The sequence below is a fragment of the Simochromis diagramma genome, unplaced genomic scaffold (genome assembly GCF_900408965.1).
Source record: "Simochromis diagramma unplaced genomic scaffold, fSimDia1.1 OVJJ01000553.1, whole genome shotgun sequence".
NCBI lineage: Eukaryota > Metazoa > Chordata > Actinopteri > Cichliformes > Cichlidae > Simochromis > Simochromis diagramma.
In genome coordinates, this window is record NW_024387095.1 from 505,137 (window position 1) to 577,225 (window position 72,089).

General features: G+C 40.4%; 1 protein-coding gene across 1 annotated transcript; it reads right to left on the bottom strand.

The window, feature by feature from the left end:
- Window positions 1-313: 313 nt before the first annotated feature.
- On the bottom strand, window positions 314-50,695 carry atp11b (ATPase phospholipid transporting 11B (putative)). The gene is made up of 30 exons (XM_040046469.1): window positions 50,322-50,695; window positions 40,914-41,030; window positions 39,035-39,124; window positions 37,134-37,214; window positions 36,696-36,803; window positions 34,993-35,121; window positions 34,130-34,233; window positions 32,655-32,702; window positions 32,393-32,457; window positions 32,179-32,260; window positions 31,948-32,098; window positions 30,718-30,915; window positions 30,262-30,420; window positions 29,942-30,129; window positions 28,368-28,436; window positions 28,088-28,161; window positions 27,739-27,842; window positions 26,689-26,870; window positions 23,620-23,823; window positions 23,324-23,477; window positions 23,090-23,192; window positions 22,848-22,993; window positions 21,912-21,971; window positions 21,300-21,427; window positions 20,842-20,980; window positions 20,418-20,441; window positions 19,329-19,394; window positions 18,557-18,660; window positions 16,437-16,602; window positions 314-9,196 (listed from the first exon to the last, which is right to left on the bottom strand). Exons 1-30 carry the CDS (start codon window positions 50,346-50,348, stop codon window positions 8,927-8,929), a joined length of 3,540 nt encoding a protein of 1,179 aa, XP_039902403.1. The 5' UTR covers window positions 50,349-50,695; the 3' UTR covers window positions 314-8,926.
- Between the last annotated feature and the right edge of the window lie 21,394 nt (window positions 50,696-72,089).

The following is a 72,089-nucleotide window of genomic DNA, read 5'->3' on the forward strand; positions in this document are numbered from 1 at the left end:
AACTGAAAGGTTGCACTAAACTCTGGTTTTCTGCCTAAAAATTCTCACACTGAGGGAATTTCTTTTTACGACTGCAGCACTTCACATTATTGATGAAAGCAATAAAAATGGACAGTATCCCAGCATGTTCATGGATCTTCATGTGGGTGGAGTCTGTGTTCATTCCTCTCAGCTATGTGCTGCACGTCTTAATTGTGCCGTCTCTCCCTCATTAACTCCATGGAGCGTTATCAGTGGTAAGCTGCTCCACTTGCCTTTGGTGAGGGTCCAACTTCCCACGACTGTTTTTAAATGAGTGGAGGCCACAGACCAGTTTCTTTAAAAATGTTTTTATTTCGTAAATAGAACAGCATCTTCAGCTATAAGACAGGTTTACAGACAGTAGAGGACAGACAAACAGCATCAGATAACAGAAGAAATTATGTAGTAATGCTCAGGTGCAGCACGACTTACTGATGAAGAGGGAACAAACATGAAGTCAAACTGAGCGCTGACATGCATCCCCGCATCTTTCTGATGGGCTCCGAGTGACAGGCTGCACGACACTGGCAGCTGACATTTCAATCTGAACTCCCTCTATTTACGATCAGGGGTTTTGTAACTTCATGCAAGTCTGCAAACTTTTATTTTGAAAGAGCACCTTGGCACTGAAGTCATCAGCCTCCAGCTCTGATCTTACTTTTCAACTTAAACAAGTGGTTTGATCTTTAGTACCAATTTCCACTCATGCTCATGCCTCAGTGGATGGACATGACCAGTATTCCTGACGGCATTTGTTCTCATTTGGACGTGAAGATCACGGGGGCTTGAGGCGTGATGAAATATTAAGTCACCACTCTGAGTTATGTGACTGAGTAATCATCTGCTTCTACAAAACCCCTCCAGGCCTTGTATCTGAACTCAGATACAAGGCCTCCAGATGACGTCAGTGCTGCAGCGCTTTATAGGATCTGGTCCGTGTTTTCACACAAGCTCTTTTCACGGCTGTTTGGAACCCGGGGCACAGAAAACAGCCGTGAAAAGATCACTTTGGTGCCACTTAGTAGTGGATTACATTAATTAAAAACATTTCCAGCCGTCACAGCTGTGGTGGAGTGTGGAGAATAAATTTCGAGCTGTTATTACTTTTGTTTCAGTCTAACAGAGACTGTTATGTAATCAACTCTGCTACTTTGAAAAGGGAGGCTGTTTTGGAGCCACGTAACCACCACCTCCAACATGTGACACCATTATTTTGGACACTACTGGTGTCCACATTGAGCACAAGGGGGCATCAGAACCGCACTGACACTGCAGGTGTTTTGGGCTTTGTGTCACTTGCCTTTGGTCAGGAAGGACTCGCGTTTCCTCCTCCTGCCATCTGCTCCAAAATATCATGCAGAGACTCTGCAGTGTGCAGTGCTGATGCCCCCAAACACCGAGCTCAGTGGTCGCTCTGTTATCTGGGTCGATGTGGTGTCGGGAGGTGGGGTCAGTGATGACATCACCTGACCTTTTAGCAGACTCATATCGTGACAATGATGATTATTGCTTCACACGAGTGTACGGGTTCAACCTGAACAAAAACGAATGTCGTAACGTCACCCACCCGGTTACCTCAGCTCGCTGTGATGTGGGCTGTTTCCCCAGCATTAGAGGACTTTATTACGTCTATTTTAAAACATCAGTCATGTGCTAGTGTGTGTAGCAAACAAGTTTCAAGTTGTGATGTGCACTGGCTCTTACAAGATCTCACACAGAGGGAATGTTTTGACATGAGATCAACTGAATGCGTGTTACAGGAGGAGGGTCGTGGAGCTGGAAAGACGTGGAGGGTCAGGGAAAAGATGCCGCTGTGCGAGGCGCCAAGTGTTTTTAAAGCCATCTTCTAGTTTAAAAAAAAGGAAACTAAAAGAAATCAGCGTATTTTAGTCCTTTTTTTAAAAAGGTATTAAAGGGATGATGGTGAATCAAACATCCACATTGAGTTCAAAAAGCAGCCAGACAAGGAGTCCCAGTAAAACACTGCAGAGGCATGGATATCCAGGCTTAAAGTGGTTCCTACAGCTCCCATAATGCAACTTGCTCTGCTGGTTACATCCTGGTCTTTCCAGCTCCACGCTCAGAAATCATGACTAAGACTTTCTGTTAAATCAAGATCAAGTTTAACACAACACGCACACACGGTGGAATAACACAACTGTGTTCACAGAAACTTTGTAATCTATTGAATACTTCTATAAAACTGCATTAAGTTATAGTTTCCTTTATCCACTGTGAGCCCAGCGGTGCATCAAGGTAGATATTTTATTAGCAGATATGAGGTCAACTCGTCAACTGTGCAACAGTGTGGTAGTGATCTTAGTGAAACATCCTTTTTGGCCCTGTTAAGTACTTAATATCACACCAACATCCCGCTTGCACATACGCTGATAAGTGGTAGCGCTGGGTGGTCGCTGAGATCATTCAAATACGTACAAACAGCTATGATGGACCGTACCTCCTTCAACCAACAGAGAAAAAACAAAACACACACACACACCTCCAACAGCAGGTGGAGACAAACACACATGGGCGGGGGGGGGGTAAATAACAATGTAACAGCAAAAAATGTGATTCAAATGGTTTCAGATGTGAACGGTGACAATGACTTTTCCCAATGAAAAAAAAAAAAAAAAAGAAAGAAAGAAGGAAACCCAACAAAATAATTTTGATATGTGATTTGTGCAAATGCTCTGCTTTTCCTTTCCCCTCTGAACTTTAACACATTCTGCTGTCTTGGGTCGACGTGCATCAGCCACGGTTTGGAAAAGCATCTCACCGTTACAGCCTCACCGGAAAAAGCATAAATAAAATAATGGTGTCAAATCGGACGTATTTTTAGGCAGCTGACATGGATGACTCTGCCAGACCTCGTGGGCTTTAATGCTGAGATGCTTCTGGTCGCCGGGCTGGGTGACAAAAGGCATTCGAGGAGAACAAATTTAACAACAAGCTCCCACAAGCGTCCATCTGCAGTACCTCCAATAATCTGACCTCTTCAAAAACGTATGGCTTTTTAAAACATTGGGCCTCTTTCACAGTGGTGCACTGGGAGGGGTGGGGGGGGGACAAAGAGGCCAGAACAGACGACAAAAGCAGCATGAACAACAACAAGTCTCCTTTAACAATATAAGCTTCTGTACAATCAGGCACAAAAAAATAAACACTTTTCCTTTTAAACTCCAGTCGGAATCCTTTTTGGTCTTTGGTACCGCGGTAGAGATGAGGCTTCATGTTCTGGATGCTGCAGGGCTGTGGTGGGAGGTCTGAATGAAGAGTTTTTGTAGCAGTTTATGGAAGCAACAGGATGTTTTGCTACGTATATGATCCTGGCTTGCTGTCGACTTGACAAATCCTCTGGATGCTCACTTTAACACTCGCAGCAAAAAGTGTACTCAGTCAGAAATCGCTGTTTTGACAATGAAAGGGCTCCAGAGGAGTTCACGTGACTAAAAACTGATTTTATGGAGGATGTTTTCCAGTTTGATGGACTTGCAGATCCGCTGCTAGCAGTAGCAGCAGGAATCCAGGCATTTTACAGCTCAGACACAGACCGGATCTTCAAGTGTACACGTAGCAGCACAAATAGCTCGCACCACATGTTCCATTTCCTTCAGAGTTTTCGCTCCCATCTGACGTTCCTCTCAGCATAGACTCAAACGAGTTCTTTGGATCCTTATCCCATCTGTAGCAGTGCTGCATCCTGCTGGGAATTAACCGAGTTTAAAATGAAATTGTTTCGAAAATGGTGGCTGAGGTTGCGGGGGGTGTGATTATGACTCATAATGGAGCGGTGGCTCTCCCCCCGGCCCCCTGTGCTACAGTCAGCGGCCCCGGGAGTCAGCAGTGGGCGGCCTCGATGGGCGACAGCGTCAGGATGCTGCGATCGTTGGAGTACAAGTTCTCCGTGTCGCTCCAAGACCTGAAAACAGGCAGCAGGGTGAGTGACGGTTAGGAGGCTGGCCTAAGTGGGTTTCTGTGTGTGGGTGTAAGAGTGGGGCTGAGCTATCACTAGCTTACACTGCTGTCCACAGGTTGGTGATTACAATCTACACAACCAGGCTGGAAGAAGCAGAGAAGAGTGAGTGAGTGATGAGTGAGGTTAGTAATGGTGTGATGGTGTTAGTGAGTATCACAAGTCTCTCCTCAGTAACTCGCACTAATCTTTATCAGCAACGGCCCACAATTGAAAAGTCCTGCACTCAGTGACTGAACCAAAGAAGGCACAACTGTTTACCAAAGCTGTACGGTGGCCCCGAGAGGTCAAACACATTGCAAGAAAACAAACCCCACACACCCTAACAAAGCAAAACAGAAGTGTTGTTGGGAGACAAACATGTATCTACAGCATCTATTTTGTCCCTCACAGGAATCCTCTGCTTCTTTTAAGCGTGTCTCGGTGCGTCGCATGTTTTGGTTTCTGTCCCTTCCACAGCTGTTCCCCAAAACACTTCTGTGTTTTTTGAGATTGATTTTTCCTACTTCCATTGTATTTTTTTCCACTTCGTTTGCATTTTGTGTGCTTTGCAGTGTTTTTCTAGTTGCTGGTGTTTCTGACCTGTTGGCATCCCTAATAATGGGACGTTTTCATTAATCTTTTTGTGGCTGTAGCTTTTTACACTATGAAGAGGCGGGGCTCATGAAAAACAAGGTGATGTCACCCATTACTTGTGCCATTTAGAGCAATATTTACTTTAGGATGTTTGTGGTGGGAGCAAACGGCCAATCAGGTACACGTCAGTGTTTGCACCCTTATTGGAGTATTTGCTAATCATCATATCGTGGCTCTCCCATCGAGATTCCAGTGCTGGGAATTGGGGTGATCACTCACAAAGAATAACACCCATGTGGACACGTATCATCAGTCAGTTTTAAAGATGGCACGATCCTGGCTGGAACTGAATTAGATACCAGAATAAAATGCCAAGCCTGACACTCAACATTATAACTAGGGTTCTTCATACAGGTTCATACAGTAGATGTGCTTCTTCTAACAATTGCCTCCAGAAATGTGTTTAAGACAGGTTTAGCTGTTTTCTCCACCTGTGTTTTCCCTTTGAGGAGCTGGGGAGAGACTTGAGCTACTCAACTCATGAGTAGAATCATAAAGAGAAATAAAATTAAGATGAACAAGCATCAGAAACATTCTTTCATTATTTATCAGCTTCAAAATAATCATCAGCATCTGATATCCTGCCTATTAAATATACAACAGCAGGGTGGATTTGCTATTCTTTAGTACTGAACACAAACACATACAGTGCATAACGTTATATGACATGACTGAGTTACAGCCAATTCCCCAGCTTGGTGAGCTGAGACTCCTTTGGAAATATCTAACAAACAAATCTTCCATACAGTCTCATCCATTTGGTTTATGTGGGACCAGAAAAACATGAACACAGCAAACACTGTTTGAAACGCCTTTAAAAGTCACAACACACCAGCCTCCAATGTGCTGACTCACATCAAAGCTGAACCAGAGTTCATGATCAGAGCTTCCGCCTCAAAGCTCGAGCGAGTAACAGAGAGACCACAGCTCAGCATCCACTGACGTCAAACAGCACCTCCAAGCCTGGCTACCACATCTGAACCTCACATGACGGAACGAGTGACGTCTGAAACGTGTGGACAGCTTTTACAAAAATCAACTGTTTTATGTTGTCCAACTTCAGAGTTGCTGCATCTCCCACCCCCCCCAAAAGATGTCAGTAGGTCTACTCAAAGTATATCTCTCAACCTTTAGTCTAACACCAACATGAAGACAACTGTTTTTATACCTGCTAAACAGAAGAAAAGAAACTACAGGGGCACCCAGGGACTTTAAATAGACTCATGACTCAAATGGTTTGACTGGGGGCGCTCTCACATGCTGTCACATGCTCAGCTGTCTACTCACAGGCGGGGGGTGGGGGGTTATAGTGAAGCATCTCAGTACTAAAAACCATCGTTGCTCCCTGGGTTACGATGAACTATGTTAACACCTAAAACTGTTTTTTGGGGCGTTATAAGACGGTGGCAGCGTGAACCCAAGAAGAGGAAAAGAACAAGCAGATTTCTGACAAGACAGCTCACAGGGGACGGTAACAGTACATGAATAATTAATCTGGAAGGTCGAACAACATTATGCAGATTTCAGACACGGAAGGACAAAGACGCACACAGTGAGGACAGAAAAACTGTGTGTGTGTGTGTGTGTGTGTGTGTGTGTGTGTGTGTGTGTGTGTGTGTGTGTGTGTGTGTGTGTGTGTGTGTAGGCACAGATAGATACATACATGATTATATTGTTTACAAAATACCAAAGGCAACAGCAGCCCCCATGCAAGAAGATACACTGGGCATTCATGTTTTTGTTCCTGTAATTTAAACCTGTAGGGACAATAACTCCACCCAACTGGAACACCATGGGATTTAAAACGAGCACGCCTTCAATCATGGCCTCTTCTCAGAAGCATAATAAGGCTTCAGGATTCGATAGAAAAAGATTGGAGGATGTAGCAGGGAGAAAAAAAAAAAAACCCACCTCAAAACTGAGACTGAGACTACACATCCCAGCAGCCCCTCTGGTGTCCTAAGCAGTCTTTTTCTGTTTAGGAAGTCTTTTTGTTATAAAACCTGCATTTTTTCCCCTAAAACTTCCAGAAAAAAATCTAAATCCACAAATCCAAAAACAAAAAATTTCTGTTTTGTCACTAAAATATTTAACCTTGGCCAGCAACAGGCCAAGTACAGCAGCCAACTGTAACTGGGCTTCCAATAAATATGAGATAAATGCGTCATGTATTATATAAGTGATACATATGCTTGCTATATGTCCCTTCCAGTCATTAAGCATAGAATATAGGAATGGATGGATATATTCCATTTCCTCTATGGCAGTATCCTAGCATTAAGGCCAAATATTAGCTGGCTCTCACTACCTGTTTAGGCGTTCTTTGCAGTTTCCTGCTTTTTGCCATCACACCCAAAAGGTGAAGAAGAGCGAGAAGAGGAACGTCTAGGGGAGGGAGGAAAATAAACTTGCAGAATCAGCTACGAGTTTGTTACTCCACTTTGTTGTTTTGTATTTACAGTATGAAGCACAGCTAGGCAAAGCATTTTCTAGATGTTCATTATTTATTCTTTGGCGAGAACAAACTGGCAGCCATGTCCTTACTTGGAAGAATACGACTGATTGGTTTGTGCCAAGGTCAGAAAACAAAAATCAATCATTCCCACAGGAAGAAATTCATCTAAATTGAATCATGCATTTAGTGGCAGTTTCTCCCTGAAGCAAAGGGGCTTCAGCAAAATGACCCTGACATCAGATCTGCTAAAACATTTCATGGTAGATAAACCCCCCCCCCCCCACAGCTGAGGGAATAATGAAGGGTATAAATATTAAAGCATGGGACCCAATTTATCCTCTCACCAGCTGAAGCAAAGTCTAACGTGATCATCTGATGCCAAACCAGAGGTTATTGATTGAAAGATGTAACTGCAGCCAGGAACAATGTCTCTACTATGAGAATGTTCAAAAAGATTAAAAACAACTTCTTCACATAAGACGTTGTCATTTATTAGTCCCCATGCGGGCTACGGGGAGACCCCTGAATCCCTTATTTGCCCTGCATGCTGTCATGACCTTTACACACACACACAAACAGTTACAAACAAACAAATACACATGCTCACACCATCTAACTCAGTGCAATCAATACTGAGGGTCCCAAGCTGTTTAAACAAATAATGACTGCTCAGCAGAGAGGGCTGATCAGTCGATAAATCGATGACCCCAAAGAGTCACCGGGGTTCGGGTGAAAAGACACAACAGAAGTGAAACTGCAGATTGGGCAGTCCGATAAACTGAAGTTGTTAAAGCTGCACCCCCTCCCCCCCAAAACAAACAAACAAACAAACAAACAAAGAGATAATCAAACTGTTTCCATTTCATCATCCTTTTGTCACAAAGTGGACTTGCAGCTTTGAAGAAATCTGCATAATCAAATGCTCATTTTCTGCTGTAAACTGGAATATTTCATTTTCTCTCTGCAGCAAAGACCTCGCATTGCAGTTACTGTTCAATCTCATTGCTTCGGCTTCCCACTTAAATGTTTTTGACAGCTTATCAGTCTCAGAAATATCTAAATCCACATTATTATTTGGACAAGTTAACCATTGTCTGGTCTCATCTCATGTGGAGTAGCTTTCCAATGAAAAATAGGGCCTGTTAGTGAATACAAGGCTAACAAACCGACTTCAATGCAGTGCTTGGGTTATCTGTTAAAGCGCATTGCAAAATTCCTTGAAACCTTAGTTATTCCTTGGTTATTAATCAGACTCACTGCCATGTGATTTTTGGAGAATATTTTGGAAAGGGTGACAGACAAGACAAACAGATCATAGCATGTTGTTAGGACACAGACACATGGGTTAACATACAGACAGACAAACCTTTAAGTGTGGGTTACACAAGACAGACCCGCTGGACACCGGTATATTGTGTATTAATAAATAACACTGTAACCCAGATTCTCCCTGTTAGTCTGCCAAACATTCACACCTGCATACTTTGTAAGACAGCACAGCCATCAGAATCGCCCTGTGGTTTTGGTTCTATGGAGTACTGATGCATTTCTGTGGATATGACATTAAGCACACCCTTCTGTCTGGTTAATCAGAATGTTCAGACTCCAGACTCCCAACACAGACTTTGATGGAAATGAGAAACTCATAGTAGTGCAGTCCATGATGGCTTGATCCACATATGTTCAGCCTCTAACTCCTTCTTTTGGCTGCTGTCCCAAAGTCCTGCTAAGATTCAGCCTAAAACCAGCCTCTAGGAACACCTGGAGCCCAGTTTCCCCACCACTAAGTTCAAATTACTATAAATCTGAACAAGACTTACAGTTGACCTGCAGTCACATTATGGGCTACAACGGTCGGGACTGAAGCCCAGATTTCTGACACCAAGAGGTGCCGAGGGTTCGTCATTCAAAATCACGTTTTCTCGATGTCGTAGTCTTCCCCACCTGTTGTTGCTGCTGGATGTGTGGCAATTGTTGGCGCTGGCCTTGCAGCGTCCAGTCATTTGCTCCAGGAGGCGGGCCAGGCGGGTACAGCCGCTCTGCCCCTGTTGGTAGCAGCACAGGGATTCCATGCAGCTGAGGTTCTGCACCTGGGAGGCTGGTAGAGACTGGAGGGAAGGCAAAAAGTGGAAGAAGCGCAGAAACAGAGGGGGAGAAAGTGAATAAAACAAAAATGAAAAGGTGGCACAGAATGAAATCACAGAAAATTAAGGAGAGAAAAAAAAAAACAAGATTTGAGTGGAGAAAGAGAAGAAAACAAAGAAAGATCAAAACCAAAACAATTCAGGGTGACTGGTATGAAAAGAGTGACTGGAGGATGATGTTTTGCATGCTGTCACAGCAACAGTGATGTACAAGGGAGAACATTCAAAACATGCTACATCAGGGATTGAAATGTGGTAAATAAATACTTAAAAACAAAACAAAATCCTATGAGAAAAAACATATGTTTGAAGTTAAACTTAAAAATGATCTGCTGTATAATTTTTGGGCAACATTAAACCAGATCAAGTGTCTTCGGCCTTGTGCCAAAACCAAATATCAAATGCTAAATACATAAAGTTCCTGCAGTGGTTCTATTCTAGGTTCCTGATAGTAGCTGGGCATTACACAAGATGGGCTGTGTAGCATCTGCAGCAAATGAAGACCACCCAAAGCTATTCTTTTCCTCCTTGTGCACCTCAGCAGAGGATTTTTGTTCACAGAGCAGAAGCTGTGGCATTAGACTACGACTACAAAACAAACCTTCAAGGAAAGATGACTTTTTGTTCCAGAGCCTCGAAAACTCAACGCAGGTCTTTCTGCTAGGCTGTCGCATCTGTGATGGATCACTTAGCATCAACATAAACATTTAACATAAACTAACCATAAGCCCATTTTTCTCTACTTCCTTATGCTCAGGCTGGCTCTCTATTAAGTTGACTTTTTTTGCAAGACTACATGTTTTGGGATTATTTAAAAAACAAACAAACAAACAAACAAACAAAACTTTTTTTAAAACTACATTGCTCAGTGAGCCAGTGGTGCACTCGTAGATAAAGCTAAATTAAATGAGAAACCTGTCTGCTGACCTAAGGAAGCACCTGACAGTAGGTGATGCAGTAGAGACAACGAGGAAAAAGTGACAGTGGTGTAGAGTTACACTTATTCAGCTGGCATTGTGTTCCCTACTACTACCTCTCAAGTGTAGGTCCCATTTATTACTGTGTATTACATGAACATAATTCGTAAATCTACTATGCTAATAGTATTGAGGAAAAAAGGTTTTGATTGTTTTGAAGGTCCAGTAACACACAGGTACAGTTCGATACTGTGTCATAGTACAGAATCAGAAAGTTGAGATATCGCCAAAGTTGGCTTTTGTACAAAACGGTTTCTAAACTCGATCATTTCACGATGTCCCCTCTAATGTGGTAATGCCGACAGTCATTTGTGTCTGGGTAAGTGACCCGTGGATTCCAGTGTGCTTTCACTTATGGAAGTTGTGCTTTTCTGCAGCTGAAACTGGAGACATGCTAGGCATGAATCCAAACTTCTGCTTCCTCGCTGGAGACAGCAAAACAAAGACAGGTCACGGTGAATATGAATTACTCTGACACTGTCAGGTGCTCCAAGGTTATACTATAAATGTCTGGTTTTTAGACTCAGGTTCTATTGTACAGCGTTTTCTCTATTGAAAAAAAGAAAAGAAAAGCTGGGGCTGTTGAAAACAGGAAAAGAAGCACAACCACAGCTGTAGCTATGAACATTACACACCCTATTCTACTGATTATCTGTTGGAAAAATATCCTTTCTAAGTAGACAGCACCATATGAGTCTGTCTTTAGATTAACTAACAATAATGATTTTGCTTACTCAAACAAATGTACCCCTGCATCAACCTGTGGAGAACCAATGAGTCATCACAGAGCCTGTAAATACAAAGAGCCAAATTCAGCACTGCAGTGTTTTCAACCAACTCTTGGGTTTTATTATTTATTTTTTAACCTCTAAAAAAGAGGCAGTCACATAATTCAGAGATTAAAAGAAGACCAGACTGTAAGATTAATAATTCTCATGTAAACCTTTTGAAAAATGAATGCTAGAGCTGAAGGCTTTGCCATTAAAATAGCCAAGGCCTCAGTGACAGCTGTATGGTTGACGTCATCCTCTGGCTGACTTACCACAATATTAATTACAGCTTTCAACTACGTTCTTGCTTTCTGCACTGTTACTGAGCACAGCATTTTGCTGCTTTAAAGAGAAACAAGAAAGTGCACGTCGATCTGCGTGATAGAATAATCTTGTTTTCTAGCACTCACAAAAATAACTCACAGAAACAAAAACTATTAAATTATGGAACTAATGGGAAAAAAAGATATTTAAAGTCATAATTGAAAAGGAAGTAAAGGTGATGTAAAACCCTTACAAGCAAGCAAAGATATATCACTGCGTATGAGATGAAAACATGGCAAAGACAAAGTCAGCATGCCAACAGCATTCTCTCTGTGTCTAAACTCTGAACCCATACCTGATCAGATACCAGTGAGGGGTGAATTGAGACCGGGTTGGGAAAAGGATGAGTAAAAAAAAAAAATCATGGTTGGGTAAGGGGAGGACAGGGTCAGTCGCATCTGGGCAGGGAAGGACTGTGTTATTCACTGACAGGTAAGGGAAGGATGAAGTTAATTGTGACTGGCTGGGAAAGCATGGGGTCACTCATATACAACGTGGGACAGACACAAAGACAAACAGGAATCTTATTTTAGTAACGAGTTAAAAGGCTGTGTGGGAGCAGCTGTGACAAACAGTTATGGGTTAATGATCAAGGGCTGCAGGTTGTGCAACTGAGTGCTGCTATGAAAGGGTGCACAGGGTTGGTTGGTCTTCGGGTGAAGACGATGCCCAGGCGGTGATTGTACAAGGAGGGGGGCAGATGGAAGTGAAGTACATGTACGGTACTACCTAAGGGAGCATGAGTCTGGGCCGGGGGCAGCAGGGGGAGGATAAGCAGCTAGCAGGTGCCAATTGTCCTCCCCTGGGCTCCGCTGGGCTTTAACAGGGTCATATTCTGGGCCGACTGAACCCTCACCCTCTTCCATCTGAAGGACACAAGATGCTTACAGTGAGCCCCACTAGCTAGTCATACAGTCAACCTTGCGGACGGTTGGCTGAACATTAAAAAAGCAAACCAGGTGCACTGCAAAACACATCCTTCTTAGCAGTTTCATCTCATGTTCAATCTTTAGGTGTTTATTGAAACAAAACGATTTGGATGATTGGATCAAATAATTGCTACCTTTTATTAATTGTGCAATTTTTCTAAATGTATCAAATATTTGTTCTTATTTTGATTTACATGCAGATCAGCTTTTGTCTCGTACAGCTGGAAAACAATTTGAGGTACAGTGGATATGTTTTCCAGTGCTGCTTATTTACTAACTGGAGGATTCATTAGTCAGCAAGCAAGCGATCATTCGGTCAAGAGCCAGTCCAGGCTGCACTATAGGGGGCCAGTTAATTGGGGGAATTTCTGACCTTCACTCTACAGTGTACTCGAATACATTTCTTCATACAGAGAGGCCAAATCAATGCCGCTCCTTCTTAAAGCCCTTCACAAGTGACCTTCTCGACAAAGCAGAAGAGCTGACAAGTCCAGCTGCTTCCTGCTTTTTGCTCAAAGTCCCCTGCTGCACATTTAAATCACAATTTAATTAGGACTGCGAGATAATCAGAAATCACTAGTTGAGAATAAGTGAAATAAGTCTTTTAGAAAATGTAAAGGGCTTTGATGAGGGCACTAGTGGAGGGCTTCATTTCCTACAAAAGTTAAAGACAACTAAGCACAGTGGCTAGACGGCCAGTGCGCTCAAAAACGGCCGTGAAACTAGGCAACAAATGAGCAGAAAGAAGCTTCATTCATATGACAAGCATCTTGAGGGAAACAGAGATAGAAGCACATCTATTAGAATCCAAAGCAATTAACCTGCTGCTGAATCTATCAGAGCTGCAGAGTAGGCAAACAACAGTAAACCCTAGAGAGCCCTCTGGGTTCTTTTACGATTACCTCTATCTAATCTAATTAAGAAAAAAAAAAGGAAACTGAATAGTTCCAGAATTATCTCAGCAGAGCTGAACATACTGCATTATGCAGCACATTAACATGAATATACCATTAAGATTTTGAACGCAGAAATTCAACAAATCACTCAGACTGAGTGAATCTGTTTTGCATAATGTGCTCTGTACCCTCACCTGTGCTCTCCAAATCAATAGCTGGTTTCTGCTCATTTAGTTTCTGAGATGAGACCAGCTTTATCTACATACAAGCAGCCCGAAACACATTCAGACGGTAGTTTATTAGGTACGCCTAGCTAAAACTTGTAACGAGAGAGGCAATAAACCCTACTGTCATAGAAGGCACATTTAGTTGCTGTTACAACAGTTTCAGATAACTGATTCAACTTTACTGTAACTTACAGGCTGTTTGTCAGTGAGGACAAAAAGCAACTCGCAACCCAATCTAGCTGCCCCACTAACTACATCCTGCAGATTCAGTTTACTTTGATAGTGTATAAACCAGCGACTAAGTGTGCTATAAACTAGCATGAACAGTAAATCCAGCCCACTGTTTTTATAAGTGACATTTCCTCCCACCCACCTTGGAACCATACAAATTAGCAAGCTATAAAAACATGCAGAAGCAAAAAAAATTCAATGATCCTTGCTCATAACAAAAGTAATAATAGCAAAACTAAATACGACCTCTGTATCAACCAAAGATTTGCTCACCTTGGACAGTTAAAAAGAATAAAAAACTCCCCATTTGCTCATGTTCACTCATTAAGAGAAGAACCACCCTAAATTTGGCTCTTTGGCCTTTGTGTTATCAAAGAGAGCTTATGCTATTGTTAGCATTTTCCTTACAGGTTTTTATCGTGACATCAACTACGAAAGAGCAAGATCTTCAATTCAATCAATGAAAAATACGTGAGACAACACAGGGTTTCATTCATAGCAACATGCTGCTGTACAAAACAGTCCAAACCAGTTCAAGAGTCTGTCATGCAGCTGTGGGAGTGGCAGTCTTGCCCTGAGGATCTGCCTAAAACCATGCAGGCGGATAACGCTGAGCTAAGGAGGGCGTTTCCGTGTCCTAGATTGAGTTGTTTTAGTTGAGCATACATCAAGATAGGTGACCATGCCATATAGATAAAAGTAGTGGATTGATTGGATGATGCACCATGCATCTGATTCATGTGTCACTTTAACATGTGAGGGGCATTCCAGATTGTGCTCATGTGACAAGACCACTTGCTGATGGTCAAGAGGTAGGTTTGACCAGCTGCAGCAATAAAGAATGACGATCAGAGCCGCCTCCCCAACACATTTCCCCTTACGTTATGAGCGCTGAGGGAAAGAGTCAAGAGTCTATGAGCCCTCACAGGTGATTCGGCATTCATTCATTCTCTCCCCCATTCATTTATCCATTTGTACATGCAGCGGGTGGTGGGGTAATGACAGTGGCATGCTTTGACAGGCAGGAGTGGAAAGCGGTCTCAGAACACATTCTCTACATCAGTCTCTCACTGAAAATGCAACACATGCAGCGGCTGAAGTGCTTGAACCCGATTCTTCGACATGATCTCCAACCACACATTTATATCTTCTCTACATCCCAGTCACAGAGAATGCTGATTGGCTTGTGCAGGGCATGCAGTTACAGGCATGAAACAAAGGCTCCTACTCTAAAACTGACAGTACACAACGCTGCAGTTGTGGTACTGCCAGTGTTAGAAAAATGACCAAATAAAGTTGAGACCTGGGAAAAAGAACATTTGAGTTTTGCATGAATGATCTTACACAGGAGTGCTTATTCCATAAAGCAATACTTCTACTTTCTACGGACTTTTTGCAGTGTGCTGTGTACAGGATTTTAACTACTACACTGTGTATTTTTGGCCAAACAGAATTAATGTGAAGAGAGGTGCACAGCATGCTTTGATGTCACTGTCAGGCCACACCACATTATCAAAGAACAGCTCCCTAAAAAGGGTAAGAATTGATACGTTTTCAATTACAAAAGCAGGGCAGCAACTCTGTGTTAATAGCTGACAAATCATAGAAATATAGATTTATAAGTACAGATGGATCACAATACAAGTACACACACAGTACAAGAATATTGCATTTGAATAAGGCACTCCTTATAATATTCTGAATTTTGTTTTGGGTGTATTTTAAGTCCACGGCTGAATCACTCAATTCCTCTACCTAATTTTGCCCAGCTGGCTCTTGGCTCTGGACAAAGGCTGCAGAGCGATGAAGTCATCACCTATCGCCACACGGTTGGAATACATCTACACCAGGAGAGTGCACACAGAGGATAGGATGAAGACACACAGAAAGGTTAAAAATCAAAGTCTCTCTCTCTCTCACAGACACACACACTACCACAAACCCACTCGCAGAATCGCACACACAGACAAAACAGGACAAAGGTTAGAGCAGAAAATACAAACTCCATGTAGGACTGGACAAATTTCAAAGGAGAAGGGTCTAAACTAAAACATAAGCAATCTCCAGCTGGACAAATCAATACAGCAACAGTGTGGGTCCTCTGAAAGGTGACCATGCACAGTGTGGAGCTGGTCTGCGTGTCTGTGATCAAAGGCGACTCATGCAATGTGTGTATAAACACCAAGTCCTTCTTGTGCTGCCAAGTTGATTACTTGTGACCACATAGGCTCATTTAAACAACACGATGGGCAGAACCTTTTCTCCTCCCTGCCTCTGTCACATTTTAACTTTCAGTGGCATTTTAGTTTATTTCTTCCCTCCAGGCTCTTTTCAAATAGCAGGGAATATAATTTCCCTTTGTGTGAAACAAGTAGGAATATGTATTAAATCTAATGCTTGACACACAAGTTTAACTACTGGAAAGCATTCAGCCCATTTGCCAATTTTTTCATTCTGAGCCTGCAGGAAACCCCAAACCCACAGAAACTTGTTTTAGACTTGTTTACATAGATCTGGTAATAAACTAACAATATCTGACTTATTCTCAAAGTCTGTTAACTACTTAAGAATACTGTCATCTGTCATTGGCTTTCACCCTTTTTAAAACAATTTCAATGTAAGTGAAAACAGAGAAGTGGGTGAAGTATTCTCAGTAACTACAGTAGAGTCCAAACAACAAGTAGAACAAAAGAGCACTTAGGCAGCTGCTGTGAACCAGAGAAAGTACAGAGTTAGGCCAGCACTGGCTCACAGGCAACAACCTATAAATGTCTTACCATCACACATTCATACTTTCCACTTTTTTTTTCTTTTTTATAATACTGCTCCTGCACCTCCTCCCCTCATTACCTGACTCTTCTGAGTGCTGGTGGGCTGCAGGTGTCTGTACAAGACCTTCTTCAACACATCAGGAAAGAGGCAAGTTATGACGATGATGATAATGGCGAACCAGGCTGAACCGCTGGACAGTAGCTGCACAAAGACGAAGTACATGTCCTGGGTGTGCAGGAATGGCCTGAGGGGGCAAGGGGAGAGGAAACAATGTCTATTTTATGCTTAGAAAACATCTACAAGCCAGTTTGTCCAAAAGCAACAGTAACATTTGGTTAGCCTTACAAAAAAAAAAAAAAAAAAAAAAAAAAAAAAAAAAAAAAAAAGAATCATACAAAACAAAACAGCAACAGAGATGGGCAGCCAGCCTCAACTCTGCCCTGTTCACCATAAATTCAGGTTTTACTGGCAGTTGGAAGTCATGCTCTTAGAGTAATTTCATTATTTCCTGACACCAGAGTTTAATGACTGGTGCAGATGTCAGACTACAAATATCCATTATGGTCCAATATTATCAGCATGGCTCCTGCAAGTCTGTGAGTTCACTGGCCTGTGTAACGTGGTCGAGACTGATCTGTTCAACTGTTCAACTTTAATGCACATAAAAAACAGCTGCTTGTTTAGGTGAAAATACATTGATTTTTTTTCTTTTTTGCACTAATAAAATTGTGGAGTTGTAAAGTATTTTGTCTAGTGTCAATTATATCGTTATCGCAAATTTTCAAATCTATATCGTGATAAATATTTTTGGTCATATCGCCCTGCTCTAGTGTGAGGTATAGTTTGACATCAGGGCTGGGCAATAAAACACTAAAATAGTTATTATGAAGTAATTTTTCCCTCAATAGAAATATGAGACAATGCTCAATATAAAGCCGATAGAACTCACTACATCCATGTTTTCACAGACAATACGAGAGGCCAATGACAGTGAGAATAGCACCCTGTCAAACCAATCATGGGGATGGACATGGTTGGAACACTGACATCAGTGTAGGAGGAGCCGCTGGCAGCAGCACATGTGCTAATGTTTGTGCTACTGCAGCGTTAGGGTTGTAACGGAAACTCGAGGGACAGCGTTACTGAACATGACAGCCATAAAAGGACAAGCTTATTATTCAAAAGAAGAGTCTGAGGACTTTGCTAAAGCCTGATAAAGAAGCAGAGCAACATACATTGCAAAATGAGTTGAAAGCACGTTTCCACATAAATGCCACATAAGCACCTGAAGCAAGGACATCCTTACACCATGCACAGCTAACTGTTTACCTGCACAATGCAATACCTTACTGTAATCTGTATGATGCAAGTAAGCACAGTTGAAAATGTTGATTGAAGCTGCTGGTTCAACTAGCTGTAAACATTTCTCTCAGACAGCACTGTCCCAGCTACACAGGAGTGTAGAGAGATCTGCAAAGCTATCATACTTCACCACCTGATCGGATTTGTGGTCAAATACAATGCATTTCAATGAGCCAGTCCTGTGCTTCTTGTGCTTTCTCAAACCGTTTCTATTTATATTTTAGAAAAACTTGACAGTTAGGCCTGCGACAGACTGACGACCTACATGTGGTGAACCCCATCTCTCGCACTATGGGAGCTAGAATAGCTCCCAGTCCCGCCCCCGCAACCCTGAATTGGATAAGTGAAAGGATGGACGGATGGATGGATTGTTGTCTTGAAGCATTAGCACACCACAATTGTGTGAATATATCACTTTAGTTTATGTTCTCTTTTTTATATTTGAAAGATTCCTGAATTTTTACTGATGATATATAGAGAAAGCTTTGTTTATTTATGGTGTTGTTCCCCCCAAAAACTGTTTGAATCTATATAAATCATCTTATTGGTCAGAATTAATATTTTAGATGACTGTAGACACACAGAATTACAGATCTGTATATTGTTCTATTTTTCTGTGTATTGTACATTTGTCATGCTCAGCTTCTAACAGAAAATAATATTTAAATGTTTAATATATATGAGAAAAAAAACCTGAAAAAAAAGTGGTAAGAGCTTTTTTTTTGTTCATGTTGCCCAGACCTATTTGAGATAAACATACAGCACACAGGAAGTAACTGAGTTTAAAAGCATCACTTTCCAGAAGCAAAAAGAACTTGCCAAGAAGGTGTTCTTACCAGATGATGCCTCCATAGAAGAGAGAGAAGATGAAATAGAAGGCAATTGAGCCCCATGTCACAAAATGGTTCATCCACGTCCAAAAATGAGTTTCTAATGCAAGCTGACGTTACACACATAAAGGCGGGGGAGGAAAAGAAAGATGGGTGTAAAACATGGATCCAGGGACAGGCAGTGCATCAATAAACTACAGCAATCTTCCTCCGTGCTATAAAGAGAGACCTTGAGGTGACACTGATAAATTATCTTCTCGAATTAATGGCCACTGACATCATCCTCATCACAACATATTTCATTAACGGGACTTTGACAATACAAATGTCTCCTTTTGAAACTGCATGTGTTTCTCAGCTTTCTGCTATGCAAACAGCAGCCATCATCCTTAGAAGGCATTACATGAGAAAAGACTCAAACACTCAAAAATAAATTGCTGATGTACTTCAGTGTCAGCTTGTCAACTTATTATAAATTCCTACATGTAAGCAAAACTCCAGCTAAGCTGAAGATGTGTCCACTGGATACTTCTTTCCCAGCCCTTGTTTACACTCACTGAATAACTTGGCTTCCTGCTGCTTTGTTCTCAGCAGGTGGCAAACATACAAATCTGACTGGGAGAGTGCCTGCTATTATATGAACCCACCACTCATTACTCTGAAAGCTTCAAATGTAACCATGAGTGTCGTAAACATTACAAAACGTTCCAAACACAACTGCTTCTTCAGAAAGAGTACAGTGGTTTGTTGATAGGGTATTATATTTGATATCATTTACCTTTAACGTGACAGTGATGACCATGACAGTAAAGACCAGTGTTCCAAATGTCCAGTTCCCAAACATCTACAAAAACAGACATACAAGTACTTCAGTTAATAATAATAAACACCATTACAATGTAGTTTGGCACTTCCTGAAAATGATCTCATGAGGAGAGGAAAACAGAAGCTTTGCATAAATGTACAGACTGTGTGTTCGCATCTGTATAAGGGACGTCGTTACCCTACTGCTCTTGTTCCCTTGGATCACTGACAAGCTTTATTGTACACATGTGGCGCAAAGAGAGACAAGTTCACTATGACTGTGGCCTTGGTTAACAAGTTGTTTTGGCATCACGGTGCCCAAAATAAGACCTCGGCCTCCAACTGTGTGAGTACCATCAGTAGCTCCACTGTTCTACTTATAGGTTGAGAGCTGTGGGAGACATTGTTTTGTTGCCAGCCAATTCAGGACCCTGCTGGAGTCTGAACATTGAGGGCTAATAGTGACACACAGGGGAGTAAACACCATTTCTGGACCTGTGATAGGAATACAGTTCAAGTTTGTGCTCGTTACTTTCAGAATTATGATTTAAACTAAAATCTTTTACAACCTCGCCCCCCTAACTGATATCTACTCTTTACCCCTTGAAAGCCTACTAGGTAAAACCCTTCAAACTCTTTTCTGAGCAGTGATTTCTGTCATATTTCAGGCCTACTTATAGAAAAATCTGACTAGATGTTAGTGACGATGGTTTCTGCCTATGCAGCTACGCTTTGAAAAAGGCAGAAATTCTATTCTATTCTGATGGTCATCAAACTCAAAATATAATATATTGTAAAATACTGTATATACTCAAAAATCGCCATTAAGGGTACAGGAGAGGTAGGAAATGATTAAACCAAGCCATGTAACTCTACTATGAGTTGATTCAGCATATTTCAAGACACCACTAATGTAAATGCTATAGACTAGCCATTTAAATTCATGCTCTTGAATAGCATCATTACTAATAATTTAATATTTCACTTAAAAGAAAATCTTTCTGGGAGTTCTCTCATTAGCTCCCTAAGAAGACATGCATTCATCTGTAGAGCAGACTCTTACCAGCTGCCTGTTAGCTCGCAAGATCTGAAGACATGCACAGCATGAAGGCAAAAGGGAAAAGGCGTAATCAACAAAGGACAGAAGAAAAAGACAACCAAGAGAGTGCAGTAAAAGTGAGTGCTTTCGGAAATACCAAACTTCAGAAAGAAAGAAAGATGATGAGATATGCAGCAGGACAGAAAAGGGAAGATTTGTTATGCTCTTAAACAAAAAGAACGACAAAGAGACAGATAAGAAAAGTGCAAGATGAAGGGAAGACGTGAGTGCAAAAATACCAGCGGGTAAACAGTCCCATTAATGTCCGCAACACAACAAGATGCAATCACAAACGGTTACTTTATAGTATCAGTTTGCTACTTTTCCCTTTTTTGCTCTGAACTAACATTTGACTGATATCAGCATCATAGAGCATGAAAACACATACCTGTCCATTGCCCATAAGTGTGGTGTCCTCTCCCATTAGTATGTAGGATCCAAAGAAGAAGACAAAGGCGTGACAGAAACCCAACACAGTCCAGTACAAGAAGGTCCGGAAAGAGAGCAGAGAGTTCTTGCTAATATCCCTGCAGAAAATAAATAAATAAAAAGTGTTTTTTTTTATATATATATATAATCCTTAAGAGCATTCATAGGATCCAAGCAAAGTTGCATGTTTCACTGTGATGAATAAATAAATACATTGCAATTTAGTGGTTCTGAAAAATAAAATGATTTATGTAACAAGCAGCATCTAGATGCTAACAGCCAATTTAAAAACATTACATAAAATTCCAATTAACACACACAAAAAAGAAACAGTGGGCCAACTGTGCACGTAGATGATGACATAACAGAAAACAATATACAAAGTAGTGTTCACCTAGAGATGACATATAAGCTCACCTGTACAGGCCAGGTTTGTTCTGCAATACATGCGGATGGACCAGCTGTTCAAACAGACTGTACACAAGGATTGGCAGCGAGGTGAAGCAGATGTTGTACAGTGTCAGATAAACACTGTCGTACAGAGTCTAGGTTGGACAGAGACAGCATTTCACTCATCAATGACCCATTAACAAGAACTGATATCCACAACTCGTTCAACAGACCTTAAAGATATCAGGGAGAGAGGCGGAGCAGAGTTGGAGCAAAGCGGAAAAACAAATGAGTAGGAACACACACACACTGTACTAGAAGATGAGGCAAGAGGATTATAATATGGCCTCCCAGTAAAAACTATAGTCTTACATGGTTAATAATATTTTGGGACTAGCTTCCAAAACCATGCTACATAAATAATTGAAAAGACAGAAATTCAATAGACTTCTGATTCTTAATTTTAAAGCCTATAAATAATAAGATCCATTTTCGTTTTTATTTAACACAGATTCACTACAAGAGACATCAAAAAAGAAAAAATCTATAAAAATGCACTCAATCCGATACCTAATAAGGACCAGGACCAAAACACCACTGACATTAAAAAGACAAAGATACAGAGAGTGTGAGACTTACTTGTTGTGAAAACAAACAGAAGAACTGGTATAAAAACTGCGGCGTGATAAAACACACATTCTAGAAAAGACAGAGTGAAGGAAAGAAACATTAAAAATATTGCAGTGACAGGAGACACAACTGAACGCGCTCTTAGTTATGCTACGGTCACACTAGGGGAAACAGTGGTTGGAGGCCATGGCACAAGCTAAATTATTGTGACTGTGTGCAGTGAACCTGTAGTCTCGTTGCCTTTGAGATGGTGTCTTTGAAGATGGGAACCAAGTCAGTGAGTAATTGTATCACGACAATGATAAAATGACAATAAAAGAGTCAGTCTGCTATCTGAATGGGGTTAAGTTGGCAATTACGTGCAATTACACAGCAAATAACTGGGATAAATCAGCAAAAATTGCAAATCTGTTGCTATCTATAGACACAGAATTCACATTTAGAGAACAACCAAATCCTGAACAGAAATGTAGAAGTTCTCCACAGATAAGTGATTTGTTATTTGAAAATGTAAAAACAGGCCCTGTGCAAACTTGTTTTAGATAGGAAAATAACCAGAATACACCCATTTGGCAACCAATTAGGCAGAGTCTTCTTTTGCAAAGAGATGCATCACAGACGAGCTGCACTCAGACTGAGACTGAATTTGTGAGCATTTATAAATTACACAGCAATATTTTGCAAACCTTCACCAATCTGAGAATGATTGCAGAGCACCACTGTTTGGAGCTGGGTTGACTCCCACCAGACAACCTGTGCAATTCCTTTTTGACTTAAAGGAGTTACTGCAAATACATGCAATTTTTTGCTAAATTAAAAAAAACAAAAACAAAACAAATAAAAACACACCGATTTCTCTTAGTCACAGGGAATGTGTCTTGTATTTTCATTCTAGCGGGACTGAACGATTACAGCGGAAGTAGAAAGTCTCTTTCTAGATCTTACCTTGTAGAAAAAGTACTGTACAAGAGTAGCTATTCGAATGTAGTAGAAGTGCCCGTGGACCAGCAGGAGTTTGGCCAGGAACTTGAACCTGGCAATTGCATAGTCGCTGTTTCTCACGGCCTGACGACCCTCCTTCCCCATGATACCTGGAGACACAGACATACTGGAGATCACACTGCAGAACACTAATACCATGTCGTGTGAGACAATACAGTCTGTATGTACGTGAGCTAAGTGTTTACCTATGCCCACATGGGCTTCCTGTATCATACTGACATCATTGGCTCCATCCCCAATAGCTAAGGTGATGGGTTTTTCTGGAGATGTCTTTAAAAGACGCACAACCTAGACATAACAAAGTAACAATGGCATCACAGGTGAGCTTCAGAAAATTTGCAGAGACAAAAAACAAACAAACAAACAAAGGAACCCCATCCACCCACAAACAATTAAAAATGCTTACAAGACAACAATACCTTAGCTTTCTGCAGTGGGGCCATGCGACAGCACAGCACAGCTGAACAGTTTTTACACACTTCCATAAAGAGCTTCTCGTGTTCCCTCAATGCTAAAGACAGACTAGCTCCATCTACAACCAATCCATGCTGTATGACATGGTCCTCCCTTAACCTGCGAACAGACAGAGAAAAAGTTAAAAAAAAGAACACAATATGAGGTCAGGGGGATATATATATATATATATACACACACAAAATTAAACAACATGTATGCTGTCAGATAACATCATTACTTTCAGCAGAATCACACCTACCTCCTGGACAGTATGCGGAGCTGCTCAGCACACTCGTTATCAGAGTGCTGCTGCAGGAGCTCCAGGATGTTCATGGTTCTGTGGAAGTGGCCACAGGACAGGCTTACACTGACTGCCGTCTCATGTTTGTCCCCTGTCAGCACCCATACTTTGATTCCTGCGAGTCGCAAAGCCTCAATGGTCTCCTGGACCTTGTCCTGAAGTCTAGGGATACAAGAAAGAGAGAAAATAAACACTTTGGTCTCCAAGGTAACGCAGACAAAGTGTGGGTAACTTGATGGAACTGATCAAACTAAGCTTCATAATTTAACACATCTACTGAAGGGTTAGCAAGAACTGGTGAGCAGAGGGTGACTGACTACTTTGTGTTTTTCGCTGCAGTTATTTTTCAAAAGATTCAAAGACAGTTGATCTGATCTAATATTTTTATGCCAATCGGCATTACATTTTTCATGTTACACAGATGTTGGAGGGAACCCTTCGTCTCATCTTCCATACCAGAGGAGATTCTTTGACCGTGAACATCCGTGCCCCGGGAGGATCTCATTTCAGATACAGAAGCAGAGCAGTGGGAAAAAGAGAGAGCGAGCAAAAACATAAACAAAGTGGGAGACGCAAGAGGCTTATGTGAGGAGCAGATGGCGAGCGGCTGCAAACACACATCAACATTCATTTCCAGAGAGGCTCGGTGAGGTGACGTCCTCTTCTCCCTGCTGACTATTTATTGTCTGTTAAAAATCTTCCCACTGTGTTTATCTGTCCGTTTTGCCTGTGTGTTTCGTCAGTTTTGAAAATTTTTTTTTTTCTTGGGGGGGGGGGGGGGGGGGGTGTTACATGGCTGGAAGCCCAAGACAAAAAAAGCCTGAAACAGCAACAACAAAACACAAGCAGATTTGATCCACTGTGGATGATGTCCATTTCTCAAACTTACTTTTTTTTTTTTTGCAATGTGTGAATTACAGAAATAAGGTTCCGAGTTTTGTTGTCAGTAGTTGGGCGTACAGTGGTCCCTCGCTATAACGCGGTTCATCTTTCGTGGCGTCAGAGTTTCGCAGATTTTTTTGTGTGCAATTTTCCATGGTTTTTTTTGTTTTTTTAAAACAGCGCATTGTGTTCTGCGTCCTGATTGGCTGTACACCATTGTCGATCAATCTCGTGCCGTGTCTCTGTACAGTACAGAATGCGTTCAGCTTGTCAAATTTACATAAATCTTTGATCGCTAGCAGTGTGACTCTGAAGTGCTGTACTGTATGTTTGTAAGCTTTCTCCCCAACAAACACAACAATGTCGACGAAAAGCTTTGCACCGTCAAAGGCAACTGCGGGTGCCTTTGTTTTCATTCTATAATACTGGTCATTTTCTTTTACAAAGGTTTGAGCTTTAAGAGTGTTTAGACAAGAGAGAAAAGTGTGAAAATGTCCATGCCAGTCTTTGAAAAGTGTATAAAGTGTGTAGTGAAGGGTTTTACAGCCTTAAAACATCTAAAATAATTGTAAAAAATAAAGTTGGCTAGTTCGCAGATTTTACGTATCGCGTGTTATTTTTGGAATGTAACTCCTGAGATAAACGAGGGACCACTGTACTGCACAAACTGTTGAGATTTCAAATCCATTGAGAACTCAAGAAGGCTCACAAATAGTGATAAACATGACAAATGAATCTCTGACCAAAACTCTACAGGGTCTAGTGATTCTTGCAAAAATGTCTAAAGTGCCGGTAAAGCTACCAATAGGACTTAACCATTACACCTTGAGACCAAATTAGGTGAATACCTGTCTGTGTAAGGTCTCATCCTAGTCATGGTAGTCTTAAGAGCTTGAATAAAAGATTTTTTAAAAAGAAGGCAACTGTACTTCTTTCAATTTGAGAAGACACTTCATCTCTCAAAGGAGCTTCAGTTCTAAAACCAAAAGGTGGCGTGTGCAATGTATTTAATCCCCGGAGGGGGTTGTCCCATTTTGAGGTTGCGAGTTATCACATGAGCCAAGGTGTGAAAAAAATGGCATGGGTCAACTCACACCTCAGCTCATTACGGGGCAAGGTCTCACAGTTTTTATGCTCACCGCGTTGCTTGTTGTGTGGGAGATGGTTTTCACAACTTCGCCTCCTTATTAGCACGCATGGCGCGATGTTGTCTGAGTGGTGAAACCTGACGTTTATGAGAATACTGCAGCGGCTTCCTGCCACGACGGAGGGTATATTGGCACCTTTAGAGTGGTTTCACCCTTAACGTAACCCAACTACACTTTAAATAACCAGGACCCCTGGATGAGAGGTGAAACATCATCTTCAGTGTCTTCAACCATGATAAATTACAGATGGATGGGTGACAGATGTTTTGCCATGGCATAAGGCTACTGGTCCTTCAAGTTCTTGATTTTATCCAATAGCTGCTCAGGTATCCAGATCTCGATCACCAAAGTGGACGGACAAATTGTCAACCGAAATTGGCCAGCATAAACAAAAAATCCAGAAGCCTGTGTGGCACATAAATCATCTACTCCTGCACAATGGCATCCTGTTTTTAAAGTTAACCATCTTCAAATAGTACAGTGGTCAGTTGTTTAAATTGATCTAATTTAATGCCCATAATCATGTAGCATTTTTCAAAAGTGAGCAACACTTAACAATAATTAACATTATCTTAACCCCACATTCCTAAAAATTAACTCAGATTACACACAAGTGTTTGGAAAAGCAAACCACAGTACTTCAGTGTACTGATTGTACTGACCAAATTAAACAATTTCTTCTTGATTTAAAAGAATTGATGCTTTAATTTATAGCAAACATTGTGTTAAAAAGAAAGAAAGAAAGAAAAAAATAAAAGACCCGAGTCTACCTAGTTCACTTGACTCTACTTAAGCCTAGACTGTAGATTATTACTTTGTGTTCAATGCACACATCAAAAGCCTGATTTGTGTATTATTAGTTTAGCGAGACTGTTTGTCCTTAATACTGGTTTAGGTGTGGATAATCAATGCAAAATCCTTTCTGTATTGATTAGCACGGGTTATGAATATGATGAGAATGTCAAGATATTTTATTTTATGTTTTGAGTCTCCATACTTGTCCTCCACTCCTGTTGCTCCCAGGAGCTGCAAGTCTTTTTCAATGTAGCTGAAGGCTTCCTGCAGTCTCTCCTCCCTCTGCTGCAGCGCGGTGCGGGCACTGTTTAGTTTCTTGTCCACATCGATGTACTCCTCCGGACTGAAGTGGCGGCATGCTACGACCAGGGTTCGCAAACCTTTCTATAATTAAATTAGGAGAATGGAGTTTAGAAAAATGATTCAAAACAGGGAAGAAAAAGAAGAAATATCAAAAGAAAGGTTTATAAAATGATGAAGGATAAAATGAGACACCACGTTTGGGCAGATGGTAAGGTCAAATGTCGGCAAGGTTGGGGAAAAAAAAAAAAATCATAAGAGAATGATGGGAAGAAATGAATCCAGGAAACAAAAAAGCAAAGAGAAAGAAAGACGAGAAAAACAAATTATTAAAGCTTGACTCTAAATCACAGAGCGAGCCTGAGGGGTAGATGACCACAAATCAACCCACCGACTCCTGGGTACTGACGTATGATGGCATGATGTGAGGGCAGTACGTGTGTGTGTGTGTGTGTGTGTGTGTGTGTGTGTGTCTGTCTGTCTGTTGTGGCGAGGAATTTACAATGTAATGGGAACAGAGAGCCACAGAGCCAAAAGTAATCACTGTAACACTGAAAAATGTCAGGCCTACACATACAGACACAAATCTCAGGACATAAATCAAAATATATATATTTAAAGGTTTCTTTTGAAGACAGATGTATCAACTTCATCCAATTTGTCTCAGACATCTGACCACAGGGATATCGGGAAGTTTCATATTGATAATCATATTACCTCTAGACAGGTAAGTCATTTGTATCCTATTAAATAATACATGTGCAGCTGATGTGTGTGAGTTCAATGGTAAAAAAAAAAAAAAAAAATGTGTTTCTGCAACAGATGAAAAATCCCCCCCAAAAATATTGTGCTTAAGGGGTGATAAATCTGTACCATGATTGTGAAAATATAAGCATCTGGTTAATATTTAGAGAGGAAAACAGACAAACACATCAATAAATAAAAATCTTACCATGGCAAACTCATCAACGTGCAGCCTTGTCTTTTCGATCTCACCACTAGTCGCGAAAGGCAAAATGGCAGACTCCGCCCCCTTGGTGAACAACACTTTGCCTCCTTGAAAAGCAACACAGCAAGAACATATACGCTAAATATGCATTAAAATGTCAATTTTCAATAAAAATATAAAATAAAATACAAAAAAAATTTACTATATTATACTTGTAAACATAAGCGTTTCATTTTTCTCTTATTTTAGAATATTATCAACTCCTCAACATTTCTGTTTTTATTGTTAATGGTTAATTTCATTTTTTTCACTTGCAACAAACGTACAGTTCAGCTGAAGAACGTGGTATTACCTGAGGGAGTTTGCAGTATGACACTCATCCTCCTGCGGTTAGGATCAAACTCGAGTACATGGAGCAGTTTATACCTGAGTGTCCAAACAAAGACCCGTCAGACATAGATTAGTTACTCGTTTTGAACAGGGACGATTTATTTTTTGGCTGCAGGTTTTTATTATTTATTATTTTACTTTAAAAACTATGAGAGCATGGAATATCTCCTGAGTGAGATTAAGAAAAACAACAATCCACTGTAATCTTATTTCCGATTTTAAAAATGAACAAGGTGACATACTTTTCAAACTTGCCAAAAGTTTTGATTTCCATGGTATCTCCATTGCTGCAAGTGAAGGCCACTCCAATCCTGAGAGAGAAAAAATATAAAATAAAACAAACCCCAGCACTTATATTAACATCTTACAACAACTACCTATAACTGCAAGCTGTAGCATTTTTCTCAGGACACCGAATCAATACATAATTCATTCTGTTATCCATCCATTCTCTCTGTACTTTGAATAAATGGAATTTAAGTCTAAATGACTGCTTTCTGTCTTTATTTGAAATTTACACAGCATTAGAAACTTTTTAAAAACTGTTTTGCAGCAGAAAAAACAAAACACTCTAAGCACTGAACTCTACTGTCTGGACTTCCAGTTTCATAGGGTGTTCCTGCAAAACAGGATCCTGAATCAATGGGTGGATTTACTTTAAGGTACAAATTATAATTTACAATGGATGACGACACAGACAGCACAGACAGGCAGTCATTCCGGTTATGCTTCCTTTAAGCCCACTTGAAGTCTGCCAGACCGGCGCATGTGCAATTGATGCACTGCAGTTCTCTTTGGACGAACTCACATAGCTCTCATAAAAATGGGCAGAAACACACACATCCAAACAGAGCCTTATGCTAAACGTCCAACGATGAACTTAACGTCAGTCTGACCCAAGTAGACCTTAAAACACTCGTGGACAAGCAAACCATAGCTTCGTCCTAAACAGCTACATGCAGAAATGATCAATTTATCAAGGTTTTCTTGTAGATCTAGAGGTGGTGTTTTGATTCCAGTTTCTTTTGCTGCCTAATGTTTAAGCAGCAAAGCAGAATGTGCTCACAATACTGCGTTTGCCCTTTCAGGACATATTCCCCACAGTGGTCAGCTTGGGTTTTTGAATCGCTTCCTGGATATTGAATTGCTGCCCACATAGTATTATTGCAACACTGAAAGGAACAAGTGGTCAGCAGCCCAACCTCAGTGTCCCCCCCCCCCCTCCAAATTTCCCTTTGCAGCTAACACAATCAGTACAGCATGAATCATGTCAAAGCAAGGATTCTTATACACTTTCATTTATATAGCATATTTCCAGTTCTCAGCACTTTAGACTGCACCTATTCTACATCACATCCACAGCAAATTTAGGATATCACCAATTAACCTAACATGCATGTCACTGGTATCTGGAGGAAAGTGACACTGCCACAGGGAAAATGTGTTTACTCCACACGAAAGGACCCCAGCTGGGGTTTGAACAAACCTTGCTGTGAGTTGCCAGTGCCAATCACTGACCCATCTAGAAAGGCACAGACAAAACCAAACTCATCTTTAAAGTTTAAAGAAGACTAAGATTTGAGGAATCCTTAAATTAATAAAAGACCTTTAAGACGTTTTGTTGTGGCATTACTGGGATGCAGACTACAATTTACACATTTCCTGTGTCGCAACCTCTGCAGTCCGGTGTAACCACCAGCTCTTAATGTCTAACATCACAACGCACAGCAACAACTTCGTCAGTCTGTTTTTTGTGCATAAATTTTAACCTGTGAACCTGAAACTTGCAGAAGAGGAAGCTCAAGTGTCACCTTACCTTTTTGTTGCCTCTACTAAAGCTTTCTCATCCGGTGAAGAGGCGTAGTACTCCATGGGACTGGAAGAGAACCCGTTGGCATGGGAGAATGGGTCTCCTCCCACAGCCAGGCAGTCTGACTGGTCGTAACTGATCTGAACTGTGTGACAAAGTGACACTGCCTTGAGAAATAACAATTCGTCACCCATCTGGAAGGAAAGATGAGACATATAAATTTTTATTTTCTCTCCCTCTCTTTTCTTGATGGATACAAACACAGCATGTTATTAAAAAAAACAGAAAAAGAAAAGAACCAAGCCTGCAATATATATATGCAATACCAGGGGAGGCATAGAACCATCTGGTGAGTCGTCTGTCATTCCCTCTGGTAAAAGTTTGCCATTAACTTCCCGGTACTTGGTTCCATTAATTGAACACTCGCGGAACTGCATTTCATTTTCTGTTAGTGTGCCTGTCTTATCAGTAAACACATATTCCACCTGAAAAACAGAAACACACAGATGCTCACAGAAGTATACTAACCATTAAAGTCGGCATAGTTGTATGCTGTATACTGAATATGTACATAAACGTAATTCACTGATTCAAACCGGTTCATATTTCTAAATTACTAAAAAGTCATGATATTTCATATAAATGTAAAATATTTTACAGTATATGCTATTTTTATATACAACACTAAAATTCAGATGATACAGCAGGACATCCATGCATATCCATGATCAGGGTGTGCTTTGTAATATGCATACAAAGGTATCTTCATTCCTCTTTCATACCTGTCCCAACTCTTCATTGAGGTCAGAGGTATTGACTTGAGCTTTCTGGTCACTTTCCTCATGATAAAGGTCCAAATCCCAGCCAATGAAAAAAGAGCCAAGGAACTTTTGCATCTCCACAGTAACGTAGAGCGAGATAGGGATGATGAAGTTATAGAGCACCAGAAAAGCCAAAAAGTCTGAGATGAACTTTAAGATCTGAAAGAACATGACAGATTCTTTTTTATTTAAAGAGAGGACAAGAGAGCAGTACAATGAAAAGTATAAAGTAAATTTATATACATGCAAGTCGTTTGCACTGCTGCAAGAAAGAGAAATTATATAAACTGTATGAGAGAAGCATTACAAAAAAAAAAAATGCAGGAGAATATTAAGACTGTCTTTCAATAAATTTGCTTACATATATCTCAGCCATATACAGAATAATGAAACCAAAGTAGGCGAGGTAATTCACTGACATTAAGGGACTGATTATTTAACTGACAGGAAAGGATAAGGAGCACAGACTGAACATATGAGCAGCTATTAAAAGCCATGTTTGCACTGTATAAGCCTTTATGTGAGCCTGACTAACATGCTAATTAAAATAAAGAAATTATAATTAATGACTTAGATATACGTTTGTCTGCATTATAGACACAAGAAGGACTCTCAGAAATGTGTGATTTAATATTACAAATATAAGTTTAGCTATCCTTGGACCGGGATATTAGAAAGAGTTCAGACTTTACAAGAGCTTTATTATTTCCTGGGTTTTTTTCCTGTGTGTCCAGGAAGCAGGGCGGCTTGTGCACAACTATGATTTTTTTTTTTTAAATCTCTTGCTGTCTCAATACATAAGGGCTATTGTTCCCCGTGACTGATTACTGCTGGCAGGTTGGCTGATAGGCTGGCAGGCTGGCCCAGTGACAGGCATTTCCTTTCTAGTGTCTTGTCACAAAATCTAGAAACACTAACACAAGTAGTTTTGTAGACGTACTGTGCATGTCAATTCAAAGAATCTTTACCATTAATTAACTTACATCTACATTATATTATAGGCCCCTTATAATTTTTACGGGGATCAGAAAGTGAAGGACAGCACAGGGTGCAAATGTAAACAGAGAGAAGAAGTGGAATGTCAACTAAAATCTCAACTCATCTAATCTCTGGAGCCGATAGCCTGCAGTCTTCACAAAAACAGATCAATAAGAATGCATTCCTCTGGTCGTGAAAACAAAGCAGACTAACCGGACTGCTGTTTCTCTCCGCTTCTGTCTTTTGGTTGTAGAAAGGTTCGTCCCATTTGATCTCAGCCTGCCAGGCGTACTTTAGGATGGTGCTGAGAATGGCCTCGGACAGCAAGATGATCAGGTAGATGATGAGGAAGGTATTCATGGACCTGACATCGTGAACATTGGGAAATATTAAGTTGGAGACTTCATTAAGCACATCTTAAAAAGCAATAATAAAATAGCTTACTTCTCTACGGCAGAGCGTTTCTGGGACTTGCATTTATAGTTGAGTGCCATCTTGGACTCCATGCCTGTATAAACAGCCACTCCTGCAACAGCACAAAAAGGTAAATCATACTTCCAAATGTAGCGAAAAATGTGAATTCTTAATCGGCCTCCTTCTTACGTGAAGTTTGTGCTTTGCTGAACCATTTAATTTTGTTCCTTTTATTTTGACTCACCAAAGATTTCTTTAGTATTTTTCAACCTGGCCCCTCGCAGCAGCAAATTCTCTGGACCCAGCGGTCTGACAAATACAAACAAGAGAAAAATACATCTGTATCTGTATCCAATGACATTATGCATCTTACAATGAATGCACAGTCTCCATATTTAAGTAACAATTTTCTTTTATTTTTTTATGTTCACTCTCTTTTAATGGTGCTGTAGCCTTAGCTCTAGTGCTTATAGCTGGTACTATAATAGACAGAAAACTCATCTCACCTAACTATCTCCTCCCCATGCTGAGTCACCGTCATACGACCAACAAATCTGGGAAAAAGAAGAAAGAAAGAAAAAACAGAGTTAAGTGGATTGATAAACCAAACAGGATACTCTGTTCGCATGCACAAAGTAAAAGGAAAAATTCAGGAAAGAACAGAAAACCTGAGACTTGCATGCACTGTGATGACCAAATTACTTTAAAGCCTATGTTTATATTTTTATTCATCCACCATTCTCTGACATATTTAAGTAATTGGATTAATGCCTCTGCAGCTTAAGGAAGCTTTGTGACTCATAGAGCACTTAGAAGAAATGACAAATAGAAATGCCAGAGAAAGCTGACATTCAGAGATTGAATTTTGGTCAGACTATATCGACCCAATGTGTGACAGATGCAATTTTAATAATATATAATAACAATAAAAATAATAAAGAAACAAATGCATTTTCCCAAAAAGACAACAAAAAAAGCTCTCTTTTTTATTGTTATGCATTTTGTGATAATGAGCAGCAAATGTAATGTAATGGACCTCTAATACTGCATCTATATATTCTACATTCAAGATGCCACAAAAAAAAGACAAGTTACAATAAAGATCTAAAAACAAACAAACAAAAAAAACAAAAAAAAAAAACACCCTAATGGACAGTCAACATAAATCAGTGCTTTGTGAATATAAATTAGGCCTATGGAGAGTTACATAATGAAGCCATTTGTCCAAGCATGACAAAACATTTTACATCTTATGATTGATAAATACTGAATAGTTTGAATGTCTATTGTAATCTTCATCCTACATTTAAAGTTCAGCTGTGGTCTTGTGACAATAAATTCCTGGCTAGATTTTGTTTTATTTTTTTTTTTCCATCCACCAACCTCAAGTTGAACATTAACTCGCAGGCAATTCTTCAGCTACTTTATCAAATAGGATCCCACATTGAAAAGGTTTTCAGACACAATGTGCATTCCTCTCTAATAGTAAAAAAAAAAAAAAAAAAAAATGGTAACAGTTCAGATTTTAGTTTCTCAAACAGACAGGAAAGGTTGCTATCATAGTGGAATTTTTAAGACTGTATACTCAATCAGGTTTTTCCACCCAAACACAACCCAAGCTGGTGCATCTGCCCTCATACTTCCGGATTATTGGCAATTCTTCCTCAGATTTAAGTATCCACCTGCACTTGCAACCATTTATATTTTTTACTTTTGCACCTGCACATATGGAGAGATGCCTTGTTCATGTATTACGAGATTTTCTTCAGACGTTTGGTAAACATGTTTTTTTCTGAGCAGCTTTTTCAAATTGTTACATAACCCTCTGACTGCTTTAGTTACCCAGAAAAAGTTGCTGTTGCTTTTTTTTCTTATGTGGTTTAATGGGACTAAGTACCTTTTTTAAACATCTGTTGTCTGAATCCACACAATATACCCTTAGATTTATCTTGAAGGATCTGTACACTTAATTGACGATTACCTGTACAGGTCAGGTTCTGGTTGCTGACACTCCACCACAGCCTGCAATGCCTCCAGCTGGGAGACTGACTGGCACACTGATGTCTCCGCCACTGAGTAATGGGTCTAGAAAAAACACACACACACACACACAACAGTTTAATTAGTGATGGCTGGGAAGCATTGCTTCAAGTGGGACAAATGTGGTTTTCTGAGTGAGCAATGGGAAAATTATAACAGAAAAAAAACAGTGAAAACTCACGGATAAAATGAGAGGAAAAGCAAAATAATAATAATAAAAAAAAAAAAAAAACTCAGCACACTCTCAAAGTTGGGATCATTAATATGCCAGACACAAACTACATAGAATAGGAAAAGAACTCCTATTCTATGTAAACTGTTTCCATAAGCTGCTAATGAATGAGGCTCAGTGAGGAGCTCTCCATCCATAGGGCTTTAATATGCAGGCCATTAGCCTTATGGTGTCTGACTCTCAGCAATATCGTCAACTTTCCTTCCTGTATATCAACACCATCAGTAGTACGAGCAATTACTCACTGCAGTGACTCAGATCACAGACGATTTATAAAATTGGTTTCACATTTTCCTGACTAGGTTATTAGCCATGCATTCATGTCAGCACGTTTGCAACAACTGAAATTCAATATTGTTTTTTTATGTAAATAATACTTTAAATGACCCAAACAGAAATATACAGTGAAATATATAAGTGTCACTTCAACAAAGCAAAAATCTAGTATTTGCTTGAGCTGCGATAAAGAAAAGAAGGTGAAAATAGCTTCTGAAAACTCACAGTGACAAAGCTAAAGAGATTTAAAACACCTCCAAGTATGTTTAACAGCACCACTCATATTATTGTCAGACCTTGAGATTGGTCTCTCCGTCAAGACTGGCTGTGGTGATGTGACAGGTGCCATCTGGACGATCTGACGACAGTAACACCAGGTCTGCTGGGAACGTTTCATCTTTAGCCACACGGACGATGTCTCCCACCTAGATGGATAGACAGAAGCAGGCACAGGGTAAAGTCTGTTCAGTTTTTCACTATATTTCAGTTGGATTGTCAAATAATTGTATTCACACATTTACGGTGATGTTTAATTGAGTTAAAATACGTTTAGCATCACTTAGGCAATATTATCACACGTTTTCAGACAGATAGGAGAAAAACTAAGTACACACACACACACACACACACACACACACACACACACAAAAATATTTTAGAAATCTAAAAATGTTTAAAACTAAATAGCTAAATGACTTTGTTAAGAAATATATATTGTAGGCAAGTTAAAAATGATTGGGGTGCAACTATTATCGAAATTTGCAAATGTGTTCATTTTTGGTTGTTTTTGACCTCTGTGCTCTTTAGCGTACATGAAAACACCCACAGTTGGATCCTTTGGAGGACGTTGGCTCACTCTGCTTCTAAACAAGCTCCAGAGCCGTTTTTGTATTGTGACAATGTGTTCTGATGCCAATGTGACCCAGGTACTAGGCGCACGCTGCAAGATCTACACGCCGTCCTGTAGTCAGGTGTGCTTTGAGGATGTGGTAGAGTACCACATAAAGACATAAAGAATACAGTTTTGCCTGAACATTTGCCTAGGTAAATGGAAATGTTAGAGGTACATTCTCCATGTTATTTACTACTCCAGAGCCTGGCCAAGAAGTGTACTGAGCATTCTCACTGATTAGTGAAGTGTTGTGAAGCATTTTAGTTCGCTGGGAGTGTTTCAAATGTTTTGTGTGGGAACAGAAATCAAACAAAAACTCTGTATTGTTCACACTCTAGACAATATGTTTAATTGTTATATTACAGTTTGTAATTTTTAGCTTTTTGTCTTTTCAGAGTAATACAACACTACATATGTTACTTATTTAATAGAAGCTATGCAGTTAGATGTTGTTTGTGAGTAGCAGGTTAGAAGCGATGTAGTTCTCCATAGACTGAGGACAATTAACTCTGAAAGGTCACCAAACACAAAGCAACTAGTCATCCTTTGTATTAGATTAAACAATTTCACTCCTGTTGGCACCTAGTTTCCTGTGAGGAAAAAACCCCTCAAGTGATTCATTTATTCTTTTACTAAAGTACACATTTAGTGATGTCTTTAGTGATGACCCCAGACATGCAACCCACAGTGTTTCCATAGTGTCAGATAAGATCAGGAAAAACCTATAATCATCACACAACCAGCATTACCAGACAAGCCGAGGTATAAAATGACACAGTGTTTGAAGGGCAAATGCTGCAGCTAGTTATACAAATACAATTATACATAGAACAGAATCACATCACCGTTTCAGGGTTTATTTGAACAGGTCTCTGAGTGTTTGCATACTGTACCATGGGAAATTAGGTGTTAGAGTGAATTTATAAGCTTTAGATGGGAACAAATTTAAAGAAATGACACTTTAACATCCAAGCTAAAGTTAGTTACGAGTCGTTAGGAGTTGCAAAAAGCTTTTTTTGATACCTTAATTTTCTTGGACCAAAGAAATTCTTTCTAAACTGGAATAACTGGCGTGATTAAGGTCCTTTACAACTTTGATGATCTTACCCTGATATTCTTGGATCTCGTCTGGACCAGACTTCCACTGCGAACCACAAACACTGGAGCCCCATTCACCTCATTGTCAGCCTTGTGTCTCAGCCAATCCTCATAGCCCTGTGAAACACAACCAGTTACAAACTGCAGATGGCAGCTGGTTAAAATAATCTTATTTACTGACTATGGTTGTGTGTGTGGCATGTGTGGCACTACTAGAAACTGATCAACAGAAGTGGCCAAATTTAGCAAGTTATTCTAAACAAACGTGTTTAATGTCAGAAACAGGAATGCTTCAAACGTTCTCAATCAATACTTTATAATTTCAAATGTGCTCTGTACAACAACAAAAGCTTTGCCTACAAATAGACAATAATCATTGATGACGCATGCATGTTTGTTCCACATTTTCATGAGGAAGAGGAAGCTGCTATGTGGTTATGTTCTCACCTGTTTTATGGCAGTTACTGTGATCACAAAGAACAGAGGCAGGCCGCTGGTTACTGGGGAAGTTGGCGTATCTATCATTAACTTCAAAGAAAAATACAAAACAGAGTTTAGAGATGCTGCCAAACTAAAAAAGGGACTGTAAAAGTGGTAGTGGTTTTTGCAACAACGAGCAACTTGAAAAATACGACAGAAGTAGTGGCCAATGTGCATAAACAGGAAACCCGTATAACTTCCCTTAAAGGTCAACGAACAGATAAGAACAAGTCTCACACACACTTTTGAATTACTGTCTTTGTAAGCAGGGACACTTGGATATTATATTTCCTCACCCCATATCCTGGTCTTAATAATCACAACGAAATGCTGAGCAAAGTGTGTGAAACTGAAGACCAAGCTAAAATGGTTTAGCGCCATTGAGCAGTGCTTTTATTAGTGGATATTAGTTTTGGATTGGGGGGGGGGGGGGGGGGGGGGGGGGTTCATAAGCAGGTTTCTGGCAACTCTTTCACACTGTTGCACTAGGGCTGCTCGATTATGGCAAAAATGATAATCACGATTATTTTCACTGAAATTGAGATCTCGATTATTTGACGATATTTATTTAACAATAACAATGTATTGAATAATGGCTTTAAAGATTGTCAAAAAATTATATAAAATAGTGTGCAAATACTGATAACAGTGCAAGTGTATGCAATATAAGAAATAAATGAAAAATGTAAACATCTATGTTGCTCTGTGGTGCAGCTACGACACCGTAGCAAAGTTTACACACCATGTCTACTTGATCCACGTCTGACTCTGCGAGCCCATAATGTTTCCAACCACTGAAGTTTGTTTTTTTTTTACCTCTCTTTTCAACCAACGGCAGTCACTCTCCTCTCCAAATAACTTCTGCTTAGCTTTCCGAGCTTCCCTCGGGTCCTCTTAATTGTTGTGACGCGTGTTCGACATGCAGAGAGGTACGCTCAATTTGCCACACGGAGCAGCGCGAGAGTAAAGCACGAGGGAGGTGCTAATAATCGGCTCAGTCATTTTTAATGATCGTTGAAAGCCCAGATCGTAATTTAGATTAAAATTCGATTAATTGAGCAGCCCTATGTTGCACTAATCTACAGGTGGAAGTAGTCATCCAATAAAAAAAAAAAAAAAGTAAATAATTACTCTAAAAAAATCCTTGAGCAGACAAATGAGAAAGAAAGCAACATGAATGTAAACAATGCATGTTCATAAAAAAAACAACTGCACTGCAAACTTTTCATGTGAGGAAAATGTGCAACATTTGTTAGGCTTCAAGCGTAACCACAAAGGCTTTAGGCAAGCAACACTGAATGTAAAGTGAAACTTTGCTTAAAAGGAAGACGCCTCAAGGAAAAGATCAAAGATATCTTAACACTTTAACAAACACTTTCTGTAAATGGCTACACTAACAGAAGAATTCACCAGTCATCTAGAAACCCATCTAAAGCAATATTTAAATGGTCAAATTGGCCATCTTGGATGAAAAGAGGCCCCTCTCTCAGTGATTTGAGGCTAAGCTGACTTCAGCCTCACTGACATGTTGAGTGGGTGAAATAGAGTCAAGGCGATTGCTTTGGCTTCACTACACAGTGCAGAATAAATCAGAAGGCTAAAAATTTGAAAGCCAAATCCTACTTCAGCATAAAATGACTGATGCACAGTGAAGGCCTAATGCTTAGGGCTGGCTGCAAAGACACACATATTACTAAGTGAGTAAGTGTGTCGCTTTCATACAGAGGCAGACCAGTCTCTGCTCTGGTACCTAGAAGTCGATGAGTCACTCAATGCTCGGAAGCACAAGCACAAGAACGAGCACAGGCATTTGTATTAAGAGGAGGAAATACGTCAAGGAATGTTCACATGCATTTGTGTATCGTTACCTGTACAAGGAAGATAATGAGGAAGTAGAAGTTTGCTATCCTTCTGAATTGCTCAAACAGATTCTTGGGGACAAAATTCCAAACTGTATACTGAAATAAAAAAAAAAAAAGGAAAACATCTTTCAGGGTTTACTGGGACAGAATAATTGCTGCTAAAGGTTCTTTTTTACTAAGTAAAACAGAGGAATTGAATTGCAAATACATAGATGGTGTATTGGAGGTATTCAAACTACTGTACTAGCAACTGTTTATTAGAGCAGAAAAAAAACACTTTTACTGTGTCGTATTTATACTGCTCATATTTAAGACCTTACATGAATACAATAATATAGTTAAATGATATTCTGATTACCCCTGTAAAATATCTTGTCTATGGCTATAGTGTTCACTGACATTTCCAAATTGGAGCTTGAGATAAAGGAGTACAGCAGCTGTGGCTGAGTTAAAGTGTTCTTCAGATAAACTGATTACTGGTTGCTCTGCGTAATTTACTCAATAAATGTGCCGTTTAAGTCTTTCTCTTACTTTATTAAGATAAAATGCTACAGACAGTTAGGTCCATAAGTTTCTGAAGAATGAAAGTTTTGGTAGTTTTACCTCTGTGCACCACCACAATGGATTTTAAAATCCAACAATCAAGACTTGAATCAAGTCCCAAATTTCCATATGCTCAGAAGTAAAGAAGCATCATTTTAAATTACAGGAATTTTTAATACTTGAATGAAAATCCTTTGCTGTCAATGACTTCTGGATCCTATGGACATCATCAATGCTGTGTTGAGATACTCTCTGCTCAGAGAGTATAGCCCTGTACACTTCACAATTCATCCTGCTGCTTCTATCAGCAGTCACATCATCAGTAAACACTAGCAGCCCAGTTCCACTATCACCCAAACATGCCTGTGCTAGTGCCTGGGTTATTGTACTAGATTGTAGATGTGGCCCCTCCTGAAGTTCTTCTCATCTCCTGAAAGGGCTGGACTGAGACGAGCTGTCACGGCGCATTGTTATTATAAATAAAAACGTGATCGTGAGCAAAAACGGGGTGTGTTTGTGTGTGTGTGTCGCATACCTCACAAGCTCATTTTAGGAGTTCCATTGACAAGCAATAATATACAAGTTGAATATTTGGAATCAACCGCCAATATATGTCACCCCCATTTAACATAAAATAATGAAGCCTCGCCTGAAACTGGTTGTCAGTTGCTTGTCCAATAACTTTTGAGCAGCTGAAAATGGGGACCATATATTAAAATGTGATTACTAAGCAGTTAATGCAATGTTTTTGTTAAACCCTTTGAATCAAAGTTCTGCATTTCAAGCTAATCTTAATTGGAAAAAATTCTATTGCTGTGTAAAGAGGAAAAATATAAAACACATATGGACCTAACTGTATGAGTACACACGAATGGCAGAATTTACCTTATCCAAAATCAGTTTGAAATCAATGCCTGACTAAAGCAGGTGCTTTAACCCTCCCGTCAATCATTTAATCTACCAGCTAATCAATGACAGTCATGATTGCTGGAGGCAGGCCCTGGCTCCTTTTCTTTGTTATCCTTTTGTCTTGCCAGTGCTCTAGCTGACCTACCTAGCCTCTCACCAACACACAAGTTTTCTGTCTGTGCTAATCCTGTTATCAACAAATCACACTTTAAGCTTATCTCTCTCCTACCACACCAGAGATACACACTAATGTATTTAGTACTGGTCAACACTGGTGTCCGAAACCAGACTGAGTTTAGAGTTTCTCTGAATGACAATTTTTCTGTAGCCATAGTTGCTGTGACTGCAAAATGTTAGCGTTCATATCAAGAGGGTTTTTTTTTTTCCCCCTTGCACTTTTGACACAAATTTTAAGATCATAATTGTAACATACCTTGGATGAGATGATTCTGTTGTCGGCAAAGCGTTGTGGTATGTAGTGGCCATTCTGGGGGAAACGGTTAGCTACGTACACTGTCCTGGTATCACTCTGATGAGGGGGGTCAAAGCCCTGAGGGAGAAAAGGGTGAGGCAGAAACACCAGACAAGTGTAAGGAAAGGTTAAAAAAAACAAAAACAAAACTGTATAGCTACCCAGATTTAAAACATCATCACTTCAACACCACACTAACCATAAAATTGCAGTTAATGATGTCATTGCAATATTATGATCTTATTTTAAACCAAGTTATTTAATACTGTTGGTGGTGTGATAAACCACTGCAAGTCTACACCGCACTAAAGTCCACCTGGGGCAACGTTTTGTTCTTCTATTCATTGTGGTTTCAGCTGCTGTATAGTTGGGAGTGTAAAGTGATTTCTCTGTGGGCTGTTATTTTGTCGAGTGCAGCACAGCTTAGTTTGGGGTTTGATAGATTTTACAGTAAGAGACAGAAAGAGAAGCAATACCAGACACGACGCTACTGTTACAGAATGTAAATACACATATCAAGAGTGAGAATATGGCAATGTGGCATTCCTTGTTTTATGATGACTGTATGTTTCCATTTAAAAGCAAATTTCTGAAAAGCCAGCCATATGCAACAAACTTGGTAAAAGTTTTCGTTTTAGTATAGAGTCAAATAGGGCTGTTCGATATAACGATATATATCGGATGACGATATAAAAACGTCTATCGTTTCATTTTACGCTATTGTTTATTTCGTGGTGTCGCAAAATAAACTGTTTACGGCAATATTTTTTCATCGTTCTGATGGTCACTGTAGTGGCTATATTAATTTCTTAAAGTTCTCTCTTTCTCTTATATTTAAGATAACCACACTACAGATGGACAAGTGCCTGTTTTTATGCACGACGGTAAAACCATCATCGCGTGTCCGCTTGTTTTTTTCCACATAAACCTTTCACAATAAAGCTCAAGATCCTGTTGAGACTTTTCAAAATAAACTGAATCACGTGAAAGAGTATGCAGAGTATTTACGGATGAGAGCAAAAAAGAGCCGTCAGGTGCTAAAAATATACCTTAGACTCAAACGTTAGAACAGGCTTTTCCCCGCAGCACGCTGTGTAATAAATACTGCAAAAAAAAAAAAATAAATAAATAAAGGGGCATCCGTTACAACTTCTGTCTAAAAATGTATCGTTTCATGCATCGGTTAAAACACTCAACTCCATGTACATGACGCTCAGCTGGAAACACTTCGCGCAAGTCAAGCTGCCTGAGATTCACAGAATTTACAGAAAATGTTACATTCTTGTGATTTATATCGTTATCGGGACATGAGATTTTGGTCATATCGCACAGCCCTAGAGTCAAATCATTTTCACTTTTTCAGACAGTTAGACAACATAACACATTTATGAAAGCAAAACAACTTTACAAACAATGCCATCAACTTGAATGCAGACAAGCCTTATTGCAAACAATGTGGTAAGGCATGAATAACTAGATCAGAACAGCTGGTGTAAATCCCACTTACCATAAAGATATAGTCATCAGTGAGTGGGGGTTGAGGGACATGGGAAGGGATCTCAAGACTGGATTGTAGGTCGCTGACCATTGGTATCGTAAGCCACAAACTCTGTTCAGTGAGTGGCATAGATGGTTTATTTTATTCCTCTTACAAACCATATATCTTCTCGGTTTTTGGACTGATAAGTCTTGAGATCTATTCTCAGGTGCCTTAACCCCCACTCACATCAGGTGACCTCAGTAGGTCACATGATAGGGTGGGGCAAGGTGTCACAGTGGTTTGACCCGAAATCATGATGGTAATGGCCGATGCCTTTTTTCACATCTTGGCTTATGTGATGACACAACTAATAGTTGGTCAACAACCACTTCCTAAGCGACACCCTCAACTAGAGATAAATACCTTGGACTTAGGAATGAAGAAGCCTCTTAAATATGAGGAAAAACATCTTTTTTAAAAAAAACAACCTGCTTTTCAAGCTCTTTAGACTTCCATGTTGTTGTTAACTGAGAACTACACAGACACGTTCATATTGTGCACCTCAATTTTTCTGACCTGCTGCATTCTACCATGGCTGCTGCATCTGGGTTGAAGACACGAGGGTATGATCATGTTGGTTTTTACTGCCATAATAATATTTCAGTATAGAAGCTCAGAGATATCTCCCTCAGATATACAGAGGGAGATGTTGCAACAGTTCAAAAAGCTTGAAAGTCTTTGCTTCCACTTTTGACTTCTTGTCTTCCTACATTGGCACTTATGTGGCAGTATTGTATGAGTGGCGACACATATCGTTCAGGTGAGAACGATGAGGTATCGTGCTGTACCTCATCTGCTTCAGGGTTTGCTGTGTTGTGTTCAGGACAGTGCTGTGTTTGGACTCTCGGCTAGTCTGCTCATTGTTTGTGATATAAGTGGAGGATATGATTAGACAGTTTTTGATATATTTCAGACACATGGTTATAATACTGCAACAGAATTGTGCACCATACATTCATAATTCCCTCTGTTGCATAAACAAAACTGCAGGACATCTGCATTTGAGGCCATGTTCTAATTGCAATCTGTCTCCAACATAAAACTGTCCAAAGCTAACTTCCATACTTAAATACTCTGGTTGAACTGTATGTAATTACATAACAACCTTTCATGTTTTACTTGCATATTAAAATTTCACATTTAAAGCATTCCATTTCTTTTTAAAGCAGCACTTGTTGTTTAAAGTCACTTGCAAATATTTCATAAACATGCTACTTAAAACGTACCTCTAACATATTTACATTCAGATTGAGCAATTCAAATCTCCAGCATATTCTGGCAGGTCTTTGATAGTCACTACACCCTCAACATGTAAGAAAAATAACACCAATGACAAACAAGGTGAACTTTTCAACGAGTGACATTTCTAAGATTTTCTGGCGCTGACTTGTCTGACAAACCCCACCCAACTGCTGTACACAGACGACTAAAGGAGGCGTTTCCTATTATTCACAAATGTAAGTGACGCAATACGCACACCCGACCACACAAAAAGGAATGTATCTGGGTCACGTCACTACACTCCCAGAAAGATCAACCTCTTTTCAGGGACACATGTAAACCATTAGCACTTTGTAATGTTCTCAGTCTCTTCATCTTTCTCCCATCTGACCGTCGTGAAAATGAATGCAGCACATGCAGTTCAATGACTGAATAACAGAACACCTGTTAGCCTTTAGCTCATGTGACTTTGTCATACAGTAACTCAGCCAATGGGCAATGCAGGTGATGGCATAAAATCAGTTATCCACTTGTGGAAACAATATTTTCAGTATTCTTCATTTATTTTTTTTGTATTATTTGCTCACAGTAGGGCTGGGCAATATGGCCTAAAATCTATATCACGGTATAATTTGAAGCATGTGCGGTAATGATATAGTGTATATCGCGATATATTCTTTTCTTCTGTATAACGTATTTTACACACTATAAGGCACACTTAAAATCCTTTAATTTTTCTCAAAAATCGACAGTGTGCCTTATGTATGAATTCTGGTTGTACTTATTGACCTCAAACAGATTTTATGTAGTACACGGCACTCAAAAATGTTTTAGTACGACTTTGGTAAGCTATGAAGCCGCACCGCCTGATAGATTGTCGGAGCATTACAGCTACCATAGTCAGGAGCCTCGTGGAGTAATCTGGGTCCAAAACCTCTGTCTGCTTCAGGTCCCAAAGTCAAACGAACACTGCGGCATCACTGAGAGTTAAAAACTATCTAAATTCTTTCATCTTTATTAAAATGATCAGCATTGCTGCTTTACCAGGTGTAACAATTAAGTTTAACATTCAGGCATCCATGAAAACAGAATTTATTAAATTCAACGGAGTTAGAAGTTAGCAGGAAGTTAGCTCGCTAGCTTCCACCTAAACATGATATGCCATGTTCTGACTGAGAGATATCTGAAAAAATTAAAACGTACAGCTCTGCTATCACTTCCAACATAAATGAAGACAGAAAACTAAGCAGTGACGTTTGTAGGGTTACTAAAGATGGACTAGCTGGTATATAATGATGTCCTACGTAATCGCTAGCAAAACAGCTACGTTAGCATAACATTAGCACAGTGAAGCTGAAGGATGAACGCTTTTTTCCACTCGATAAAAGTTAACGTGAGGGTTTCTCCTGGTTAGGGACAAATGCAATTGCATAGCAGGATGCTATACACGGACCAAACTTCAGTCAGGAGAACAACTGAGATCCAGCCACAATATGAGGTTAGTCATTGATATACTGCAACAACACGGGAATAGAGCGGGTGCTAGAGAATTCGGCATTAATGAATCAATGGTACGGAAGTGGAGGAAGCGCAGTTTTTGGCTTTCCTCTTATTCCAAAAGTGCTTAGTCTCTTTGCTATTACTGTCGCCCAGCATAATTTGCAGATTATGTTGCTTGCAGCTGCTGCAATGCTTTCGACCAAAACAGGCGCAGCTTGATGATGACGACACCATCAACATACGCTATTGTGGTAGCGTATAGTAAAAATCTCTACCGTTGGCCAAATTTATATCGTTTCTACCGTATACCATTTATACCACCAACCCCTAGCTCACAGCTTTAAAAAAAAAAAATGGGCAGAGAAAAAAAAAAAAAAAAAAAAAAGAGGGGAAATTTTCTCTCTCTTTTTCTGCATTTACATTTATAAAATTATATAAACATTGGTCAATTAACCACTGCAGCAACTTTAAGAAACTGTTGTTCAACCGTTATTTGATATACACAGCTCAGTAGGCATTGTTGAAAGTACACGAAGAAGCCGAATTCTGCATTGTAGTAACACCATGGCCAATTAGGATTTTGAAGAAGTGGTTGCAGAATTAAGGAAAGGGCACACAGGCACTGAGCCCCAAGATGTTTTACGTGTGTGTGTTTACACATGTAAAATATGTTGGGGCTCAGTAACATAAATACCCTGAGCCCCTGGCATCCTCCGATCACAAGACAGGGAGTGCATTTCCCATTGGCTTAACGAAATCCACAGTAGATTATTTAAGTAGTCTGTAGTTTGAAGGGAAGATACCAACTTGTCTGCAAACACTCATTTACTGACGGCTGAGCAGCAGTTTAAAAAAACAAAACAAAGGTCTATTTGACCGGATCCTGAATGAATGTGTATATATATATATATATATATATATATAGCTATATATAGCAGCTAAAAGGTGGATTTGTCTTAGTGAGATATTTGTCCTTTACTTCAAGTTAATGGGCAACTGGAGATTGGAAAGTATGTAGAATTAAGCATTTTGTTTTCTTGTTTGTCCCAGTAGCACTGCATTAATAAATGTCTTGGATTGTAATGAAAAAGTAGACAAATGTTTAATGATTAAATTAAACCAGTAAACCATTAACTTAATGGCTTACTGCACAAGTGTTATTTGTAGTAGTATAAAAATGCAATATGTATATTGCAACTTTTCTAGTCTTATTAGTAATGGCAAGCAACAGCTCACTGTGATTTCTTAACCAGGGATATTTTAATGTTCTCTTTTTAAAGAAAATGAAACTGCAGATGGTGAGGGGCCAAGAAGTAACTTTTCTAAGCCAAAAAATTCCCCACAGGCAGAAAAGCAACAGATGAGTCGCTAAAATTAGTCAATCCTTACAGAGAGCTTAAAGCAGTTACAAATTTTAACAGTGCAAACATCATGCTTAACACACCTTTACGCAACTGCTGTGAGCAATCCAGACAACAGTTACTGGAGATTTACTCTGTTCCTATTTGCCACCCAGTTTTTCAGGCAACTGTGGAAATTGCCTGAGCACGACACGGAACTAACATTTAAGTTACCCAATCATATCTTGGTGAACAATAACTACAGTTAAAATGACTGATGGCCAAATACATAAAAACCTGCGTAGCTCTAACAAACATGTTCTCATGTTAAAGAGAACATTGAGAGAAGCACCTCAGTCGATGCTTCTGCAAGTCCAGCATTACGGCTTTAACAGGATCCGTTTTCTCTATAGTTCAGCGTTAAGCTAATGACACTTCAAACAAACTGCATGTAACTGTCGACTTCCCCCATTCAGTTGCAACCTAACAACAGACCGACACCATCTTTTAGCCATCTTGACACACACCAAAGTTAAATAGATACAACTCACCGCCCTACAATCTTAGTCGCGCTGCAGTCTGCAACCACTAGTGTGACTATGGCTATGGAAATATTTTGGATTATTTACCTGAACAACAGTCCAAGGACTAAAAGATATTCTGTATTTTTGTATATGATACAGAAAAACTTAAAATTTTGACATTTGGCACAAAGCACAAACTTGGCATTTGTGCTTAAAAATGACTAATTTTATGCTAATTCAATTCACAAGGTAGCTGCCAAAGCATTTTGTGGATCCGATGCAGCTCTGCTATATAAGATTACAGATTTCTGCAGTGCAGCAGGAAGTTTATCTAATGAAGGCTCTGTAGACATTTGTTTGGATAGACATAACATGAAGAGGTTGACTTATTTTAAAATAAAATATTCCTAAACAGTTGAACATGGTTTGGTTGTTTTGAGGACCAGCGGTAATAAGCCGAACACATAAGGTGAAGTCTAGAGTGAAAAGTGCAGTAATTTATGACATTCTTTTTCTATAGCACAAATGTCTGAAAACTGCTTGCCAATCTGAGAGTGGATGGATACAAGTAACAGATGAGTAACAGATACTTTTACTCCTGCTGGGTTTACTCAATTTTCAACACCACTACCAGGTGTACCTCACAATTTTGAGTTAAACACCTTCACGTAACCATATATGCATTAAATATATTTTGAACATTGTATGAAAAATGAACATTATACCACTGAAAATGAAGATAAAAGTAGGCTTATAACTAAAAACTATAAAGCTGAAATCAGCTTGTTTTCATCCATTGACTCTATACCCCCATCAATTTGAAGGCTGACAGGTAATTAGTCCCCACATAAAGCCTACAAGTCCCACAATGCCTTGGGGGAACAGCCCTGAATAATGGCAACGCAACAAAACCAAGGGGCCATATTACAGATTAAGTGGCACTTAATCAAACGCGATGAGCTAAATAAAAATGTTAACAAAAAAGTGAGGTGGTTGTAAAAAGAAAAAAAAAAAAAGGGGGGGGGGGGGGGGCAATAAACAGTATGTACTCATGTACAGTGGGTACTAGTTTTAAACATAAGACTGATGACAACAGCAATACAATAAAATAAACTGCATATAAGCTAAACTGATGGACTACATCACCAAATATAAAATATTATAAAAAAAATATTGTTGTGCAACCCACAGCAACAGAGTAGTCAGAGCAGGGCTAGAGAGTAAGGAATGATATTTTATCATGGGTGACATAAGGATGTTTTATTGCTGCGTGTCAGTGGATTATTACAAGGGCTGCTGCAGCAATATCCAGGAAAGAGCCTGAATGACACTCAAAAAAATGTAGGAAACTCCCATTTGCTCAATGGGCTACAGATGAGTAGTATAGACAGATGTTTTTTTTCCTTTTGCTCATTTGTGCTCTTGATAGTTGCTCTATTTTTCATGATTATATCATGATTAACGTGACTTGGTAAAGCAAGGGTAATTCATTAAATACTTCTCTCATAGTGCACTTAAACTATATACAAAACCTCAGGAAGACTTATACCAGTCTTTTTAATATCTGTCAGCAATAACATACAGACTTTAAGTCTCCATAAAGACATCTAGAAAACCCAGTTCCCAGGCTTGCAAACTAGTATGTCAAAGACTTCCTCGTGCTTTAATTTCTGGTTTGTTTTATAGTGTAACTGAACCAACACTGACAATGAAAACCTGTCACATCTCTCTCCCCCCTCTCCCTTTTCATTCCATCAGAAAGAGCTGATAAATAGTATGAGTGAACAAACATCCCCATTCTACCGTCCAGCTGATATTTGGGTCAGACTAATGCCCCTCAACAAACTTTTTCATTAGGCCAGCTGTATTAAGATGCATTTTAATTACACTTTTAATTAAGCAGCCAGGTCAATTAGGCGGGATGGGTCAAATGAGCTGAGCTATCTTAAATTAGGAGGAGGCTATGTACCATTTCTAAATAGACCCCTAACTCTCTGTGGTGCTCTTAATCTCCAAAAGCAAAAAGGATTTTTTTTTTTTTTTTTTTTTTTTTTTTTAAACAGGCAAACTTGAAGCTGAGTATGACTCATAAAATTTAATAAGTGTCACTTTAACTTAACCTTAACTACAGAGAGTGCACAGTGAGCGGGGAGAGGTCAAAAACACCCCCAACACTGATTAAACTCAGTAGACATGGTGACATCAACCGTTTGTGTGTGGCTAATCTCATAATATGCAATCACTCATTCATTCACATGGCTCTTCACCACTGGTCACGCCACTCTCATTTGCCGATCACTGAATGTGCTTCTTATCCCAACTCTGCTTAAACACAGTGAAATGACCACACAGACCTTCATGATTACAGCCACAAGCACCGTGACACTGTAGCTTTCTTCAGCCATAATTCAGAACTCGTTCTTTCTACTGTACCAAAACGGGCCACTATTGTGGTTTAACTGATGCCTTCGCCCGTCAATGCGACCGTCATGTTTGCAGACAAACAACAGGTGATTACAGCAGAAACAGGATGCGGTGTGACGAATCAAATCAGGTCAATTTCAAATAATACATACAGATATAGATCATGTAACGAAAGCAGGGAACAAAGAAGTGGGCCGAAATAAAGTTAAAATAACACAAGCTAACGTCAATTATTACCCTCGAGTGTTGAGGCTTACGTCTTAACTAGCTCAGTTAAAAATAGTTTATTAGTCCCCTGAACAAAATTTAAATAGAACATTTGAAACTGAGCTCAGTCTAAGCGAAAGTTGTGCGTTAACACTAGATAAAAGCAAGCCAGAGACGCTTTATAACTTTGCCAAGTTTGACGTTGTTAGCCAGCTAGCTAGTGTTAAGGTAGTTAACTCTCAGGTGCATTTAGTAACGGAAATCACCCGACAGTTGTTAAAATGCTATCAAAGTTCGAACCAAACTTATACCTCAAGCTCAAATTTCAACTCAACCAATGTCCCTTGTTGAGGTCTAAACTCTTTATTACTGACAGCTAGCAGATAAGGTCAGTAGCTAACGTAACCTACACCTGACTGTCATTAAGGGGAAATGGAATGTTTTGAACACATCAGCAACAGCTAATTGGCTAGGTTAGCTTGCTCTCTAAATAAAGTTTATTCTGCTTTCCGCGGGCTAAGCCTTACAATACGTAAGGAGACTGGCTGCTGTGGCGAACTAATAAGAGGAAAGCGGTATGTATGAAGAAGATGGGACGTGCGGTTTCATTTACCAGCTGCTGTCGTATCCACCGAATCATCCTTGCAGAATACGTTCCAAGTAGCCAGCACAGTCGCTAGCCCAGCGCTAGCAACTAGCTACTCCAACAAAACCGTCCCGAAACATAAATATTTCCCCCGAGAGGCAATCCTTCTCGGTGCATTACGCGACACATTCACACGGCGCCACTGTGCTATAAGATGCATTCAATCTTTCCCATTCACGGTAATGTCCGACAAAAACAATTTCTGGTTTTAAAAGAAGTGACAGACGGCTGGCCACAGAGTCCCACCGAGCAGCGCTGCTACATCTCTCCTCTGCCACGATCACTTTTCCTCTGCCAGCAGCCTCAGCCTGTGCAGATACAGCTCTGGCTGCTCTCCGGTGGCCTTTGCACGCCCCCTGCCTGTCTGCATTTACAAATGATAGCTAGATAGACTGACAGATACAGTAGCTGGATAGATATTTTCCATACTGTGCGGGATAGACCTCACTCTACATAGTTCATAGTGTGTATAAGAATTTCAGCTGTGCTATTAAAGTGCAGATGTATGGTATAATAGGGATCATGCAAGGTTCTCCAGGTAGCTTACTAGGCAGCTAGCGAATCTTGTTTGAATTGGAGCTGGAAATTGTGTTTAGGTGCATTTGTTTTATTCTAGTGTATCTTAAATATCTTAATAGACTGTTTATTTATCATCTCCTGAAGTAAAACCTAACTACCTATGAGCTGGAAAAACTGGTCGGTTTATCTTTTATCCTTTATCTCTTTCTTCTAAAACTGCCCAACTACCAGTTGTTCCAGATTTTCTCTTGTAAGGCATCTCACATAAAGTGAGGTCATCTTAGTATAAGTGTCTCTTTCTCTCTCACTGTGATGAATCCATTACTTTTCCCTCCCTCCTTGCATACTTGGCTGCATCCCAGTCAGTCGATAATGTATAGAGAGAAAATGAAGCCTAACGTGGAATGCTTGAGAATTTATGTATCTGTAAGTTTCAGGACTGCACCGTGCTCTTTGTACGTGATCGAAAGCACCAACATGATACTTCTATTGATGAAGAGTGAAGAAGAGCAAATGGCAAGTGATAATGATCCTGTGTAATCAATGTGTTCGAGCAGCTATATTTGGAGCAGAATAGCTGCAGCTGCCCAAGCATTTCCTCTCCTCTGTTTCTGGCCTGCTGTCAAAAAGAAAAGACGCCCATGTATTTGCATGCTTTTGCATCATCCCCAGTACCTTCACCTTTGCTCCTTAAGTGGCCAGAGTGAGTCTAATGTCTACAGCACACAGTTTACCTGATTTCTGCTGGACTTTTCATGATGGCAGTCTTACAAAAAAACAGACAAACTAAGCCAAAAGCCACCGATATGCATTTACCCGGGATTAAGACTGCTTTAGGTCAGCAGCAGGCGAGAGTGACTGTGTGCGCAACGTCTTGCCTTTAAGGCCTCGTCATTTATCACGTACAGAGTAACCAGTGACACAAGCCCCATTGTGTGCCTTGTGTTTCTGCTCTGCATCCAGTAAAAACAGAAATGTCACTTTTTAAAAGAGCAGATTTACTCTGCAAATCCTGCAGATAATCTGCTATCTGTCTGCATGTGTGTGTGAGACTGAAGCTCAGTGTTTCTGCCCATGTGACTGCAAGGGAAATCTCTGGTTTACATTGGCTTACATAACGCCACTGCAGCAGCAACATCTGGGTGCTCCTACCTGACAGCTGGACTGGAAACAGTATGTCAGTTTTTAATGTGAGAGGCTGACAGGGCTGTGCATATTTCAGCTGTTGAGATGAAAAAATTACATTTCTAAAATGTGTCAGAGAAATTCTTTTTCCAGTTAATCTGTTGTTTGCCGAGGTTGCAAAGCAACTAAAAATAGTGATTCAAGCTCATCCTACACATGAAAGAGAAAAGAACCAATCCTTTATTTTGATTTGAATCATTTACTCTCAGGAAAATGTCTTGTGTAATCTAAGTGTACTTTTTTTTACCTTAAGTTTCATGGTCAGCTGCATAGTGATCATAGACATAGAAACTGCCAGTTGAAATGTGTGTGTTGTACCTGAGACATGAGATGACTGGCCAGTGATCCATAATGCCCTCTATGTCTGTCATGGAAATGGATCGCAAGGCACCAGACATTGCTTGGCTGCCTGCCCAGCTTTGTATTGAATTCAACTTATACTGCAATCTTGCAAGTACTTGCAACACAGTACTGTGGTCTAACTCAGTACTCACCATACTGCACCGTTCAAGAAACAAGTCAGTTACCTGCATGTGTGCCTCCTCACACACTGTTGGGCCACACATGTTTTACATGTGTCATGTGAGACATGTTCCAACCATGGCTGGGCTACACTGTAGAAAAGATGGCATCTTTATGTCTGCATAACATGCGGCAGTGTTTCTAGACACACATTATTTTAGAGGGGGATCCAGCACCACGTGTTGTGGTGTACATTTACGCCATTAAAAGGAAATACTGCATGAGTTCTTTGTTAAAAGTAGCAACGTATGGTGTGGATACAGGTACGAGGTCTTCATAATCCATTTAAGCAATAAATCAAAAATGGACAAAACTAAACTAAAAAGGCTGTCATGTAAACTGTGCAAGGAAAGAAAGCACGGTGTTTGACCTCTGGATTTGCCTTACATTTGTGTGAGGCACACCCTGTTTTGTTTCGAAATGACTTGAGGCAATGAGAGCCTGAATTAGTAGGACAACTTAAAAACTTCCTTTCCTTTCCTTTCCTTTCCTTTCCTTGTCAATGTAGATTAAACTGAATTAATTCATCAGGCCTGTTTAACCATGCCCTAGATGATCCTCTTGGTAAATACACCAGCGCTAAGTGGCTTTCAATCATTACCACCAAGTATCCCCAGCAGTACTAATAGGCTTAGGACAAGAACTCACTATTAGCTCAGACTCTGCTCCCTCCAAGTCCAGCTTACTTGCTCAGGTTTCGGTTACCACTTTATATGTGGGTATATTAGCATTTGTCTTGTTGCGTTAGCATGAATACATGTCTTACTGTGAGGGGGAAAAAAATGAATAATGGACTCAGGGGAGCCTAACATTGGTCGTTATGCCTCTTAGGGAGATAGAAAATGAATGGACTGGCTTTTAAAGTGGATGGCTGAATCAATACCAAATGGCCATTAGTCTTGAAAATATAAATAAATAAAATATTGCTTTCAGAATGAATACTGGCGTGAAAAAAAGGGAAATGATTTAATTTAGTTTTCTCAATGCTGGACACTGGTCCTTGAGAGAGGCAGCAGTGGGGGGGAAAGTTAGTTTCTCGGTTAATTGATAGTCACTGGTGGGAGGTTTTTAAATCATCTATCCAAAGGAAAGAGCTGTGGGGGAGATCTAACATGTGGTATAAGTCTCCCTCTTGAGGACAAAAGAAGGTGTTGCAAATATAAAACAGCAGTTCAGTAAACTTTAAAACAGACACTACAGTTGTTCTAAAGTAACAAAGCCATAATCTCATTCTAAGGCCCAAAACCTGAATTTTACTAATTTACTTTTCTAATTTACTGAATCATTTGCCTTTTTGAGAAAAAACTTTAAGCCCCTTTTACTCACTGGAAGACATCTTTTCCACAGTGACAAACTTTGTGATGCATAAATGAAGCCACAGGAGGTGGAAGTTAAACTGAACTACAGCATGTATATTAAAATAACACACACAGGCATACTGATGTCATTTATATGATATACGGCAGTGTGTGAATGTGTGTGTGACTGGGTGAATGACTGAATGTAGTGTAAAGCGCTTTGGGGTCCTTGGTGTGGTCCTAAGTAATGCGCTATACAAATACAGGCCATTTACCATTTTACAGCACTTCAGAGTGTGCAGCTAGCAAATGTGTGGTTAAACCAACAATGGTTGGAAACAATGTGAGAGGCCAAGAAGATCCTAAGATCAGGTTCCAGAAGAGTCTTAAAGCTCTTCATTTTTATTATAGAACTTAGTTTACTTACAGTGGGGCAAAAAAGTATTTAGTCAGCCACCGATTGTGCAAGTTCCCCCACCTAAAATGATGACAGAGGTCAGTAATTTGCACCAGAGGTACACTTCAACTGTGAGAGACAGAATGTGAAAAAAAAAAAATCCATGAATTCACATGGTAGGATTTGTAAAGAATTTATTCGTAAATCAGGGTGGAAAATAAGTATTTGGTCAATAACAAAAATACAACTCAATACTTTGTAACATAACCTTTGTTGGCAATAACAGAGGTCAAACGTTTACTATAGGTCTTTACCAGGTTTGCACACACAGTAGCTGGTATTTTGGCCCATTCCTCCATGCAGATCTTCTCGAGAGCAGTGATGTTTTGGGGCTGTCGCCGAGCAACACGGACTTTCAACTCCCGCCACAGATTTTCTATGGGGTTGAGGTCTGGAGACTGGCTAGGCCACTCCAGGACTTTCAAATGCTTCTTACGGAGCCACTCCTTTGTTGCCCAGGTGGTGTGTTTTGGATCATTGTCATGTTGGAAGACCCAGCCTCGTTTCATCTTCAAAGTTCTCACTGATGGAAGGAGGTTTTGGCTCAAAATCTCACGATACATGGCCCCATTCATTCTGTCCTTAACACGGATCAGTCGTCCTGTCCCCTTGGCAGAAAAAGTAATCCCGTTACTTTACTGATTACTTATTTTCAAAAGTAATTAATTACTTAGTTACTTAGTTACTTTTTAAAAACACGATTTACAACCTGAATGGGTGATAAAGTGATAGATCTTTCAGCCCAATTCTACTTTTTCTACATAATCCATCATACAAAATGTAATCAAATGGAAAAGTCCCTTTTTAAAACTTATTTTATTAGTTTTAATCTTTTAACTTCATGCATCAAGCAAAAATTTAATTATATGCAACATTCTCTGACTGGAAGAAAAATTTTTTTTTGTGTGTTTACACTCACTCTTTCAAATAGATGCAAGTAAAACACAGCAGAAAATAAATAAAGTCAAAGACTAGCGGTCCTTTTGCTCTATTTTCACCTGTAAAGCAGGAGTAGGGTAGGCGGAGGTTTAGGCAGACTACCTACGATTAGGCAGGACGTGCAGACTGTCAGAGGTGAGTCAGTGTCGTTCTCTGTTTCCTCTCCCTCAAGGCCGAGGACCAGGTTCAAGATTGCTGGGGCCTTCACTGCTGCACGCATCGGACTTGCAGGCCACACTTATCCTATGGAGCAACTCAGAGAAAGGTATAAACACCTGATTGGCCTTCCGATCCACACCTTGATAAATGTGAAACCTTTGCTACTCATTGGCAGTGACCATCCCCATCTGGTTACCCCCGTTGAACCAGTCAGGCTGGGACCTCCGGGAGGGCCTGCTGCTATTCGTACCAGGCTAGGTTGAGCGCTACAAGGGCCAGCAAGTATAGTTGGCCAGCTTGCCCAACCACAGCAGTGCTTGCTGACAACTGTGGCACCTCAGGTCAGTGAGTTAATGAAACATGTGGAGAAACTATGGCAAGTCAACGTCATTCCATTCCAAAACGAGAAGCTTGTTACTCGTTCAAGGCAAGACCAAGAGGCCATACGCATTCTGGACACCAGAACTGTCCGAATAGAGGTTGAAGGCACACTCCGCTATGCCACCCCACTGCTTCGCCGGAAGGGGATGCCTCTACTGCAGGCTACTAAAGACGCTGTCATGTCAAGTCTACGGGGTGTGGAGAGAAGGCTGGCCAAAGACCCAGAACAAGCTGAAGCCAACAAGGAGGAGATGGAGAAGTTTATCAAGGTTGGCTCCATCATTAAGTGTGGCTCTGGGACACCTGTGACAGAAGGTCAGGAGGCGTGGTACATCCCTCATCACATGGTGAGCCATAATGGCAAGAACCGATTGGTTTTCAACTGCTCATTTCAGTACAGAGGACAGAACTTGAACGACTACCTGCTGCCTGAGCCCACCTTAGGTGCGTCGCTTCTGGGAGTTCTATTACGCTTCCGAGAGTATGCAGTTGCAGTGAGTGGGGACGTTAAAGGCATGTTCCACCAGGTTCGTCTCTTACCAGAAGATCGTGCCCTGCTCAGATTTGTCTGGCGAGACATCGGCGACGAGAGCCCTCCAGCAGTCTACGAGTGGCAGGTGCTCCCGTTTGGAACCACGTGTAGCCCCTGCTGTGCCACATTCGCCCTACAGCGTCATGTCATGGATAACAGCCAGCCAGATGATGACGTGAGACTCTCAGTCGAAAGGTGTTTTTATGTGGACAACTGCCTTCAGAGTTTCCCCACCGTGGAAGAGGCAAGGAACCTTGTCGACAGGTTACGGGCCATCCTAGCCTCAGCAGGGTTTGACCTACGACAGTGGGCCAGCAATGAACGTGACGTCATCAGTCATTTACCAGAAGAGAGCTGCTCTGCTAGTGTGGAGCTATGGCTGGCCCAGAACAAGGTAGATACCCCAGAATCTACCCTTGGATTGAGCTGGCTATTCCACACAGATGTCCTAGGCTACAAGCATCGTCAAGTTCCATATGCAGTCACCACGATGCACAATATCTACAAGGTCCTGGCCAGCCAGTACGACCCCCTAGGGTTCATCTTACCCTACACAACCAGAGCGAAGGTAATCATCCGCCATCTTTGGGACGAGCAAAGGGGTTGGGATGACCCACACCTACCTCAGGAGCTTATGCAGCAGTAGACAGCCTGGGAGGAAGAGCTGCAATTTCTACCTGAAATTACTCTTCCCCGACCATATGTGCCTAAGGAAGTGGACCCCTTCGGCTGTCAGAGAGAGGTACACATATTTTGTGATGCCTCTGAAGCGGCTTATTGCTCAGTAGCTTACCTCCGGACCACTGGCAGAAATGGTGAAGTGCATCTGTCATTCTTGGTGGGACGTTCCAGGGTTGCCCCTAAGCGGTTCCACTCCATGCCCCGATTGGAGCTCTGTGCTGCACTCACTGGGGCACAGCTCTCACAAGTGCTGGAAAGGGAGCTCACCCTTAGAATCAACCAGACATTCCTGTGGTCTGACTCTACGACAGTGCTGACCTGGCTGAGGTCTGAATCCTGCCGATTTAAGGTCTTCGTTGGCACTTGTGTAGCTGAGATACAAGAGCTGACAGACAGGCACTCCTGGAGATATGTCGACTCTGGAAGGAATCCAGCCGACAATGTGACACGTGGGAAGAAGCTGAAGGAGCTCACGGGTGTTCACAGAACTTTGGCGCTCTACTGGATTCTGCGAGGGCGTGAAGCTGTCCGGCGCTACCAACACCTCTGTGCTGATTGTCAAAGGTGGAAAGCTAGACCTACAGTGCCAAGGATGGCAGACCTGCCAGCAGCCCGGCTACGTCTATTTGAACCGTCTTTCTACTCTACGGGAATGGACTGCTTCGGGCCGTTTGAGGTCAAGGTTGGTCAGCGTATTAAGAAGAGATGGGGAATCATATTCAAGTGCCTTACCACCAGGGCAGTCCACTTGGATGTTCTTAACACCATTGATGCAGATGCATTCCTGATGGCTCTTCGGCGATTTGTCGCCCGTAGAGGAACACCTGCCGAGTTGTTTTCAGACCAGGGGACCAACTTCAGGGGAGGTGAGAGGGAACTGTGCGAGACCTTTCTGAAGATGGCCCCGGAACTACAGCAGCTTCTAGCACCCCAGAGGATCAGCTTTCGCTTTAATCCTCCAGGTGCCCCACACTTTGGGGGAGCATGGGAAAGGGAGATCCGGGTGGTTACGTATGCCCTCTATGCCACAGTTGGTGCTCAGTCAGTTCCAGAAGAACTGTACAGTTCCACTGTACTCATCGAAGTGGAAGGGATACTCAATAGTAAACCCCTCGGGTATGTGTCTTCCAATGCCAGAGATGCAGATCCAGTGACTCCCAATGTTCTTCTGATGGGGTGGCCGGATGGATTGCTACCTCTGATAGTATACCCAGAGAATGAGCTCCTCAGCCGCCGTCGCTGGAAGCACTCCCAGGTTTTGGCTGACCATTTCTGGTCACGTTTCATCCGTCAGTACATTCCCAGTCTGCAGACTCGCCAGAAGTGGCAATCGACAGCAGCTGATTTGGCTGAGGACTCTGTGGTGATGATCGCTGATCCACAGCTTCCCAGGGCTCTCTGGTTTGTGGGGAGGGTGATTAAAACTCATCCTAGCCCTGATGGACGCATCAGGTCAGCTGACGTGAAGGTGAAGGAGAGAGTCTACACTCAGCCAGTTGCCAGACTGGTTGTCCTCCCTGCGCTGCCCTCTGGGGAAGATGAGGACAGCTCTGCATCGAACTCACCACAACCCTAGAACTTTGTTGCCTTATTGATGAGCAAATGTCTTACATACATTTGGGGGCGGCTGTATAAAAGGCCCCAAAGTTCATAGAATAGTTTTATTGGTGTTTATACGTTTATATAAGTTCATTTAATATTCAGTCTTCTGTAAATTTGGGCCAGCCCACCTTCTAGTGACATCATCCGGTTAATAAGGTGGGCAGGTTTATGTTGGATGAGCAGTGTTGGTCCGGAGGGGGTGCACTGATTCCTGGGGGATGTTATGTGTGCGTAAATGACAAAAAGCCACACACAGGACTGGCTAAAGATACTGAATGGAGCAGTTGTCAGCCACCTCCTGTACATGGATGACATCAAGCTGTATGCCATGAGTGAACGAGACATTGATTCACTGACCCACACCACCAGGATATACAGCAATGACATCAGAATGTCGTTCGGACTGGAGAAATGTAGTCGTATGATAACAAAGAGAGGGAAGGTAGTCAGAAATGAGGGGATCGAACTACCAGAAGGCAACATTACAGACATGGAGGATAGCTACAAGTACCTGGGGATCCCACAGGCAAATGGGAACCACAAAACGGCCTCAAACATTCTGATTGAGACTGGCTCAGATGTGCCTCGTGTTCGTATCATCGACTTTGGACTGAGCTGCTTTGCTAAGAAGCGATCGTTGTACCGCATCTTCATGGTAACATATTTAGCTCCTGCTCTTCACAGATGTAGCAATTTGTGCTGTTTGTTGTTGTTAATTGTGTGTGTTTATTAGGTACACCTATTCACACCCCCTCCCGAATGCTACGGGCGCAAAAAATACAGGCCTGGACCCACCACGGTGTGGCAAATGGGAGTGGTGCTGTATGAAGTGCTTCATGTGGGGGACTTTAATACCATGACATTCCTCCAAAAGGAACTGGAATTCAACAAGCATCTATCCCCACGTAAAAAACACATCACACTTCAAGATTCACTGATGGCTTGGATCACTGGAACTATCATCTTCATCTTTTTTCTCCTTTCTTTCTTTCCAGACTGCCGGAATGTCTTGGACACATGTTTAACCAATGTCCCAGAGAAGCACCCAATGCTGGGGGACCTATCATATAAATGTGATACATTACCTAACTTTCTTTTTTTTTGTCTTTTTACTTTTTTTTTTTTAACAGGAAAAGATTGTTTTTTGTTTTTTTTTGGCCTATTCTAAAGTTTGCTATTCTGGAATTCCTGTAACCTCCCCAGCAATCCCAGGAAAGGGGATCTCTCTTTGAATTGTCTTAAATAAATAATAAAATAATAAAAATTAGTAAAAATCAGAACAATTAACTTAAACTTCCATCAAAATAAAACTTGTTTAATTCAACTTTGCTGACAATACTCTTTCATTACCATTTCAAGGATTGGTTTTTACTCATGATGCATTTTGACAAGAAAACTGAAAACTAAATCAGGTTAAAGTATGCACAAAGAAAGTCACACTGTCACTGCTCTGAAGACTTGCACCTGTTGCCCTAACACCTAATGCGTGTCAACAGATTTCCTGGTTCTACCAGAGGTTGCAACAGTTTTTCCTTCCCACTGTTGCTGATTGTTTTACTCATAGTGGGCTCTCTGATTGGTGGGATTCATGTATAGTATAGGGTCTCTACCTTCCGATGTGAAGTGCCTCTAGACAACAGATGTGATTTGTTGCTACAGTTACGGTTGAATTTAATCATTAATGTCCATTCAGTAGTGGAAATTTTATATTTATTAATATCCATCTATACTCAATGTGAATTCCATAAATAGAGCTGTTTGACTGATCACCTAATGTGTGACAAAAGAATCCACTGTGATGCTAATGACAGTCTGCGCTCTCTTACCTGTCTGTAAAAGTTGGCCTTGTCTCTCTCACTCGTTTCCCAGTCCAGTGACACCTCTCTCCTCTGTTGCAGAAGTTCCAGCCCGTGCTCTTCTTGTGTTCCGCGTGCTCGACCGTTTCTCTGTCCCCTGGTTTCCCACAGCACCTGTGCTGAGTTTATGTTTATGACCGTGCTCTTGTTTAAGTTGATTCCTCTCATGAATAAATCTTGTAAATACTTCAAGCGATCGAGTCTGCTCTTAGGTCCACCTGCACGCTCATTTCCAGTTTGTGACATGGGCTTTTCTTTCTTTCTTTCTCTTTCTTATTCGTTCTTTCCTTTGCATTATTGTTAGGTCTTTACCTTTCAATATAAAGTGCCTTGAGGCAACCGTTGTTGTGATTTTGTGATTGACATTGAATTGAATAAGTGCAAGAAGACACAGCTGAGCTCAATCTAAACAATAGAGCACATGAAAATAAAACTAAAGGCAAAGTACAAGAGACAAAAAACTCAAAATAAAAACGGAACTAATTACACACAGAGACAAGAGACTAACACTCAACTAGACATAGAAACACAGGGGAGGTTACAGCTAATTAAAACACAACGATTAAAATATCAAATTCAAAGAATTTTTCCCCTCAACCGCAACCGCTCATAACAGATGGCTGCCCCTCTCTGAGCAACATGTCCTTCAATGCACATATTAAACAAATATGTAGGACTGCTTTCTTCCATTTGGGCAACATCTCTAAAATTACAAATATCCTGTCTCAGAGTGACGCTGAAAAACTAGTTCATGTATTTATTACTTCCAGGCTGGACTACTGTAATTCATTATTATCAGGACGTCCCAAAAACTCCCTGAAAAGCCTCAGTTAATCCAAAATGCTGCAGCAAGAGTACTGACAGGGACTAGAAAGAGAGAGCATATTTCTCCTGTATTGGCTTCCCTTCATTGGCTTCCTGTTAAATCCAGAATTTAATTCAAAATCCTGCTCCTCACATACAAGGTCTTAAATAATCAGGCCCCATCTTATCTTAATGACCTTGTAGTACCATATCACCCTATTAGAGCACTTTACTCTTGCAGTGCAGGCTTACTTGTTGTTCCTAGAGTATTTAAAAGTAGAATGGGAGGCAGAGCCTTCAGTTTTTCCTGCCCACTGTTGCCAAAGTGCTTGATCATAGGGGGTCATATGATTGTTGGGTTTTTCTCTGTATGTATTATTGTAGGATCTACTGTACAATATAAAGTGCCTTGAGGCGACTGTTGTTGTGATTTGGCGCTATATAAATAAAACTGAATTGAATTGTATATACAGTGCTTTACACACATTTTGACGTTAAACTAGTGTTGTCAAAATTAACACGGTAACACACATTAATCTGGCATCATAATCAATGTGATCAAAATTTTTAACGCAATTAACGCATCTGGAGTGCAGAATGACTCAAAATCCCTGAAATATTTCTGTCAACATATTTCAGGCAGTTTGTCCAAGTAGTTACTTTCGCACATGGGCAAATGGGGAGTTGATCTGGTAGTGACGGTAGCAGCTGAACCAATCAACTCAATATGGAAGATGATAAATGCACATTGGCCCCCTCGATGGAAAATTTGAGTATTAAAAAAATAACAAGACGGAACAGTCGACCGACATAAAGTATTGTGCAAGAAGGAATTTCCTTTTCACCGAAGCACTTCCAGCTTAAAATATCACATTGATGTGAAGCATACGTTAGTCAGGTATGCTGCTAGGACTTTGGCTAACGCGTCACCCAGCTTGCGACAAACCACTCACGGAGCATCGGGGACTCAGTAAGTCTACCTCGGAAATATTCACTGACACAATGTCAAGTGGATTGCAACAAACTGCAGACCTATTAATATCGTTTAGAACACCCCCTTTACATAGCTTTGGTTCCTCTTTTCAAGGACTTGAAGTGCCCCCCCAAGAGTGACAGAGAGAGGAGATAAGTGTTTACAGAGTTTTTTGTTAACATGAATGTTCAATAAACATGTTAAGTGTGCATATATTTTCGTTTATTTCACGAGTCTTTTTGCTCATGCAAAATGAAATGCGATTAATATAGAACAAAAATGAATGATATTTAATTGTGATTAATCAGAATTAATCCACAGTAACCCTGTGATGAGTCTGATTAAACATTTTAATTGTTTGACAGCACTAATTTATATTATATATTAGTGTTTTTTTTTTACCTATTAGTATATAGGTTTGTTTTTTTTTAAAGTTGGATTTTACAGGAGAAAACCTGTGCAAAGAGATTGAAAACAATTCAAATTCTCTTTGAATTTAAGCATACATCCTTTGTGTTTATCGTGCATTTACTTCATTATATTGCATAAATGTCAGTTACAAGGTTAAATATAAAGTTGAAAAAATGTAATCGTGACCAGGCTATTGATCAGAAAATTGTGAGATTAATTAGTTAATTTTTTTAATCTATTGACAGCACTACTTTAAACGTATTATATTTTTGTATTTGTCAAGTAATAACACACCGCTCAAACAGGTGGTATGAACTAATTTTAAATAACTGAATAATTTGAAGGATACAGCTTACAGTATTTCAGAATCAGAATCTGAATACTTTATTAATCACTAAGCAAATTATGTGGGTTACAGTTGCTCCAGTACAGTAACAGTGACAGAAACAGACTATAATATTTAAAAATATAGTATGCTATAGATTTATAAAAGAAAAAAGCACTAATATATACAAATCACTCAATAATAAATATCAAGGACTGACAGAGGTGATTATAAATAAATATCAAGAATATTGACAACAACATTACTGGGTAGAAAGGAGTGTGTGCAACAAGGGTGTAACTATTGCAGTGTTTACAGTTTACAAATGATTTTACCACAATTATGTCACAATAAAGAACATAAAGAGTTTAAACAGTAATAATCGATTTAAAATGACAGTGACATTTATCATTCTTACCTCTTAACAAGCAAAAATAACGTAATTTACATTGGAAATACAATTAAAACCTGAAATATGCAGTTTCTATTAAGACTGAAAATTTTAAATATAAACAGAGCAAGTATTTATATATGAATACCTCCCCCATCGTAGTATGGCCGCGGGGAGGTGGGGCTAACCGCACATAGCAGCTATAGTATCACACCTACAGATGTTACAGCATCGGCAGTAACATCTGTAGCTTTGAACATGCAACACTTACACCACACTGTAAGGAACGATAAGTAAAACAACACATTACATTCTTATAGCTCCCGATTGTATGTGTTGGAAAATGATATTATCTAAACTTAACAGGTAGCTAACGAAAGTGTGTTACTCACCGGGATTTTCCAACACAAATAACTCGACAGATGTTATTCCATTTGTGGTCAGAGTTCGGGGCCTAATAAAAGAGTAGCTTATTAGCATTGATATGTAATAAGCAATTTGGTCTCATTAACTGGTTTGCAGCACTGCATACTTTGAGGAAAATACACTCGACCGCTATTATTGCGAAGATCTCACAGGAAGAGACAGACAAAGGTTGCCGACCCCTGGTCTAACCCATGCGAAATACAGGGCTGCAAATTCCCCTCTTGTCGTCTTAAGCTATTGCCTATTAATGTCACAAGGGGGCGCTTTGATGCAGTCTTGCTGCGTTACGACCTTGCGTCTCGTGCGCAACAAGCATTGGGCACTCGTGGCACAGCTGGCACGCAAAGGGTCAACTGATGGCACGACACGCAGTGAATTAATCTGAGAAGGTGCATTAAAAAAATAAATGGCCGGGCCAGTGGTGCACATCGCAAATTAACTAGCATAGACACATTAGTTGTGCCGCTTCTTAATGACGGTATCTTAACTAACAACCCCAAGTACCAGATTCAACTTGCAATTGGCTAAAAATGACGTAGCCTTCTGAGGGAATTTTAGATGGCACTCATCATCAGAAAGGTTGCTGACCCCTGCTGTACGCTAAGCGGAAGGAAGGAGGCCGGGGACTGGTGAGTGTCAGCGCCACGGTCCAGGATGAGACAAGGAACATCCACAAATAATTTAGGAAGATGGCCCCAACTGACCGCGTGCTCAGTAAATACGTCAGGCAGGAGAAACCCAAGAATGAGGAGGAAGAGGAGGACCCATCATGGAAGGACAGGCCCCTGCACGGTATGTACCACCAGCAGATAGCGGAGGTGGCTGATATCCAGAAATCCTACCAGTGGCTTGACAGAGCTGGACTGAAAGACAGCACAGAGGGACTAAACATGGCAGCACAGGAACAAGCTCTGAGCACAAGATCCATAGAGGCTGGGGTCTATCACACCTGGCTAGACCCCAGGTGCAGGCTGTGTAAAGATGCCCCTGAGACAATCCAGCATATAGCAGCAGGGTGTAAGATGCTAGCTGGCAGGGCATACATGGAACGCCATAACCAAGTGGCCAGCATAATATACAGGAACATCTGTGCCGAGTATAACCTGGAAGTCCCGAGGTCAAAATGGGAGATGCCCCCAAGGGTGGTGGAGAATGACCGAGCTAAGATCCTGTGGGACTTCCAGATATATATATATATATATATATATATATATATATATATATATATATATATATATATATTAGAGATGGACCGATCCGATATTACGTATCGGTATCGGTCCGATACTGACCTAAATTACTGGATCGGATATCGGAGAAAAATAAAAAATGTAATCCGATCCATTAAATATCACGAAAGCACCTCACAAAACTTGCAACACGCCGTAACTCACCTCAGAACTTTAGCACGTCGGAGCAGTATGCATCACGTGATAGAGCGGCTGTGGCATGCGGGACCTGTCGGTGGTCTGGATAGCATTTGGAGCTTCGCTAGCAACCCGGCATTTCATCTCCGACAAAGTTATCCCCGAGAGAAGTAAAGCAAGTGTGTAAGTCCATCTTTGAATGTTTGTAAAGCATTCCTGCGTTAAGCTTAACAAGTGACTGCCTCTTCTTGCTGCTACTTCAATCATGAAACTGCTTAACGATCAGCTGATCGGCTTTTCTGTCGCGAGTCCGTGTCTCTAGTTTGCTTTTGGCCCACTTTGCACCAGAAAGAGGAAACCAGCTGAACAACAGCAGCACGTTTAAGCTTGATCAGCTGTTGTTAGAATTTATTTAATATTAACTTTCTACTCGAGGATCTTTTTCTACGTAGCTGACGGCTGGTAACTGTGCAGGGGCGGATCTAGCAAAGTTTAGCCAGGGGGCCGATAGGGCATTAACAGGGAAAAGGGGGCACAAAGACATACTTTTCTTTCTTATTCTCATTTAAAATGTCTAGCTTTTAATAAATAATTATCTGACACCCAAAGTTTTAATTTGATGTAAAATGAATAGAAGTCAATTACTGTATATAGTAACTATTAAGTCTAATATACCCTAGTAAGCTATAGTACTTTTTCCTTTGGGAAGGTACCATCTGTGCAGTCTGCAATTTTGTTGAAGAAAGATGTTGAATCTATTTAATATTTCTTGAAAAATAATTGATTTCTGTGCATTTTTTTTCACACTGCATCAAATTAAGGTTGATTACGTCGATTAACCATCATGAGGTGGAGCGTGAGGGGTAGTTCCCTATTTTTTATTTATTTATTTTTGTTGTTGCTGGGAGTTGGAACCCTATTAGTTAGATTGCTTAATATTTATGCTAAGTACTCTTTAAAATACCAGAATAGGGAGGATGGTGTAGGTTTAAGTTTATTAGATTGATCAGTATTGCTGAACTATGAAATTTTTTTTTTTTTTTGCATACAGGTATAACAGAATAGCTTTAGTGTAGTTGTTGTTTTAAACTTGAGTATGAACTTATACAAAATGCAGCAAGATATTTAAAAAACAGTTTTGTTGATTAAAAAACACTATATCGGATTCATATCGGTATCGGCAGATATCCAAATTTATGATATCGGTATCGGTATCGGACATAAAAAAGTGGTATCGTGCCGTCTCTAATATATATATATATATATATATATATATATATATATATATATATATATATATATATATATATATGTCTGAGAGGCCAAGGTACCCTTCATTTGCACATTTGTGAAAGTAGCTAGTTAAAACTGGTTGAATGACTGCAGTTTGGCTCTTTTCTGCGTCTGTGTCTGCTGTCTAAGTACGTGTGTGTTACCAGGTGGGTGGTATTAGATTTCCTAAGGAGCTACCCTGCCCTCCTTACTCTGTAACCCAGTGAGACAGGTGGGGGTGGGGGGTATCTCTTCATCCACTTCACTGGACTGGGTCATGGATGGCAAACTGTGAGTGTCTGTGTTAAATGGATCACCACTGAACGAACCTTCATAAATAATCCACACAGATCGCGGAGGGTTTTCCTTTCATTGAGAAGCATCAGAAGAGCCAGAAAAGAACAGCTGAACATTCTTTTTTTCTCACTAATTAAAGTTAAGGAAAAAAGGAGGGTGGGGAATAAAAACGTCTGTATGGCTTTTAAAGTTAGTTCAGCACAGATTGACATTTTGACATCTTGACTAACAAAGCACTTTGAGGTGTAATCCTATATACAACCTCCTCACTTGCTTCAGGACAGAATCTTGGCAACAATGGAATCAATCCAAAGAGATTGCGTTCTTTTTTGAATGCAAATGCTCATCTTACATTTGCCAAAAAACATCTTAAAGATCCCCGAAATATCTGAAGACCGCCGAACAAAATCTTTTGGACCAGTTTGACTCGCTGTAAATGCAGAATCATGAATTCTGTTCTTTCCTTAAAACTCTTGGATGATCCTCGAGACATTTTGTGTCATTCTGTTTTTTATTTTGGCTGTGCTGAATGAATATAGCTCATATTTTCCAGTGGATATTAATTTTTATTTTAAAATTTTAAAATTGTTGTCTCAGTTTGTGACATTAGTTTTAAATGGCTAAGCTATGCAAAAAACACCACATCTGATTCTCAGGGCCAAAAACAAATGTCCCAGTAAAAATAATTGAAAATACAATGTGTGATATCACATTTATCTGAACATCAACTAATGCATTCTTTTATGTTAAGATTTTAGTTTTATTTTATTACCTTTAAATTTTTAACTTTTCATATTTGTCCACCAGGTGGCGCTACTTTTTTTTCCTCATTCAAAACATGCAGTAAAAAAAATAATAATAATAATAATTTTTTAATAATAATAATTTTTCTGTTTTCTGCAAGGGTGCCTTGCTATTGAAATGACAAGTGTTTGTGATATTTCATGTTGGATAATGGTTTGTGAGTTTGTGTACATGTGTGTGAGCGTGTGTGCCCGTGCACACAAAGACCTCAACACGCTACTGCGTCCGAGCAGCCAAAGGTTTGATCCCGGGACCTACACCATGCCACCAGCTATAGCTGGTACTCCCTCTCATCAGCAAATATAAGGGCAGTGTGACAGAAAGAGAAGAGCTGGCAGCACCACGTGAGAAGCTTACATGGAAAGACCACAATCTGTTCATTTGCAGCCTCTGCTCTACCTCAGCTGTTCTCCTCAACCATACTTCCTCCAGCGTTCTCCTCTATTTCTCTTCACTGTTCCTCCATGTCCAGTACTGCAATATTTATAGTGTGCAAGCTCTGACTTTTAGGTGAACCTATTTTGTGTTTTCACATTGGTCAGTGTGGAAACCCAATAGGATTGCAGTTATCACACTGAATGCACACCCTGAGCTTTACACACTCTTTGTGCATTTGTTACACTTTCCTGTTTTTTGTTTTTTTGGGGGGCAAAACTGTAAATGCATCTCACTGCTTAACACTCAGTTTGAAATTTTGTGCAGTTTTTCTGAGTTGCTGAAACACTGACGTCTTTTCTGTGAACTACATTCTCTGTATTCTTTCCAGTTTGTTGAATTATTCACTCTATTGCCAAAACGTGAAACCCTAGTAGCACACAAAATCCAGTTCACTAAATTGGATGAATAAACTCTAAACACAATTTGCAGTGGCTCCCTTGTAATGCATAATGGAAACCACCAGAGGGGGGAAACCCCCCTAAAATCTGCTGCAGAAATAAGGTTTCTTAAACACACTAATTCATAATCGGTCCCTCTTGTTGCTAATTATCTAATTAAAGCAAAGATATGCTTCATTCTAAAAGTAAATAGACCAAAACAGAATGCAGAATACAAAAACAGCCAAATAAAACAGAATGACAATAGAAAACACACTCACTGACCACTTTATTAGGTATGCGTCTTGGACTGTTTACTAATGCAAGCACTTAATCAGCTGATGGTATGGCAACGGCTCAGTACATTTAGGCATGTGGGCATGCTGGAGTTCAAACAGAGCATCAGAATGGGGACGAAAGATGATTTAAGTGATTTTGAATATGAGATGGTTGTTAGTGACAGATGGGATGGTCTGAGCATTTCAGAAAATGGTGCTATGCTGGGTTTTCCCTCACATGACCATCTCACAGGCTTCACCAAGAATGAGAACAAAAGAGAAAATAGCCAATGAACGAGTCAAAATATGTTGTTGATGCCAAAGGTCACAGGACAAAGGCCAGACTGCTTCAACATGACGGTCTACCTGAATATTATTGCTGACTATGTACATGCCTTTATGTATCCATCTTCTGTGCACAACCAGCGAGGGTGAGTTGTAGGCAGCCATTATGTTTTTGGCCATTTTTGCCTTTATTGGATAGTGATATAGTGGAGAGAACAGGAAAGTGGGAGGAATGAGAGGGGTAGGACATGTAGCAAAGGCCCACGGGTTGGATTGAAACCTGGGCCACTGTGGCATGTGGTTGCCTGCTCACCCACTGAGCTAAACTACACCCCAGCTGTTGCACTACTGTTGAGATTAGAACCCAGAAAGTTCTCATCTCAAAAGAAGCGATGACCAAAAGTTTCACACTATGAATCACTTATAAAAATCCCAGATTTTACACTTTTTCTTAGTGTTTACTTGACTTTTACTTCTTACACTGTACTGTAGTTATGGTGGAGGAGAAACATGTGTGGCCACTTTATAATTCTTATTTTACAGGGTTGAAATACAGCCAGGTTTGTTTATAAAGACAATCTGTATCCTGAAAACTTGTGTTTTTTGAGGTAGTGCATCATGAAAGCTCAGTATCTAAGATTTTTGAAACTTTTTGTTTAGAGCTCTGAGAAAAGAGAGATTGGGTCTCAGCAGTTGTAATGAATAACAGGTTCTTATGGTACTTTTCTAATCAAGTCATTTACCCATTCACACACATGTGCTTTCTATCAAACACCCAGTGAACACTTTAGAAGCAACTCAGGGTGCAGGATCTTCGTCATGGATACTTTGGCATGCAAACTAGAGCAGCGAGGGATTGAACGACCAACATTTTAATTTGCAGATGACCTGCTCAACCTTCTGAGTCACTGCCACACATTTTTTTTGCAGCAAACTGTATTGAAGTCTGGTTTGCTGCTTTTCCAGTGGTCTTTCAACATTGACATGACAACCAGTTGGAAGTGACTTGCCTACTAGCAAGGTTTCAGCAATGTAAACAGGCAAATATTGAACATAGAGAAACAGGGCTGAGAACTAGAGCAGGACGTGGAGATGGTAGGTAAGTTCCGATGTGTATTGATCCTTCACATGACACATCACGAACGCGTGCACATTACACAGTTTGGTTTGGAGCAGTTTGCTCAATTTTCTTCTTTTCGTGTTTACACCACTGCAAAGCATTTATTGCAATCACACAAGAATCTTGGAGATAACACATGACTTTCTGGGTGACGCCATGTGGCAGCTGCTGCAGTGCAACCACCCACGGAGCTCCTAAACTGTTTGGTATCTCGTGTGTCACAAGGTTCCTTCTTCTGTAAGATGGTGAAGGTTGGTATGTGTGCACGAAGGTTGCTGTGTGCGCTTTCTCTGCTTTTTTCGATCTGCTTCATTTCTACCAGGACAAGCAGCTGCTTGAAAGTGCAAAAAAAGTTTTTTAAAAAAATACCCTCGGCTCTCCATCATTCTGACAGACGCACACTTTCAGAGAGGTTTGGTGTAGGTGAAATCCTGCCTGCCTGTGAGGTTAGTTAACTCAAACTTCAGACAAACACAAACAGAGGTGATGACAGAAACGCATCAGTGTGGACAAAAAATGAGAACTGAGAAATTCATCCATATATGCCCACAAACTAATAGTTTGATGTGATTTAATTTCCACATGTGCACTGCCAATCACCAAAAATGCTTAAATAAAGACTCCATTAAATATAGCTCCCCCTTTTGCTAATGAAAACAATTACTTTACTTGAAAACTATCATTATCTCATTATATATTATTATTAAATTATTACCAATGTAATTAAAACTGAAGGGCATTCTATTGAAAAGAAATTTGCCACAGTAGCTGGCAAAAAAACTGTACTCTGGTTCGCCATCTGCTGTTTTGTTTGAACTTTCAACTTACCGTCTCTCTTTTTTTGTTGCTACGGAAGGAAAAACGACATTTAAAAATGCTTGATGACTGAAAACGAGCCACAAGCAGAGCAGAGACGTTTGGAGGAGAGACGCTGGTGAAAGAACCTGCATGCAGAAGAGGTTTCCGAAATTAACTGCGATAAAAGCACCTGTGTCAACAACACGTGCATTCTCTTCTCCATGAGGCGTATGCATTTGGCATTAAGTCACCGCGGTAACCCTGTAGCTCAAATCATATGTCTGCCTGTGTAAATGCTTTGTGCGTATATGTGTGTGTGTCTGTGTGTTTAACATCGCTATGGAAACATTTGACCCAGGTGACCTTGGCCTTTTGGGGGCCCCTATCTCTCTCGCTCCTTCCCTCTCTTGGCTACCCAGGTAGAGGCCGGCTGAGCCGCAGCTGGTTTGGACGGGTGTGTCTCCATGAGTTCAGACATGCTCAGTGGCGTGGTTTGTTTTAGCAGATGGCCAACTTAGCGATAAGTCCTTTTTCTACTTAAGCAGTTAAGGCCCCACAAATATTCTACCACATGAGAAATGTCTGTTTCGTTGACATAGTGATCAGGCGGTATCTAAAGCAGTGATCCATGCCACATGAATGACTTTCTCAAAGCTGGACATGTGTCATAACTAAATAACTCAAAACAGTAACAGTTTAGTTTGTAATGTAATGACTTATATTGGCATGGCATGGCATGGCAGAGATGACATTGGTGCAATGCAAAGCAGCTGAACCCGTACAGAGTAGAAACACTCCAGTGCAGTTAAGAAGAAGGAAACAAAGTGATGATCTTTCTGATCTTTCTGAGCATTGTTCCAGGAATCAAGTAAGAGTAAAACACATGTGTGTGTGTGTGAAGCAGTGGCCAGCCAAATTAAAGGTGTGCATGTGCAACTGAGCATATGTGTAAATGTTATCAGGAGAACCTCTGGCTGAACTCTGAGTGGGTTGCTGCACAGATTGTGGGCGAGTGTATGAGTGCATATTTGAAAAGGACTTAGCCAACACTGGAGTCATCAGTCAGACCTGTTGAGTCAGACTGAGCATTTTTTCCTCTTTCCATCTTTATCACATCATTGATTTTAACAGTGAATAATCCTATTTTTACAAAGTGTTGAACTTCAGCCATGGCATAACCCCTCCCCCTCCATAGACACACCCTAGATATTTAACATCCTCTCCACCTTACAGGCCTT

Bases quoted from the DNA above. Each gene is read 5' to 3' on its own strand.
- atp11b (XM_040046469.1), bottom strand. From the start codon at position 50,348: ATGATTCGGTGGATACGACAGCAGCTG. The intron at 21,428-21,911 runs GTAAGTCTCACA...TGTCCAACCTAG, and splicing joins TCTGTTTGTTTTCACAACAA to ACTCTGTACGACAGTGTTTA. The intron at 16,603-18,556 runs GTAAGAACACCT...TTGCCCCCTCAG, and splicing joins TTCTATGGAGGCATCATCTG to GCCATTCCTGCACACCCAGG.